Raw genomic sequence first — 62,540 nt, 5'->3', positions numbered from 1 at the left:
GGATAAGGGCAGACTAGATGGAGCATGAGGTCTTTTTCTGCCGTCAGTCTTCTATGTTTCTAATTCAGAAGTGTGATTCACCATCCTATTGGGTCCGAACAAAAAAGCAATTACCAATACATATAAACTACGGTTAGAACATAAAAACCTAGAAGAAATTGTCAAAGATAGGTTGGACTAAGAATATTGGACACCCCACCCACTTGGACCAATGGGAAAACATGTGGCATACAAATTATAAAATGACTAGGTCCACTTCATATGAAGAAAATTTAATAAAAATGCTCTACAGGTGGCATATGCCTCCAGCCAGGCTAGCCAAGATGTACACCAGCCTCAAGCCAAATTGTTGGAAATGTGTGGGGGGGGAACGGCTCGTACTTCCATATGTGGTGGACGTGCCCACTAGTTAAGAACATTTGGTACAAGTTACAGAAATGGATAAAAGAAATAATATCAAATTGGAAATGAAACCTGAAATATTTTTACTTGGTCTCATTGATAAAAGCATGAAAAAAGAACAATATTATTTGATTCAACATTTAATAACTGCAATGAGAATATCTATAGCACAGTTTTGGAAAGATAAAGCACAGCCTAATGATAGAAATTTGATTTAAAAAATGCTAGAATGTGCAAATTGACGCTGGAGCTGAAAGATCAGGAAAATACAAAATACTACCAGGTGTGGGAAGATTTTTATATATGGTTGAACCAAAGAGTAAATTCAAAGAGTGCATAAATTAAGGTTAAATTTTTATTTAAGCTGAAGAATAATTGCCTAATTGTAAACTTTACTGCTATTTGACTAATTTCTACAATTATAGGTCAAGAGTTAGTAATTATCAAAATTTACTATACTGTATTAATATACCACAGGTAACACTACCGTGCAAGAGTACCAAAAGAGGCTGCCGTTGAGACAGCCGAGGGGGGGGGAGGGGATGTGCAAAGTTTTGTTTGTGTCTTGTTGTGTATATGTTATTTATATGTAAATTAAAATTATTTTAATTTTTTTTTTCAAAAAAATCATTTTGTTAGTCCATCCCTCCGTGGAAACAAAAAATTAAAAATATAGAGTTGTTAAACAGGATACCTCCTTCCCATCTTAAATATTTCTATTTAATATTATAAAAATAAAATAGAATGAAATAAAAATAAAATTAGAATAAAATGAAATACAATAGAATAAAATTTAAAAATAAAGTAGAATTAAATTACATAAAATAAACTAGTTTGCGGAGAGGGGCGGCATATAAATCCAACAAATCTAATAAAATAAACTATAATATAAATTGGAATAAAAAAATTAGAATAAAATAAATAGAATAAAATAAAATGATGAACAGAATAAAAAATAAAATAGTAGTATAAAATATAATAAAATAAAATACCAAAATACTGCAGTACTATAAAATAAAAAGAACAGAATAGTTTAAAGTTAAATTATAACAAAGTAAAATATAAATCTCCCTATATAAAAGCCAAATAACACTCACTTGTCACAAAATCTCCAGAATCATCAGATCATTAGTATTTCTTTTGCAGTATTATATTAAAATGCTCTAATGCTAAAGAGTTAGATGTGTTACTCCCCCCTCCCCTCTTGAAAAGAACTCTGTTCCAACTGCCAGTTGCCTTCTATTAACACGCTCTGACGTTAAGGACTGACACATTTTACATAAATTTTCAAGCTTTAAATGTCAATTTATCAAGCCCGAGCGAAGCACAAAAATCCAGCTACTAGTAATAAGATAAACTAAAATACTGGGTGCAAACACTGACACAACACACACACATGCACACACCGATACACACACATTGCAGAATCCCAGCGTTTTGTTGGAAGGCGATTCTAAAACAGGAAGCCTCCGCGCTGACTTGCCAAACCTGCTCTGCAATTCCAGCCGGGATGCTTGGAGGAGGGCCGGAGCCCGAAGGCGCCAGACGAGTCTCCTTTCCTGCTTCCCTCTGAGCTATGCCAAGAATTATTATTGCCAGGACTTTGCCCAAGCAACTGGCGAGCCGCCCATGCGCCTCCCCTGGACGTTCTCCTGTCCCTTCCATCGCTGAAACAAACCTCTCACTCTTATAGTAATTTCATTCCATTGTGGGGGGGTTGGATTGGATGACCTCCAATTTTAGTTTCCAGCTTACCCGTGACCTCAGAAATCCCTTCCTATTCTGTTATCTTGTCATTCCTTAAGAGTCTCCTGCTTGAGCAGTGGGTTGGACTAGATGATCTCTGAGATCTGTTATAAAATTGAACGGGTCCAAAGACGGGCTACAAGAATGGTGGAAGGTCTTAAGCATAAAACTTATCAGGAAAGACTTAATGAACTCAATCTGTCTAGTCTGGAGGACAGAAGGAAAAGGGGGGACATGATCGAAACATTTAAATATGTTAAAGGGTTAAATAAGGTTCAGGAGGGAAGTGTTTTTAATAGGAAAGTGAACACAAGAACAAGGGGACACAATCTGAAGGTAGTTTATTTATTATTTATTTATTTATTACTTGGATTTGTATGCCGCCCCTCTCCGAAGACTCGGGGCGGCTCACAACATGTAAAAAACAAATCATAAGTAATCAACAATTTTAAATTTTAAAGATTTTAAAACCCCACAAACTAACAGACACACACACAAGCATACCATATATAAATTAAACGTGCCCAGGGGGGGGATGTTTCAATTCCCCCATGTCTGACGGCAAAGTTGGGTTTTAAGAAGTTTACGGAAGGCAGGAAGAGTAGGGGCAGTTGGAGGAAAGATCAAAAGCAACATGAGAAAATATTATTTTACTGAAAGAGTAGTAGATCCTTGGAACAAACTTCCAGCAGACATGGTTGGTAAATCCACCGTCACTGAATGTAAACATGCCTGGGATAAACATATATCCATCCTAAGATAAAATACAGGAAATAGTATAAGGGCAGACTAGATGGACCAGGAGGTCTTTTTTTGCCGTCGATCTTCTATGTTTCTATTCTGATTCCATAAGGGTCTCCTGCTTGACCATTGGGTTGGGCTTGATGACCTCCAAGATCCCTTCCAATTCTGTTTTTCCATGATTGTCTCTTCAATGCCTGAGGTTGGGCTTGATGACCTCCAAGGTCCCATCCGGCTCTATTTCCAATTTATGGATTAATATGCAGTGTGCCGAGCCTGCTGCCCCTTTTATGTTGCGCTCATTATCTCAGTAGACATATTTGGAATTTTTCTACCGTGAACCGTTCTCCTTTTGGTTTCCCTTCTTGGCACGCGATCCGTGGGCGTGTGGCCTTTCCAGAAGGCCAGGAAAGCAGAGGGGAGGAGGGAGATAATTAAGCTACTTATAAAAATACATTTAGCAGGCCTGTCATTAATTAATAGCTTCTGAATGGAGTTGAAAATGTAAAAAATATGGATTCCTGATGGGAAGAACAAAATCTTTTATCTAAAATCTTCCCTTTTCTCTTGTAATTATCCAAAGCTGGAATTATTTTTTTAAAAAGGGAATTATTGTGCAATTTTTTTTCCTCTAGAAAAATGGTCCCAGGGATTGCTAGAAGAAAAACCCTTAAAGATTAATATTGGTTTTTTTCAAAGTACAAGGAATCCTCGGTTTACGTCAGTCCATTTAGTAATCGTTCCAAGTTACAAGGGAATTGGAAACTGGGTTTTGTAAGTGTCTATTGAGTTCTGTAGGTAGGTAGGTAAGTAAGTAAGTAAGTAAGTAAGTAAGTAAGTAAGTAAGTAAGTAAGTTAAGGAAGGAAGGAAGGAAGGAAGGAACAAACGAAGGAACAAAAGAAAGAAAGAAAGAAAGAAAGAAAGAGACTTTCAACCGTTTTTCACATTTAACAACCGCTGCAGTATCTCAATGATCATGGGATCAAAATTCAGGCGCTTGGCCACTGATTCACACTTATGGTGGTGGCAGTGTCTCCTGTGACCTGTCATTCCTGAAAAAAAGAGACGTTTTTCACGCTTAACGACGGCTGCCGCATTTCTTCGGAGTCTTCGGAGAGGGGCGGCATACAAATCCAAATAATAAGTAAATAAATAAATTTCTATGGTCATGTGACCTAAAATCAGACGCTCGGCAACTGGATCATGTTTTATGAGGGTGACATCATCCTGGGGGTCACCCCATCCCCTCCAGGGGGTAGCCCAATTAACTCAACAATAACATGACCAATAACATGGTGATTCATTTAATGACTGCAGCAATAAATGGGACAAAACTCATTTAACGGAACAGGAATTTGGAGCTCAATTTCAGACCAATTGTTGTCCAATCCCTTCTTCAATTCCTGCAATGCTCAACAGGGGGCAGCAACTACCCCTGCCTTGTGGCTTCAAAAACACCCCAAGCTTAAAGAGGATTGAATGGGGTTAATAAATGGATGGGAGACCACCAGGAAATCTAAATCTGTAACTCTTAAGAAACAATTGGTTGGGGGAAATCACAGGGAGCAATGCCCGGAGTACCAAACCCCCCACATATATTCTCTCTTTATGTACTCTGCATTTTCACCTCGGTGTAGCTAGGGCATGGAACAGCAATGAGCAAAATAGAAAATAAATTACAACAGAATAGAGAATAGAATAGAAAACGGGTCAAAATAGAAAAAAACTGCATAAAATAGAAAAACACATTGGGAATAGAACAGAACATAAAAGGGAACAGAATAAATATGATAATAGAACAGAATGCAACAGAAACAGCTGGAGGGCACCTCAGGGGTCATCCAATCCAACCAGCTGTTCATATTACCAACCACCATTTTTCTAATCTGCTGGATTTAGGACCAACCTAAGAAGATGCTGGGATCCCTCTAACCTTAGAATAAATTTCTAGCTGATATCCTGAGAAAGTTGCCAGGACTTTCAGTATCCCCAAGGAATCTCAGCAAACCAGGTTTCCAAAATTGTGAAGACAATTGCTCTTAGTTCACAATTGTTGTGGCATACTAAGATGGTTTCATTCTAACTCCTGGAGATCTTTTAAGCCCTTCTTAGCCTTTTACAAGGGTCAGCAGGTTACTAGATAATGGCAGCAAAAATAGCAAAGGGCTTTGCAGAACTTTGAAACGGAGGCTATGGGAGGAAATTTAACTGATCCCATGTGCTTCCCAGGTTGTCCTAAGTTTAAAATTTTCTAGACCAGAATATATCCAACCTGGTAAAATTGAGAGAGGCGGACTTCAATGCCCATAATCCGCCAGCCGGCATGCTTAAGAGGGGAGGACTCCCATTCCCATAATCCCCCAGCCGGAATGCTTTAAGAGAGGAGGACTCGCACTCCCATATTCCCCAGCCAAGATGCTTTAAGGGGGGAGGACTCCCACTTCCATAATCCCCCAGCCGGCATGCTTTAAGAGGGGAGGACTCCCACTCCCATAATCCCCCAGCCGGAATGCTGTAAGAGGGGAGGATCTCCACTCCCATAATCCCCAGCCAGGATGCTTTAAGGGGGGAGGACTTCCACTCCCATATTCCGCAGCCAGGATGTTTTAACGGGGGAGGACTCCCACTCCCATAATCCCCCAGCTGGCATGCTTTAAGAGGGGAGAACTTCCACTCCCATATTCCCCAGCCGGAATGCTTTAAGAGGGGAGGACTCCCACTCCCATAATCCCCCAGCCAGGATGCTTTAAGAGGGGGAGGACTCCCATTCCCATAATCCCCCAGCCAGGATGCTTTAAGAGGGGAGGACTCCCACTCCCAGAATCCCCCAGCCAGGATGTTTTAACGGGGGAGGACTCCCACTCCCATAATCCCCCAGCTGGCATGCTTTAAGAGGGGAGAACTTCCACTCCCATATTCCCCAGCCAGGATGCTTTAAGAGGGGAGGACTCCCACTCCCATAATCCCCCAGCCAGGATGCTTTAAGAGGGGGAGGACTCCCATTCCCATAATCCCCCAGCCAGGATGCTTTAAGAGGGGAGGACTCCCAGTCCCATAATCTCCAGCCAGGATTCTTGAAGAGGAGGACTCCCACTCCCAGAATCCCCCAGCCAGGATGCTTTAAGAGGGTAGGACTCTAGTTCCCATTATCCCCCACTCAGCATGCTTTAACAAGGGAGGACTCCCACTCCCAGAATCCCCCAGCCAGTGTCCTTTAAGGGGGTAGAAGAGATGGGCAGCAGGAGCCTTTTCCTCCCCGGAGTCCAGCAGCGTCTTGTCTCCTGCCAGAACCTGGCTCCCTTCAGCAGCTGTCGCTTCCCGAACTCGATACGGTGACTCAGCGCTGCACGGCTTCCGAGCGGCCGAGGGCCCAGCCAAGATCCCGTGGCAGACCTGACCCGACCCCCTCCTCTCCCGTTTGCGCCACCGGCCCAAGGCAGGGGGCGAATCCAGTCTAAGGATCTGCATGGTTGGCAAAGAGGAGAAACCCCCCCGGAGTAAACCTGCAGTCCTTCTAAGGCATCTGGGGGGGGGAGGTTTGGGGTAAAGCAGGAGGAGGAATTGAGAGTGTGGTGGTGGTTCATTTCTTCTGAACCCAGGTTTCCATTTGAATGAAGCGAAGCGAAAGGAGATATAAAAGGGCTAGAAAAACAGGTTACAGTCCATGCCCACTCCCACGCAGCAGAACGTTAATGCGAAACAAGTGGAGGAGGAAATGTCATCGCTTAAGAAAGTTGGCAACTTACCCAGCCAGCAAGAAGCCTTCCCTTCTCAAAGCATCCTGGCTGGGGGATTCTGGGAGTGGGAGTCCTCCCCCCTTAAAGCATCCTGGCTGAGGGATTCTGGGAGTGGGAGTCCTCCCCCCTTAAAGCATCCTGGCTGGGGGATTCTGGGAGTGGGAGTCCTCCCCCCTTAAAGCATCCTGGCTGGGGGATTCTGGGAGTGGGAGTCCTCCCCCCCCTAAAGCATCCTGGCTGGGGGATTCTGGGAGTGGGAGTCCTCCCCCCTTAAAGCATCCTGGCTGGGGGATTCTGGGAGTGGGAGTCCTCCCCCCTTAAAGCATCCTGGCTGGGGGATTCTGGGAGTGGGAGTCCTCCCCCCTTAAAGCATCCTGGCTGGGGGATTCAGGGAGTGGGAGTCCTCCCCCCTTAAAGCATCCTGGCTGGGGGATTCTGGGAGTGGGAGTCCTCCCCCCTTAAAGCATCCTGGCTGGGGGATTCTGGGAGTGGGAGTCCTCCCCCCTTAAAGCATCCTGGCTGGGGGATTCTGGGAGTGGGAGTCCTCCCCCCTTAAAGCATCCTGGCTGAGGGATTCTGGGAGTGGGAGTCCTCCCCCCTTAAAGCATCCTGGCTGGGGGATTCTGGGAGTGGGAGTCCTCCCCCCTTAAAGCATCCTGGCTGGGGGATTCTGGGAGTGGGAGTCCTCCCCCCTTAAAGCATCCTGGCTGAGGGATTCTGGGAGTGGGAGTCCTCCCCCCTTAAAGCATCCTGGCTGGGGGATTCTGGGAGTGGGAGTCCTCCCCCCTTAAAGCATCCTGGCTGGGGGATTCTGGGAGTGGGAGTCCTCCCCCCTTAAAGCATCCTGGCTGGGGGATTCTGGGAGTGGGAGTCCTCCCCCCTTAAAGCATCCTGGCTGGGGGATTCTGGGAGTGGGAGTCCTCCCCCGTTAAAGCATCCTGGCTGGGGGATTCTGGGAGTGGGAGTCCTCCCCCCTTAAAGCATCCTGGCTGAGGGATTCTGGGAGTGGGAGTCCTCCCCCCTTAAAGCATCCTGGCTGGGGGATTCTGGGAGTGGGAGTCCTCCCCCCTTAAAGCATCCTGGCTGGGGGATTCTGGGAGTGGGAGTCCTCCCCCCTTAAAGCATCCTGGCTGGGGGATTCTGGGAGTGGGAGTCCTCCCCCCTTAAAGCATCCTGGCTGGGGGATTCTGGGAGTGGGAGTCCTCCCCCCTTAAAGCATCCTGGCTGAGGGATTCTGGGAGTGGGAGTCCTCCCCCCTTAAAGCATCCTGGCTGGGGGATTCTGGGAGTGGGAGTCCTCCCCCCTTAAAGCATCCTGGCTGGGGGATTCTGGGAGTGGGAGTCCTCCCCCCTTAAAGCATCCTGGCTGGGGGATTCTGGGAGTGGGAGTCCTCCCCCCTTAAAGCATCCTGGCTGGGGGATTCTGGGAGTGGGAGTCCTCCCCCCTTAAAGCATCCTGGCTGGGGGATTCTGGGAGTGGGAGTCCTCCCCCCTTAAAGCATCCTGGCTGGGGGATTCTGGGAGTGGGAGTCCTCCCCCCTTAAAGCATCCTGGCTGGGGGATTCTGGGAGTGGGAGTCCTCCCCCCTTAAAGCATCCTGGCTGGGGGATTATGGGAGTGGGAGTCCTCCCCCCTTAAAGCATCCTGGCTGGGGGATTATGGGAGTGGGAGTCCTCCCCGCTTAAAGCATCCTGGCTGGGGGATTCTGGGAGTGGGAGTCCTCCCCCCTTAAAGCATCCTGGCTGGGGGATTATGGGAGTGGGAGTCCTCCCCCCTTAAAGCATCCTGGCTGGGGGATTCTGGGAGTGGGAGTCCTCCCCCCTTAAAGCATCCTGGCTGGGGGATTATGGGAGTGGGAGTCCTCCCCCCTTAAAGCATCCTGGCTGGGGGATTATGGGAGTGGGAGTCCTCCCCCCTTAAAGCATCCTGGCTGGGGGATTCTGGGAGTGGGAGTCCTCCCCCCTTAAAGCATCCTGGCTGGGGGATTATGGGCATTTAAATCCACCTGCCTTGAAGTTGCTGAGGTTGTAATGCAAACACACCTGAAAACCATTGTGGTTTTTGGATGCAACCTGGGAACATACGGATACATTTCTGTTACTTTTACTCCAGGCGGAACTGCATGAAAGGAAGAATAAATCCTTATAATCCCCAGGGAGAAGCTTTGCCAGGGTCCCACCCATTTGCCCGTGGCGGCCCCGGTTTTTCTTTATTAATGAACAAAAGGCCCAAGGCCGACACACTCCAGCTGGGTGACTCTGGGTGGCACAGACACAGCATGGAGCACAGACAAGGAGTTGCGCCACGGCACAAACGCCCTGCAACATGAAACACAACAACACAGAGCCACGGAAGGAGGAGAGTTGGAAGGGACCTTGGGGGTCATCTAGTCCAACCCCCCTCAAACAAGTGTCCTTTTCAGAGTTAATTTAATTTATTCGACTTCTATGCCGCCCAGTCCCGTAGGTCTCAGGGCAGCCTACAAATGACAGTTGGAACGGACCTCGGGGGTCATCTAGTCCAACCCTCGACTCAAGCAGGACATTTATTTTATTTTATTTTATTTTATTATTTATTTATTTATTTGATTGATTTGTATATCTTACAGAATCAGAAAAAAACCCCATATTTGGAAGGTAGCTGGACACAACAACAGTTTTCCCCCGAATGCCATCACTCTGCTAAACAAATAGTTCCCTCAACACTGTCAAACATTTACTAAGTCTGCCTTTCTATTACTACAGTACTAGTTTTTTCTCATCATTCCTATCACCTAGCTCCTCCCGCTTAGGACTGTATGATTTTAAGGTGCTGCTTGTGTCCTTAAGGTTTTTATTAATATTGATTTTTTTTTCTCATTGCTTATTTGACCCCTGTGACAATCATTAAGTGTTTTTTTACCTTGTGACTCTTGACAAATGTCTCTTTTTCACCGAGAGCATCTGCACCAAAGACAAATTCCTTGTGTGTCTAATCAGAATTCTACTCCTATTCCATTCCATTCCATTCCAACATTCTATTTATTTTATTTATTTATTGTATTGGATTTGTACGCCGGCCCTCTCCGAGGACTCGGGGCGGCTCACAGCATATATAAAAACAGAGCAACAATGTAAATCCAATTAATACTACAATTTAAAAACAGTTAAAATAAAAACTTATCGACCCAACATTCAGCAGTCATACTTAAGGCATTCAGTGGTCAGGGGGAAGACCTAAAAGTCCCAGGCCTGGCGGCAAAAATTAGTTTTTAAACTATTTCGGAAGGTGAGGAGGGTGGAGGCAGTGCGAATCTCTGGGGGGAGTTGATTCCAGAGGGTCGGGGCTCCCACAGAGAAGGCTCTTCCCCTAGATCCTGCCAGCCGACATTGTTTGGTCAACGGGACCCTAAGGAGGCCAATTCTGTGGGACCTCACCGGCGGTCTCGGAGATAATCTGGTCCGGTGCCATGTAGGGCTTTTTTCTATTCTATTCCATTTTTTCTATTCTATTCTATTCTATCTTGGAGGTCATCTAGTCCAACCCTCTGGTCAACCAGGAGTCCCTGTTACAGAATTGGAAGGGGCCTTGAAGGTAATCTAGTCCAACCCCCTTGCTCATGGGTTGTCTCAAAATAATCGGACTGTGCACCACCCAGTGTTGTCTTGAGGCTCCCTGCACACAAACCTTAAGGATCAGAATTGAGCCCAACATTCATCTTGCTAAATGGGACGGTTGTTAAATGAGAGAAGAGAAAGGAAAACAGAAAGAAGGAAGGAAAGAAATAAAAAAGACAGAGAAAGAAATAGAAAAGAGAAAAAGAGAGATAGAAAAGTAAAGGAGGAAAGAAATAAGGGTGGAAAGAGAAACAGAGAAAGAATGAGAAAGCGAAAGAGAAATAGAACGACAGAAAAAAGAAAGAGAAAAAGAGAAAGATAGAAACAAAAAAGAGAGACAGACAGAAGGAAAAAGAAAGAAAAGGAAAGAAAAAGAAAAAATGAAATAGAGAGAAAGAGGAAGAGAAGGACAGAAAGAAAAAAAGAAAGAGAAAAAGAGAAAGATGCAGAGAAATAGAAAAAAAGAAATAGAGAGGTAAAGAGGACAGAAAGAGAAAGAAAGAAAGAAAGAGAAGTGCAGAAACAGAAAAAAGAAATACAGAGAAAGGGAAAGAGGAGGAAAGAAAGGAAAAATAAAGAGAAAAAGAGAAATAGAAAAACAAAAAACAGAGACAGAAAGAAAAAGAGAAAGAAAGATACAGAAACAGAAAAAAGAGAAAGGGAATGATAAGGAAGGAAAAAAAGAGAAAGAGAAAAAAAAGAAAGAAAAAAGAGAGAGAAGGGGCGTGCCATCTCAGAGCCTAAGCTCCGCCTCCTCCATGTCCCGTGCCCTCTAGCCCCGCCCCCTCTCCCTCCCTCCCTCCCCCGCCCTCCCCGCGCGCGAGAGTTCCCCGGGACCCGCCCGCTGCCCAATTTGGCGCCGCGCGCCCTACCTCCCGCCCCGCGCTCCGCCATTGGCCCGCGAGGCTCACCCTTGGCTCGCCATTGGCCAGCGGGGGAGGCTGCGCAGGCCACCATGTTGGTCTGTGCCTTGGAGAGCCTTTAAGCAGGCTGTGGCCCCTCCCCGACGGGCGTGCCTCCGGCCTCGGAGTAGCGAGCGAGGGCGCAGCTGGGGCTCCTCGCCCGCTTTTAGACCGCCGCCTCTCTGTCAGCTTGGGTAAGCCGGGCCCTGGACCCCCGAAGGGCCCCCCCCGCCTCTCAGCGGCGCCCCCTCCCTCCTCCCCCCTCCCTTGGGGGCCCGCGGGCGCCGCCTTGCCGCTCTGGAGGCGCCCCTGCACGACTGCGGCGGGAAAGCGCCAGTTAAGCGGCTGGGCGTTGTCCGGGGGGGATTTCCAAACGGGGGTGGCGGTAAATAACCTTTCCAGAAGCCTCTATGCAATGCAATTGGGGAGGGGTCATACCTCCTCCCTCTCCTTCTTGGGCTGAGCCACTCCCCTCTGTCCCCCCTCCCCCTTTGCCATTTGCAAAAAAAGAAAGAAAGCAAAGTCGTTGCAAAAAACATGTATGTGTACATATATATATACACACACACATATATGTATACGTATATATATATATATATATATAATATATATATATTGCAATGTTAAAATGGCTTTTTTTCCTTGTCTATGTGACATTTTTTGGAGTTGGTTACAAACTTTTTTCCAGCCTCGAAGTGGTTTTTTTTTATTTTTTTGCACAAAAAAGGGGGGACCGGGTGGTAGGGTTTAGCCAAGAGGAAATGTTGGGGCGGTGAGGAGGTGGGGGCGTTTGTTCTGGATGCTTGGACGAGCCTTTTTTTTTTTTGCAAGCAAGCAAGCAAGGGTTTGATGCCAGGCGGCCGGGGGGGGGGGGCGGCGGAGGAGAGAGCGTGGAGGATGGTGACAGTATAGGAGGAGTAGGAAAGTTGCAACATCATCGGGGTGGGCGGGGAACACCCATCATCCTGAGCCTCCGGGTTGATGGGCTTTGGCATCAGGAGGAGAGGAGGTAGGAGCAGCACATGGATGCAATACATTGAATAAATATATTATTTGTGTGTGTGAGTGTACAGATATATGTATGTATATACATGTAGAATGTAACAGAAATAAGAATAAATTGGAATGGGAACTTTGTCACTTTGAAGGTACAAGAATCATCAAAGATTAAAATGAAATTGTGTAGCATACAGTTTTCAAAGTGTGTGTCAGTGTGTATACATATATGTATGTATATGTATATTGAAAATGTATGCATTTAGGATTTTATTTTAATGGTGGGAGCCGCCCAAGAGTCATTCTGTAAGGCAGATGGGCGGTGCAGACATTGAATAAATGAATAAATTGAATATATTATTTCTATCTATCTATTTTTATGTATAGCTATCAATATAAACTGAATAAATGCAGTATTGATAGCTATATACTGTATTTTAATGGTGCAAGCCGACCAGTGTATGTGGTAAGGGAGATGAGCAGGGTGGATATTTAGCAAATGAATAAATATAGTATTAATAGCTAATATATATTTAAAAATACGTATGCTTAGGTGAAACCCACCCAGAGTCATCTTGTTAGGGTGACAACGTTGAACAAGTGAATAGTTTGAATAAATACATTATTTCTGTCCGTATATTGAAAAATGTTCATATTATGTAGTGTCTCACTTTAATAGTGGAAGCCACCTGAGTCATGTTTAAGGGAGATGGGCGGTGTAGACGTTTTAATATATGAATACATTGAATAAAGATACTGTATTTGTATTTACAGTACACACAACCACACAAACATACTTTTAATGGTGGAAGCTATGCAGAGCCACATTATTGGACTGATGGGAGGGTAGATGTTTAATCAGTCAAACAATTGAATAATTATGTATGTGTGGATAGAGAGAGATGGATGAATAGGTAGGTAGGGGTGTGTGTGTGTATATATATATACAGTGTGTATATATATATATATATATATATATATATATATATATATATATTTATATACTGCTCAAAAAAAATAAAGGGAATACTCAAAGAACACGTCCTAGATCTGAATGAATGAAATATTGTCATTGAATATTTCATTTGCACAACTATTCCATTTGCACAACAGCATGTGAAATTGGCTGTCAATCAGTGTTGCTTCCTAAGTGGACAGTTTGATTTCACAGAAGTTTGATTGACTTGGAGTTATATTGTGTTGTTTAAGTCAGTGTTTCCCAACCTTGGCAACTGGAAGATATTTGGACTTCAACTCCCAGAATTCCCCAGCCAGCATTCGCTGGCTGGGGAATTCTGGGAGTTGAAGTCCAGATATCTTCCAGTTGCCAAGGTTGGGAAACACTGGTTTAAGTGATCCCTTAATTTTTTTCAGCAGTATATATACACACACACACACACACACACACAGATAGATGGATAGATAGGAATGATTGAGGGAGATGATAAAGAGATGATGGATGGCTAGATAGATAGAAATGATAAATTGAGAGATAGAGAGGAGTGGATGGATGGATGAATAGATGGAAAAATAGGGAGGGAGGGAGGGAGAGAGAGGGGGATAGATGCATATGTAGATGAAGGGATAGATAGATGATAGAGATAGTTTAAAAATAGGTAGAAATAGGGTGGGAGGGATGGATAGAAAGATAGTGTCTATCTATCCATATCTCCATCCATCTTTCTCTTCCCATTCACCCTATTTCTCCATCCCTCTTTATTATTATTATTATTATTATTATTATTATTATTATTTATTTATTTATTAGATTTGTATGCCGCCCCTCTCTGTAGACTTATAGCTTATTGTCTATAAGTTAGATAAAGAAGGCTGGATGGATGGAGAGAGAAAGATGGATGGAGATATGGATAGATAGTTATATAGATATAGATAGTTATATAGATATTTATTTATTAATTAAATTTGTATGCCGCCCCTCTCCATAGACTCGGGGCGGCTTAACAACAGTAACAAAACAATATAAACAAATCTAATATTTAAGTTAATTGAAAAAGAAACCCCAATTTAAGAAACCAATCATATATAGATATGAATAGAGCCATAGAGATGGATAGGTGATAGATAGATTCAGTTTACGTACTCAGGGTTTAATTTTAACGGCGTCAGCTGCCCCGAGTCGTCTTGTGGCCGGATGGACCCACAGGAAATTTAATAACTTTTTTTTTCAAAAAAATGAATACAAACATCTGCCTGGCGCAGCTGTGCACCCTCCCCAAGGACCCCCATTGCCCATCCTCGCTTACCCCCCTACCCAAAAGACTTCCTTTCCTCATCCGAAGCAATGCTCTTTTTTTCTGCACAACTTGTGATTCTCACACAAACCCCGGGTGAGGATATCTGGCTTCGATTTGGGGTGGGGGCTTGATTTGGAACCCACCTTCCTCTGTCCCCCCTCCTCTCCTCTCCCTTCCTTCCTTCCTGGTGACGTGGTGAATTTAAATCACTGACTATTTATATCCTGGGGACAGATCCGGATTTAGCAACACCAGTTGTCATGGCCGAAGAATTAAAACGGGGCAGGGGGTGGTGTGCCCGGAGGGGTAGATTTGAACCCCAGAGCTGAGGAAGGGGCTCCTAGTCCACTCAGCCACTCAGATGTTTTTTTAAAAAATTGTCTTGATTTTTACTTCCCTGGGGAAAAAAAAATTGGATTTCCTGAAAAGTTAGATTGGAAAACTTTAACGTGAGTTATGTGAGAACGGCAACTGGTCCTTGGCTTAACAACAACAGCAGGGCCTGTTGTTAAACAAGACATTTCTTCAGTGGGTTTTCCCCATTGACCACTGTTGTTAAGTGAATCGTGGCCGTTCTTAAGTTAGAAATCTGGTTTGTGAAGTGAATGCAGGCATTCCTCTTCTTTAATGACCACAAGCGAGGTCCATATTTTATTTATTTATTTATTTATTTATTTATTTATTTGATTTGATTTGATTTGATTTGATTTGATTTGATTTGATTTGATTTGATTTGTATGCCGCCCCTCTCCATAGACTCAGGGCAGCTCACAGCAATAATAAAAACAATGTACAATAGCAAATCTAATATTTAAAAATATCTAAAAACCCCTTATTTAAAAACAAGACCAGCATACCATGCATAAACAATATAGGCCTGGGGAAGATATCTCAGTTCCCCCATGCCTGACAGCAGAGGTGGGTTTTAAGGAGTTTGCGAAAGGCAAGGAGGGTGGGGGCAATCCTAATCTCCGGGGGAGCTGGTTCCAGAGGGTCGGGGCCACCACAGAGAAGGCTCTTTCCTTGGGTCCCGCCAGACGACATTCTTTCATCGACGGGACCCGGAGAAGGCCCACTCTGTGGGACCTAACTGGTCGCTGGGATTCGTGCGGCAGAAGGCGGTCCCGGAGATATTCTGGTCCGGTGCCATGAAGGGCTTTAAAGGTCATAACCAACACTTTGAATTGTGACCGGAAACTGATCGGCAATGTTGGTAAGCAAGACATTGGTTCAGTGAGTTTTGTTCTGGCCACCATTTTGGCCCTCGGCATTCAGTGAATCCCTGTGGTTGTTAAGGGAGTTTTTCGGTCATTAAACGAATCTGGCTTCCTGCTTTTGTCAGAAAGTGGCCCAAGGGAATCACAAGACCTCAGGCCCATACGAAGCAATTGCGAAGCCTCTGAATTTGGATCATTGGCTAATGGGGTTGCGACAAAGGTTGTTAAGTGTGAAAAAACCATCATGCGTCACATTTTCCCCCCCACGGCTGTTGCAACTTGGAATGGTCACTAAGTGAAATGGTCACTAAACAGGTCAAGGACTATTACCTCCTCCCCATGACAACTTTAAACATTTGTGGACTTCAACTCCCAGAATTCTCCACCCTGCCATGGCAACTGTTAAGGTTTGTGGACTCTTCAACTCCCAGAATTCCTCAGCTAGCCATGTTTAGCAGAGGAATTCTGGGAATTGAAGTCCACAAGCCTTAAAAGTTGATGGGGTTGGGGACCCAAAGACTTAAAACACTCTTTGATGTAAAGTCTTCAATAATCACTTCAGAGTACTAATAAAGTTTGGGTAAACCAGGAATGTTGGTTTAAAATTGTGTTGTCATTTATACTTGGCAGTGAAACTAACTCATCACGTGACAATAGTTTCTGAGTACTTAATTGTTCATTGATACTTTGCATATGCCTAGAGGCACCCTTTCGACTGCTTGTTATCCAGCGTTTTGACCAGCCATGATCCAAAAGGAACCCAGCTAGTCCTCAACTTACAACCTCAAATTCCTGTCGCTAAGCAAGACATTTGATTTAGTGAGTTTAGCACCATTTGACACCCTCGTTAAATAATTCTCTGCAGTTCGGTTAGTAACATGATTGGGACATTAATACAGGCAGTTCCTCGATTTATGACTGCAATTGAGTCCAACATTTATGTTGTTAAGCAAGACATTGAATTGCTAAGTGAATTGCTGCATTTGTTAAGTTAGTCACCTGGTTGTTAAGTGAATTTAGCTCTCCCCGTTGACTTTGCTTGTTGGGAGGTCGCAAAAGCAGATCACATGACGCTGGAACCGTCGCAAATACGAGTCACTTGCCAAACGTCTGAATTTTCATCCTGCGACTTGTCAGTATGAAAGAATCCAAAGTTCCTTTTTTGTTCAGTGATGTCATAACTACATGAACCGTTGTAAGTTAAGGACTAACGATGTATTGTCAACACAATTTTTAAAGTCCTGAATTTCAACAAAAAATATTTTAAATAATTTAAAATTTCCCCTGATTTTTTATTCTTTAGTTTGTTTAATTGACTACAACCAGTCCTAGACTTCTGAGAATTTATTTAGCGACCATTCGAAGTTAGAATGACGCTGGAAAAAAGGGATTTGAAACGCTTTTTCCCACTTAACGACCGTCACAGTGTTCCTTGTGGTCACATGATCAAAATTCAGACACCTTGGCAACATATGACGGTTGGAATGTCAGGTGACCATCCCCTTTTGCGGCCTTCCAATGGACGCTTCACTTAATGACCGGGTGACTAACTTAACTGCCATAATTCACTTCATCATGGTGGCAAGAAAAGTCGTAAAATGGGGCAGATCTCCAGAATTGTTTCACTTAACAACCGAAATGTGGGGTCGTAAGTTGAGGACTTCGTATATTTCAGATTTCCATATTAGCATGTACGTCACTAAAGCTTTCCGAGCTAGAAACTTTCATGGAGCCTAAAATTTTTGTCACTAAGCCGGACAGTTGCTAAGTGAATCCTGTCCCATTTTACAACCTTCCCACCATCATTTAGTGAATCTCACCAGTTAGCAACGCGGTTGTTAAATGAATTCTCCTCACTTTGACTTTGCAGGTGCTGCAACGGTCATAAATACGAATCCTTTGCCCAAGATCTGAATTTTGATCCCTTTGGGGAATACTACTATGGTTGTAAGTGTCAATCAATTTTCCCCGGGTGTTCTAATTTCAAACGACTACTCTAAGTCGAGGACTACCTGGAACATGGTCGTTGAGTGAATCTCTGCCCCTCACGCTTCCTGGCTTGTCGGAATGTCGCAGAAATGGCATCCAGGGATACTTTGATGGTCAGTAAATCTGAGTCCCTTGCCCACCGTCTGAATTTTGATCTCTGGACCGTAAGGATGCTAATGACAGTTAGTCGTAAGTGTGAAGAACCGCCCTTAAGTGCTTTATTCGTTGCCATTGTATCTTAGAATGGTTCGCTTAAATGAATTGTTGTAAATTGAGGACTCCATGGATTACTGGATTTTTAAACATTCTTCTTCCTTTCTCATACCTCTTTTCCCTTGTCAATCTTTGGAGTTTACCAAATGTCTAAAGTCATTCCCTCCCTTTCTCTCTCTCTCTTTCTTTCTTTCTTCCCTCTTTCCTTTCTTTCCTGCTTTTTTCTTTCTTTCTCTCCTTCCTTCCTTCTTCTTTTCTTTCCTCTCTCTTTCTTTCTTTCTTTTCCCTCCCTTTCCTGTCTCTCTTTCCTTCCTTCCTTTCTTTTTTCCTTCCTTCCTTCTTTCTTTTTCCTTTATTTCTTTCTTTCTTCTTCCCTCCTTTCTTCCCTCCTTCGCTCCCTCCTTTCTTTCCTCCCTTTTTTCTTTCCTTCTTTCTTTCTTCATTTATTTATTTCCTTTTTCCTCCTTTCTTTCTTTCTTTCCCCTCCCTCCCTTTCTTTTTTTCTTTCTTTCCTAATCCCTTTCTACCAAAACCTGGAAGGTTGTGTATCGAGGATTAACCTGTATCCCTTCCCCGGGATCTCAGGTCCCTTGCGATTCCCCAGAGAGGCCCTTTCATTGGCCCCTGGCCACATCTGGAGCTCTCCCTCTCGGCCCCCCTGACAATGAATTGGGAGGCGTTGATATTTTCGCTCTGGATAAAACTTTAAGTCTTTTGTCTTCTCCCTGCTAAGCAACGGTTGCCAAATTCGGAGTCCAAGAATTTCGTAATGAGTGTGTAATGACCGTATTGCCTAAATGGCCCATTTATTCCTTTTCTTTTTTAACAAAAATATATTTTATTGTTTATTTTTTTGCTCCTATTTTTGCACGTTTAACCCTTTTGCATCGTCTCCTTATTTTTAATGGGCCAATATCGGTTGAGCTCCCTGAGTCTGCAAGATTCAAATCTGATTTAATTGCGGTTCACTGGTTTCCTGAACAATAATTTCATTGTTTCCAGCCCAGAATTAATGTGCAATTACTACTTTTCCTACCTAACGCCTTAAGAATTACAATGACCTGCCCAAATTTAGATGAATTACATCAATAATATGAACAGGGGAAGCAAGGGGATTGTCCTACATTTAGAGGAGATAACCCTTCACGTTTAGTGACATTTTGAATTTAACACAGGGTGGAAAAAAAGTGACTGTTTTTCACACTTACGACTGTTCATAATGGTCACATGGAGTGGGGGGGCCAGAATCCCCCAACCAGCCATGCTTTAAGAGGGAAGGACTTCCACTCCCAGAATCCCCAGTCAGTGTGCTTTAAGGTTGGACTTCAAATCCTAGAATCCCCAGCCAGCGTGCTTTAAGAAGGTTGGACATCAAATCTTCATGGCATCAGACCAGAATATCTCCGAGACCGCCTTCTGCTGCACGAATCCCAGCGACCGATTAGCTCCCTCAGAGTGGGCCTTCTCCGGGTCCCGTCAACTAAACAATGTCGGTTGGCGGGCCCCAGGGGAAGAGCCTTCTCTGTGGCAGCCCCGACTCTCTGGAACCAGCTCCCCTAGAGATTAGAACTGCCCCTACCCTCCTTGCCTTTCATAAACTCCTCAAAACCCACCTTTGTCATCAGGCATGGGGGAACTGAGATATCTCCCCCGGGCCTATACAATTTATGTATGGTATGTTTGTAGGTATGTCTGCTTAAAAATGGGGTTTTCTTAACTACTTTAAATTTTAAATTGTAAATTATTAGATTTGTTATGAATTGTTTTATTATGTTGTGAGCCGCCCCGAGTCTACGGAAAGGGTCGGCATACAAATCTAATTAATAAACAAACAAATAAATAAATAAATAAAAGGTTGGACTTCAAATCCTAGAATCCCCAGCCAACACAACATGAATTCTTGGAGTCGAAGTCCACACATCTGAAAATCTGCTTTGATGGAGCAACCTGTGCCTCAGCAGTTGTGGATAATTTTATTAAGGGAAGGTGGCCAACCAGCATCAAATGACTTTTCCTACAGCTTGCAAGCGGGTTGAGCTAGATGACCTTGGAGGTTCCTTCCAGTCTGCGATTCAAGTCCATGTTTCCAGGAAGGAGAAGAAAGTACAGCAGGCCTTCAGAGAATGTGAGAGTTGAAGTGGCATTTTGTAGGCTTGATCCGTCCGATTTTCTTTTTTCTTCAATTTTTTTTTGTTCGGGGTAGAGAATGTGGTTGTAGGCAGAAAAGAAGGTAAATTATTATCAATGGAAATGTTGAATGTATGAGGGGCATTCATTCCTGCAGATCCTATTTTGGAAGGGGAAAAAAGAATCTTTTTTTAAAAAAATTGAAATTTTCTCCCGTTTTCTGAAAGTTTAGGGTCTCGTTAGTAGATAATGGACCGTGTTGGGTTACGGGCAGGGGTGTCTGCGAAGGATCTTACATAGAAACATAGAAGATTGACGGCAGAAAAAGACCTCCTGGTCCATCTAGTCTGCCCATGTACCATTTCCTGTATTTTATCTTAGGATGGATCTCTGTTTATCCCAGGCAGGTTTAAATTCAGTTCCTGTGCATTTACCAACCACGTCTGCTGGAAGTTTGTTCCAAGCATCTACTACTCTTTCAGTCAAATCATATTTTCTCACTTTGCTTCTGATCTTTCCCCCCAACTAACCTCAGATTGTGCCCCCATGTTCTCGTGTTCACTTTCCTATTAAAAACACTTCCCTCCTTGGGAGTTTTGATTGCATTTAAGCTTAGAAGAGTTTTGAGAATGGATAATATTGGGGAAAGGGGTCAACCCCCCCCCCCCCAAAAAAAGCACGAGAAATTATGTTTGAAATAGAGACAGAATTTTTATATCGTGCCCCCCCCCAATTGAAGAGAATTAAATTGTAGCTCGGGGTCGAACTGTGGTCCTTGGGTGGTTTTGTTGCAGACGACTCAGGACCAAGCTAGGAAACGTCAATCACAGTGCTATAAGGCAGGAGAGGAGGTTGTGGAGAGGAAGAAGAAGAAGAGGAGGGACTGGGTGGTCTTTGAACTGGGTGGTTTTCTTGCAGACCTCTCATGACCCGACTAGGTTACATCATCAGGGATAGAAGGGAATGGAGTTGAGGAGGAGGAGGAGGACTTTATACCATATTTTTCAGAATATAAGACGCAACTTAGTTTTTGGGCAGGAAAATAGGGGGGGGAAATCTTCTTACTGGATATTCATCTGTTTAGCGTCCTTACTCTGGTCAGTCTCAGCACATTATTTTATCCCCTGGTTAGGGCTTTAAAAAACCCCTTATTTGGAGAGAGTAACAATGAAAGAGCTTGCAAGCCAGTAAGAACATTGTCAGAACCTGGTTAGAGCTGGAAAGAAAAATTCTGAGCAAGTAGAGCAATGAGAAAAACCCTGCAAAGACTTAGGGTTTGGAAAACATTATTCACAGAGAGTAACAGTGAAAGAGCTTGCAAGTGGGTAAGAGCTGGGAACACTGTTAGCACCTGGTTAGGGCTGGAAAGAAACATTCGGAGCAAGTAGAGCAATGAGAAAAACGCTGCAGAGACTTAGAGTTGGGAAAACATTATTTGCAGAGAGTAACAATGAAAGAACCTGCAAGGTGAGAGCTGGGAAGATCGTCAGCGCCTAGTTATGGCTGGGGAGAAAAACTTTGGGCGGGGAAAGCTGCATTTATGTATGGTGTGTTTGTATGTATGCTTTTTATATAATGGGTTGTTAGGTTTTTTTAATGTAAAATTGTTATTTTAGACTTTGATGTTAGATTTGTCATTGTATATTGTTTTTATCACTGTTGTGAGCCGCCCCGAGTCTGCGGAGAGGGGCGGCATACAAATCTGAATAAATAATAATAATAATAATAATAAATAATAATAATTTAGAGTATCAGCCACTTTTAGGAAAGAAAAGGGTGCCTCTTATACTCCGAAAACTACAGTAGTACTTGGTGCTCTCAATGTTTGGTAATCTTGCAGATGTTTCATCAGTGGTAGCCATCCTCCTCCTCCTCCTTGCAAACTCCTCACCCCCTTTAGCACTGATGCTGTTTCCTAGTTGGGTCATGAGACGTCTTGCAAGAAATCCCCCCAGCTCAGAGATCAGTTCAACCCTGCGTTCAAGGATTCCCTTCTGTTCAAAAAGCTCAGATTGTTTCCCAACAAAGTAGGAGCTCTAAGTGATTTGTTTAATTGTGGCTTAGCTCCGAACCCAGTCATTGTGGTTACATCAGTCACTGTGGGGAAGCTAACCATAGTTTGGTTTGATGTGTCAGTCCCTCTTGGCTGTCTTGTGGCATCAATTTTTTTTTAAAGAAAAGATTTCTTCAAAATTCTTAGGGACTAGCATCATTTTTGTTTTTTACTTCTGATCCCCTGGGAGGCGTTTGATATCGCTGGTCTTGTGATATAGGCAGCCCTCGATGTACAACCATTCAATTTATTGATCATTCGAAGTTACAATGGCACAGAAAAAAAGAGACTTTGGCCCCTGTTTCAGACTTACGACCGTTGCTGTGGTCACGTGATCAAAATTGGGACGTATGGCAACTGACTCATGTTTAGGATGGTTGCCATGTCCCAAGAGTCACATGATCCCCTTTTGCGACTTCCGCCGAACAAAGTCAACCGGTTGCGGCCAGATTCAGCGATTCACTTTATGACAGTGGGTGGAAAGTTGGGGAACAGGGCCAAACGCACTGGACAACCAGCAAACATCAAAAGTGCAGGGATTCACTTAATGACAAGGTTGTACAATGGGGCCAGACTCGTTTAACAACCAATCACCTCTCCAGTGTCAGAAATTCACTTAATGGTCATAAAGGTAGTAAAATGGAGCAAAACTCACTTAGCAACCAGCAATCTTTAAAAAAATTGCAATGATTCACTTAGGAACGGACCAGACAGGTTGTACAATGGGGCCCAATTCGCTTAACAACCAACAGCTTTCATAGTGCCAATGATTCACTTAACAACGGGAGTTAGCAGGATCATACAGTGAGACCAAGCTCACCCAGCAACCTACAAACTTCACAACTCCTGCGATTCACTTAACAACGGAATCCAGAAAGGTCATAAAACGGGCCACAGCACTGTTAAGAGTGGAAACTTTGGGGCCCATTATAGTTGTAAGTAGAGGACTACCCAAACTCATGCCTTCTTATCCAAAACTGATTGTGTCAGTTGTGAAACCAACCAGGATTCCCAGTTGATTGGAAAATTAGTGACAGGCCAGGATTGATGGCTTAAAAAGGAAACCCTGATTTGTTGGATGGTGCTCTGTTCTCCCTCTCCTTCACATCTTTCACCCCGGGTTCAGCTCAAATCTGACAGTGAGATGCCTTTCGAACTCGAGGCCTGCCTCTGGAAAGAATGTGTGGGCTTGGGCGGGCTGTGGAATGCGGTTGGTTAACCTTTTTCCAAGCCTGACAATGATGGTTTGTTTCCGCTGGCCCAATGCCTAGGTTCCCCGAAGGCAAAAGCGGGGTGGGGTGGGGTGGGGTAGGGTGGGTGGGGAGGGAGCCACCCAGATTAGCCTGGATTAAGTCGGGATGACGGTCGTAAGTGTGAAACAGGATCCTAAAGATACCTCTTTGGGGAGATAACTTCAGCTAGTCTTTGAGTTACGACCTACGAATTTAAGTCGCTAAATGGGGTTTCTGAGCAGAACATTTATTTCGTTTATGTACGACCACAATTGAGCCAAGATCTCTGTCACTAAGCAAGGCGCTTGTCCAGTGAGAGTGACTCCAAATGCCGCCATCGCTAAGAGAATCTCTGCTGGTGTTCACTAAGTGACACGGTTGTTAAGTGAAACCTAACTTCCTGTTTGTCGGAAGGGTGCCAAAAAGTGCATGACCTCAAGACACAGCGACTGACATAATTGAACTTTGATCCTGTGACGGTGGGGATGGTGCGATGGTCGTAAGTGTGAAACAGGGCCCTATGCCCTGTTGTGAGTTAGAATGGTTGCTAAATGAACAACTACTAGTACTACTTCTTCTTCTTCTTCTTCTTCTTCTTCTTCTTCTTCTTCTTCTTCTTCTTCTTCTTCTATTATTATTATTATTATTATTAATATTATTATTATTAATATTTAGATTTGCATGCCGTCGTTCTTCGAAGATTGCTGTAGAGGGCTGAGGGTTCACTTAGTGACCGTTCAAAGGGACAGCAAAAAAGTGAACTCACTTAATGACCGTCATATCATCCCCCTGGTCATGTGACCACAATTCAGATATTTTGGCGACTAACTTGTATTTACGATAGTTGCAGTGTCCTCGGCTCATGCGATCCCCTTCCGAGTCAACAGGGAATCCGGACTCGCTTAATGGCCCCACTCTGCACTGATTCGCTTAACAACGGTGGTAAGAAAGCTTGTCAGAGGAGGCAGAACTCCTCTTAAACAACGTCTCGCTTAGCAATGGGCTCAATTGCGGTTGTAACTCAAGGACTATAAAGAAATATAATTTCTGTCCAGAAATTATTGTTACTGTTTTCCAATTTGATGATATCCTGGAATTATGACCATCACAGACAGCCTCTACTGATGTTGTATGTCAGGCGGTAGGGAAAGCGAGTGGAAGGCTTGGCTGCATAGCTAGAAGTATCACAAGCAGGAAGAGGCAGATTGTGATCCCGCTATATAGAGTGCTGGTGAGACCCCATTTGGAATAATGTGTTCAGTTCTGGAGACCTCACCTACAAAACGTGATGGATCAAATTGAACGGGTCCAAAGACGAGCTACAAGAACGGTGGAAGGTCTTAAGCATAAAACGTATCAAGAAAGACTTCATGGACTCAATCTGTATAGTCTGGAGGACAGAAGGAAAAGGGGGACATGATCGAAACATTTAAATAGGTTAAAGGGTTAAATAAGGTCCAGGAGGGAAGTGTTTTTAATAGGAAAGTGAACACAAGAACAAGGGGACACAATCTGAGGTTAGTTGGGGGAAAGATCAGAAGCAACGGGAGGAAATATTATTTTACTGAAAGAGTAGTAGATGCTTGGAACAAACTTCCAGCAGACGTGGTTGGTAAATCCACAGGAACTGAATTTACACATGCCTGGGATAAACATAGATCCATCCTAAGATAAAATGCAGGAATATTGTAAAATTAAAAATTATAAAAATTATAAAATACAGGAAAATATAAGGCCAGACTAGATGGACCATGAGGTCTTTTTCTCCTGTCAATCTTCTGTGTTTCTATGTACCAAAGATTGCGCTGTACGCAAAGTCATATGTCCTTCACACAACCTTTCTATGATGGTCACGTAGTAAGACGGTTGTCAAAGGAGACTATTGTATGACCATTGTTGCGGCAGTCACTAAGTGAATCCCACCGTGGTTAAACTAACATCATAGTTCAGTGAAACCCATTGTTTGCTATGGCCCCAGCAGCTGGAATGTCAGAACTGGGAGATAAGTTTGTTCTTTTTTCTTTCCATGTTAGTTTTAACTGTTTGAAATGGTCGCTATGCAAGTTGTCATAGAGTGAGGACTTCAGGTGACAAGAGTTATATGAAGTGGTTTGGTTCCAGCACATCTGGAATCAGTTTGCAGCAGGGTGGATAGGCGACTCTGTCCCGTGGTCTTTGGAGTATCACGAGTTTTATTCGGGCTGCATGTAATCTTGTTCTGATTAGCCAGGTTTAAACCATGAATGTTTGTAGTCAAATCTATATATGAAGGAACCTAGATTTCCCCAAAACAGTTTAGTCCGTGCCTTACAACTATTCATTTAGTGGCCATTCAGAATTAACAAAGGCATAACAAAAAGGGACATGACCGTCTCCCCCCCCCTTAATGACCATTGCAACATCTGTAAGGTCACATCACCCAAATTGGGATGCTTGGCAACTGACTCATAGTAGGTTCAGTAGAGGGTTAGTTGGACTGGAAGACATCCAGGGTCCCGTCCATCCCTGTTACTCTATGATTCTTAAGGGTTTCCTGCTTGTGCAGGGGGTTGGATTAGATGGCCTCCCAAGGTCCATTCTATCCCTGTTACTCTATGATTCTTAAGGGTTTCCTGCTTGAGCATTGAGCAGGGGGTTGGATTAGATGGCCTCCAAGGTCCCTTCTATCCCTGTTACTCTATGATTCTGTAAGCGTCTCCTGCTTGAGCAGGGGGTTGGATTAAATGGCCTCCAAGGTCCATTCTATCCCTGTTACTCTATGACTCTTAAGGGTTTCCTGCTTGAGCATTGAGCAGGGGGTTGGACTGGGTGACCTCCGAGGTCCCTTCCATTCCTGTTACTCTATGATTCTGTAACCCTCCTGCTTGAGCAGGGGATTGGATTAGATGGCCTCCAACGTCCCTTCTATCCATATTACTCTATGATTCTGTAAGGGTCTCCCATTTGATCAAGAGTTGGACTAGATGATCTCCAGGGTACCTTCCAAGTTACAACCCTGTTATTCTGTAATTCTGTAAGGGTCTTCCCGCTTGAACAGGGGGTTGGGCTAGATGACCTCCCAGGTCTTTTCCAACTCTTGTTCCTATAAGGTCCCTGCCTCTCCTCCCCGTTCTTCAAGAAAGCAGGAAGTCTTTGAGAGAGCAGAGTTCTGAAAGGAAAACTTTTATGGGGAAAGAAAGGAAATTGAAAGTCAGGTTCTTAAGTTAGTCTCCCCCCCCCTTAAGATAAAATAGTATATCCTCCCCGTCCCATGTAGAGTGAGTCAATCTACAGGTGTTAAAATCTCCTGGGAAAGAGATAAGGGATAGTTCCCAGGCGCCTCTTTCTAGGGAGGCTACAGAATTAAGACCAAACAGTTAACCCCCCCAACCCCCCCACACACTGCCCCAAAGGTACGTAAATCAAAACACAGGGCATTATATCAAATGCTACTTTTAGCAAACTGTGCTTCCTTACTGGAGTAACGTTGTAAATCACCATTGTGTCATGCATTCATTATTCATTATAAATTTCATTAAAATTCTGTTTGGTACACACACACAATAAATTTCCTAGAATTAACATTTCTGTAACATATCAAACTGCAAAAAAAATCAATCTGTAAATGCAGTATGAATCTGCTGTTGTTCATTTTCTCAATATAGCAGTTTGAATTCTACCAAAACCTTATTTTTCTATATATTGTTTATTATTCATGGATATTAACCTGAGATTGCTTTGATGAAAGCCCTGAATTACGGGGCCTTCCCCCCCCCCATCAATAGGCTTTTAATGTCATAATGCCCTCTCACAATATATAAAGGCACCTTAAAATAAAATAAACACCGTAAGATTTGGAGAAAATTATATTTTGAGTCACCTGAATTATATTAAGTTTATAAAGCAAAAAACCGTGAAAAAATATCCAACGAACTGGTTTACCTAAATTCTACATTCAGAACAACAGAAACACTATTATTTGCACTGTTGAATGACTGAACCCTTGCAAAGTTAATCTTGTAAATCAGTAATTAACAATAAAGAACACAGTGCATCATAAAAAAATAAATTTAAAAAAAATCAAGGCACAGGCCAGATAAGGGGTTAGGGCTGGGGTTATACTACGAAGGGATTACAGCAAATGCAGGAAACAAGGTTAGGGCACTAAGTGAATAAATAATCCGCACAAAAATGGCAGCATCATGATAAGGATGTGACAGTTACTCTATGATTCTGTAAGGGTTTCTCTGTTTGAGCAGGGGGTTGGTCTAGATTTTATCTGAGGTACCTTTCAAACCACTCTATGATTCTTTAAGGGTCTCCCGTTTGAGAGGGGAGTGGATTGGAAGACCTCCAGGGTCCCTTCCATCCCTGTTACTCTATGCTTCTTTAAGGGTCTCCTGCTGGACTAGTTGACCTCCGAGGTCCCTTCCAAACCTGTTACTCTATGATTCTCTAGGGGTCTTCCGTTTGAGCAGAGGACTGGACTGGAAGACCTCTAGGGTCCCTTCCATCCCTGTTTTACTCTGTGATTCTCTTAAAGGTGTCCTACGTGAGTAGGGGTCTCGATTAGAGGATTTCCAATGTCCCCTATAACTCTGGGTTGGACTAAATGGGACCTCCGAGGTCCCTTCCAAATCTGTTACTCTATGATTCTTTAAGGGTCTCCCATTTGAGCGGGGGAGTGGACTGGAAAACCTCCAGGGTCCCTTATGTCCCTGTTACTCTATGATTCTCTTAAAGGTATCCTACGTGAACAGGGGGCTCAGTTAGGGTTAGGGTTAGGGTTCCATATTAGGGTTCCTTATTCCATAAGGGTCTCCTGCTTTTGAGCATTGGATTGGACTAGACGACCTCCGAGGCCCCTTCCAACCCTGCCATTGTAATGATTCCGTAAAGGCCTCCTGCTGCTGGAGAAGGGGGCTGGACTAGATGACCTCCGAGGTCCCTTCCAGCCTGAGATTGCTGTGCCCTTTCAAGGCGTCTTCTGAAAGGTTTCGCAATTTGGGTGAAGAGGTTGTTGTTCAGATCCTGGAAAGTTGTGGGTCTTTGTAAGTGGAGTTGTGGAGGTCGGCTGTCCGGTCTGGTTCTGACTTAAGGTGGGTGGGAGGACCCCAGGGCCCAGAAGGCTGAGCTGACCGAGTGGAAACACCTGCCCCAGAGATGAAATGGCAAAAGGCAGAAGGACGGCTGTCGTGTCGGAAAGGCTGGGTAGTTGGGCTTTGAAGTGGGGCCCTCGAGGGCTGCATTTTCAGTGGCCATCCCAGCCACAACGGAGCTCGGGAGCCTCTTTTCATTAGTAATACTTGGGCCCCCACAAGCCCCCCAACCCACACGAGTGACCTTGAGCTGCTACCCCCATCCCTAAGGTCAAACACAATCCTGATGCAGCCCTCAATCAAAGTGAGTTTGACACCCCTGGATTAGGAAGCCGGCCTTCCATCCATCCACCCATCCACCCATCCATCCATCTATCCAACTATATCTACCTATATCTATCATCTATCTATCATCTACATCCCCCTGCCCATCCGCCCATCTTTCTTTCTTTCTTTCTTTCTTTCTTTCTTTCTTTCTTTCTTTCTTTCTTTCTCTCTTCCTCCTTCCTCCATCCCTCCCTCCTTCCTTCCTCCCTCTCTCTCTCTTTCTCTTGCTCCTTCCTTTCCATTCCTTCCTTCATTAATAATAATAATATTTTTTTAGATTTGTATGCTGCCCCTCTCCGGAGATTTCCTTCCCTCATTCTTCCTTTCTTCCTTGCATCCTTCCTCTATCTGTCTATCTGTCCTGTCTGTCTTTCTATCTTATCTATCATTGTCTGTCTATCATTACTTTTCATTCCCTTCCATCCATCTAAACTTCTTTCTTTCTTTCTTTCTTCTTTCTTTTTTCTTTCTTTCTTTCTTTCTTTGTTTCTTTCTTTCTTTCTGTCTTTCTTTGTTTCTTTCTTTCTCTCTTTCTTTCTTTCTTTCTCTCTTCCTTCCTTCCTTTCCTTCTTTCTTTCTTTGTTTCTTTCTTTCTCTCTCTCTCTCTTTCTCTTTCTTTCCCTCCCTCTCTTCCTTCTCTCCCTCCTCCTAACACTAGGCAACCCGGAGCAAACTTCAAACACACACACACAAAATCCCCCTTTGGATGGAATCTGGCCACGGACAATGATCTCATCCAGCTGACTCAACCAACCCAACATTAAGAAAAAACAACCCCGGCTATTCTCTCCAAACCAAATCCCCCCCCCCCTTGCCGCATGCCTTCGTCTCGGCAGAGGAGGGGCTGGCACGCCTCTCTCGTAGCCAGGAAGGATGTCGCAGCAGGAAATGCAACTGCACAACTTGTGTGCAGCCCTGCGAGGCTGAGATATTGGGAGTGGGTGTGGAAATTAAGCCGCCGGCAATGAGGGGGATTCGAACCCTGGACCTCTGCAGAACCAACTGACAGGGGATAACAAAGAGTCCTCGATGCTATGACTGCCGTTAAGTCCGGAATTCGCTGTTGGTGATACAATTGTTGGGTGCATTTTGCGTCGTTGTATGGTGTTCTTGCCACCGTTGTTAAATGAGGCACTGCCCTTAGCAACATGGTTGTTAAGTGAATCTGGCTGCTGGGCAGAAGGTCTCAAAAGGAGATTGCGTCACTCCCCAGGACGGTTGTAAATACAAACGAGTCGCCTAGCATCCGGATTTTGATCATGCTACGATGGTCTTAAGTGTGAAACGTGGTCAGAAGTTGCTTCCCAGTGTTGAGAAAGGCGGTTCAGTGTCAATGGGGAAGTCAGATTCACTTAGTGTCCACCTTCGTAGCGTAACAATGACAGTCATCCACTTAACAAAATGGAGGGAAACTCACTTAACTTAGCTAGAGAAAAACGTTGGCTTCCATTGAGGTCGTAAGTCAAGGACTACCTGGAATGATTGAAAGCCATTGAGAATTGCTTCAATTGTGGGCCTGTCATTTGTCAAATCTGCCCTCCTTTCAATTGTCATTTTCGATGGCCACTGAGGACGTCCTCGAGTTACGACCGTTCGTATAGTGACCGATCTTAACTGATTTCAATTTACAGTTTAGTCCGAAAAAAACATGTACATTTATTTATTTATTTATTTATTTATTAGATTTGTATGCTGCCCCTCTCCAAAGACTTGGGGCGGCTAACAACAATAAAAAAGACAATGTAAACAAATCTAATATTAAAAATAATCTTAAAAACCCCAATTTAAAAACCCACTCATACATACAAGCATACCATGTATAAATTCTATAAGCCTAGGGGGAAGGGAAAGTCTCAATTCCCCCATGCCTGACGGCAGAGGTGGGTTTTAAGGATCTTGCGAAAGGCAAGGAAGGTGGGGGCAACTCTGATATCTGGGGGGAGTTGGTTCCAGAGAGTCGGGGCCGCCACAGAGAAGGCTCTTCCCCTGGGTCCTGCCAGACGACATTGTTTAGTCGACGGGACCCGGAGAAGACCCACTCTGTGGGACCTAACCAGTCGCTGGGATTCGTCCAGCAGAAGGCGGTCCCGGAGATATTCTGGTCCGATGACATGAAGGAAGATACACCTATATAGGCCCAATTCGCCTTACGGACACTTATGTAATGACTATTCCAAGTTACAGCAGCATTGAAAATTGCAATTTATATAATTGGTCCTCACACTTAGGACCACCAGAGCTTCTTCATGGTCTCCTGATCAAAATTCGGGCACTGGGCATGAATTGACCTCATTGTCTCCTGCCCAGCTGGTCAGTGAAGGAGTCCCAATTCACTTAATTAATGCATTTAATGACCGCACTGGTTCGCTTGACGGCCGTGCCCAAAAGGTCTATTCTGTTCGCTATCCTTCCTCTACCTTTTACTCTCTGCGTTGCCAATTTGAAACTTTTCATTGCTTTCCAACGTCTTCAGAATAATTTTATGAAGTAAACAGCAAATGGAGCAAAGTCCTTTTTTCCTCAATTACTCAGTGACTAAAAATAAGATACATGAGATAAACAGGACATAATCTACTTAATAAATCGGCTTTTTCTTGGCCTGAGAAGTGAAATATTATTCATGGTACTTGGCAATTCATTGTAAAAATATCTGCCATTCTCCATGCTAATGGGGGAGGATTCCAACTCCCATAGCAAAACAATATTGTTTGGCGGGGCCCAGGGGAAGAGCCTACTCTGTGGCGGCCCCAGCCCTCTGGAACCAACTCCCCCCGGAGATTAGAATAGCCCCCACCCTCCTCGCCTTTTGTAAGCTACTTAAAACCCACCTCTGCTGTCAGGCATGGGGGAACTGAGATACTCTTTCCCCCTAGGCCTTTACATTGTATGTATGGTATGTTTGTTTGTATGGATGTTTGGTTTTACAATAAGGGTATTTAGCTGTTTTAGTCTTGGATTTACATGCTGTCTTTTATTACTGTTGTTAGCCGCCCCAAGTCTACAGAGAGGGGCGGCATACAAATCCAGTAAATGAATGAATGAATGAATAAATAATAACTAACTAACACCCCAGCCAAGATGCTTTAAGAGGGGAGGACTCCCACTCCCAGAATCCCCCAGCCAAGATGCTTTAAGAGGGGAGGACTTCAACTCAGTTTGCTAGTTGAGGAATCCTGGGAGTTGAAGTCCGACCACCTCCAAGTTTAAATTGGAGACGATTGGCAACGCTCTATGATTTTCTATTTCTGGTGTGATATTGAGTTACCGAAAATTCTCTGCTCCACGAACCCCGGAGGGTGACTCCTTTGTCCTTGTCTTACAAACAGGAGTAGTTGGGAGTACTGGTAAAGTTTCGAGGCCATGAAAATGTTAAAGAGAAAACCCAACAGGGAGATTCAACCATGTTTCAAAATTATAAATTATTTTGGAACTGATAAATGACTTACTTATTTATTTGTCACATGGGCAGTCCCCTATTTATGACCAGAATTTAGCTCCAAATTTCTGTTGTTAAGCAAGACAGCTAAGTGAATTTTGTCCCATTTTACAGCTGTACCTCACCACCGTTGCTAAGTAAATCACTGCAATTCTTCAGTTATATTTGTATTTGTATTTATCAGATTTGTATGCCGCCCCTCTCCGAAGACTCGGGGCGGCTAACAACAATATAAAAAGACAATGTAAACAAATCTAATATTAAAAACAATCTTAAAAACCCCAATTTAAAGAACCACTCATACATACAAGCATACCATGTATAAATTCTATAAGCCTAGGGGGAAGGGAAATTTCAATTCCCCCATGCATGACGACAGAGGTGGGTTTTAAGGAGCTTGCGAAAGGCAAGGAGGGTGGGGGCAACTCTGATATCTGGGGGGGAGCTGGTTCCAGAGAGTCGGGGCCGCCACAGAGAAGGCTCTTCTCCTGGGTCCCGCCAGATGACATTATTTAGTCGACGGGACCCGGAGAAGGCCAACTCCGTGGGACCTAACCGGTCGCTGGGATTCGTGCGGCAACCCAGTTGTTAATCGCCTTCACCATCGAGTTTGCTTGTCACAAGGTCACAAAAGTGGATCTGGGACATTGCAAACGTCATAAGTATGAGTCAGTTCCAGGCATATGAATTTCGATTATGTGACCACAGAGATACTATAACAGTTGTAAGTATGAAAAGCAGTCATAACCCGCATTTTCTGGAGATTGCTGTAACTTTGAATGGTCACTAAAGAAACCATTATAAGTTGAGGACTTTCTGACTTATCACAAGTAGTATTTGACTTATGGCCACAATTGGGCCAGATTGTCCCATTGCTAAGTAAAGCAGTCGTTAAATGAGACATGATTTTACAATCTTTTTTGCCACAGTTGTTAAGTGAATCACTCTACTTACGTGAATTTACACAGCCATTAAGCGAATCAGGCTTCCTTCCTTGACCATGTTCTGGGTCCTATTCTTTTTAATATGTTTGTGAGTGACATAGGGGAGGGTTTGGTAAGGAAGGTTCACCTATTTGCCGATGACTCTAAAGTGTGCAATAGGGTTGATATTCCTGGAGGGGTCTGTAATATGGTAAATTATTTAGCTTTACTAGATAAATGGTCAAAGCAATGGAAACTGCAGTTTAATGTTTCCAAATGTAAAATAATGCACTTGGGGAAAAGGAATCCTCAATCTGAGTATTGTATTGGCAGTTCTGTGTTGGCAAATACTTCAAAAGAAAAGGATTTAGGGGTAGTGATTTCTGACAGTCTCAAAACGGGTGACCAGTGTGGTTGGGCAGTAGGAAAAGCAAGTAGGATGCTTGGCTGCATAGCTAGAGGTATAACAAGCAGGAAGAGGGAGATTGTGATCCCGCTATATAGAGTGCTGGTGAGACCACATTTGGAATACTGTGTTCAGTTCTGGAGACCTCACCTACAAAAAGATAAGAATCAAATTGAACGGGTCCAAAGACGGGCTACAAGAATGGTGGAAGGTCCTAAGCATAAAACGTATCAGGAAAGACTGAATGGACTCAATCTGTATAGTCTGGAGGACAGAAGGGAAAGGGGGGACATGATCGAAACATTTAAATATGTTAAAGAGTTAAATAAGGTTCAGGAGGGAAGTGTTTTTAATAGGAAAGTGAACACAAGAACAAGGGGACACAATCTGAAGTTAGTTGGGAGAAAGATCAAAAGCAACGTGAGAAAATATTATTTTACTGAAAGGGTAGGAGATGCTTGGAACAAACTTCCAGCAGATGTGGTAGATAAATCCCTAGTAACTGAATTCAAACATACCTGGGATAAACATATATCCATTGTAAGATAAAATACAGGAAATAGTATAAGGGCAGACTAGATGGACCATGAGGTCTTTTTCTGCGTCAATCTTCTATGTTTCTATGGGAATCCATCCGGGAAGATCCCAGAGGGAGATCCTACCAAGGGACCTTTTAACTATTGTAAATATCTTCCACCTGACTGGAAAATGCTGCATTGGTCATAAACGCAAGAACCAGTCATAAGTCCCTTTTTATTAGTGCGGTTGTCACTTCAGATGGTCACTAAATGAATGGATATAAGTCGAGGACTCACTACATTGTCCATCTCACCAGAAAGTACATTATCCTGATTGGTATAAATCCAATTAATTATTGTTGAACAAGACCTATGAATTCAAATTAATCTTATTTATTTAAATAAAACAAGCTTTGAAATATAACCTCATTTTTATGTTTCTAATAGGATAGGTAGTCCTCAACTTATAACAATTCACTTTGTGACTGTTCAAAGTTACAATGGCCTTGAAAAAAATGGACTTATGACTGTTTTTCACACTTAACAACCGTTGCAGCATTTTCACGCGATGAAAATTTGGACACATGGCAACTGATTCGGATGTATGATGGTTGCAGTGTCTCATCCTCTCCTTTTGCAACCTTTTGATGGGCAAAGTCAATATGGAAGCCAAATTCACTTAACGTCTATGTCACTAAGTGAGGAATTGCAATGTTTCACTTATCAACAGTGGCAAGGAAGGTCATAACTGAGGAGGGGGGCAAATGGACTTAACACATGTCTCTCTTAACAACCGAAATTTTGGACTTGCCGTGTGGGCATAATTCATATTTACGACGCTGGCGTTTCCCAGAGCCACACGATCTCATTTTGTGACCGCATTGACAGGTCAAATGAATGAGGAAAATAGATTTGCTTAACGTGTGACTGTACCGCAGTGCTCTGTTTAACAACGGTGGCGAGAGAGGTTGCAAAATGGGACAAAACATTTCCCATCAACAGAAATCCTGGTCTGATCGTCCGTCGTAACTCAAGCACTGTTTGTGTGTGTTCAATAAATGCAGAGGCTGCAGCGGACGTAAGTGTGAGAAACAGCCCCAGGTCTTGTTCTACAGTGCCGTTGTGAGTTCGAATGGCCACTAAACAAGTGGCCGTAGCCTTCCGCTTGAAACCAGTAGTAGAAACATAGAAACATAGAAGACTGACGGCAGAAAAAGTCCTCATGGTCCATCTAGTCTGCCCTTATCCTATTTCCTGTATTTTATCTTAGGATGGATATATGTTTATCCCAGGCATGTTTACATTCAGTTACTGTGGATTGACCAACCATGTCTGCTGGAAGTTTGTTCCAAGGATCTACTACTCTTTCAGTGAAATAATATTTTCTCACGTTGCTTCTGATCTTTCCCCCAACTAACCTCGGATTGTGTCCCCTTGTTCTTGTGTTCACTTTCCTGTTAAAAACACTTCCCTCCTGAACCTTATTGAACCCTTTTAACCTATTTAAATGTTTCGATCGTGTCCCCCCTTTCCCTTCCGTCCTCCAGACTATACAGATTGAGTCCATGAAGTCCTTCCTGATACGTTTTATGCTTAAGACCTTCCACCATTCTTGTAGCCCGTCTTTGGACCCGTTCAATTTTATCCATATCTTTCTGTAGGTGAGGTCTCCAGAACTGAACACAGTATTATCCCAAATGTGGTCTCACCAGCGCTCTGTATAAGGGGATCACAATCTCCCTCTTCCTGCTTGTTATACCTCTAGCTATGCAGCCAAGCATCCTACTTGCCTTTCCTACTGCCTGACCACACTGCTCACCTATTTTGAGACTGTAGTTACTTTAGGAAGGGATACTCACCGCTGAGGCTTGTTATGGCAACACACAGCGTGGTCGGAAAATGTTCTCGCCTTGGATGGCTGGAAAAATCTTTTTTTAATTGCTTGGCTGAAGCGTCGCATATCTGGGACGCAGCCTCTGCATTGAAGGGCTGTGTGTCGTTACATGGGAGTAAATTTTTGGGATCCCAGTGTGCAAAGCTGGATTGCAGCCACTTAAACCAGCATAGTTTAAAAAGGGGGACTCCAACTCCCAGGATCCCCTAGCCAGCATGCCTTGAGAGGGAAGGACTTCAACTCCCAGCATTCCCCCCTTCTCTCCATTATACACTGCTCACAAGGATAAAGGGAACCCTTAAACAACAGAATATAACTCCAAGCAAATCAAACTTCTATGAAATCGAACTGTCCACTTAGGAAGCAACGCTGATTGACAGGTCAATTCCACACGCTGTTGTGCACATTCAACTTTGTACAGAACAAAGTATTCAGTGACAATATTTCATTCATTCAGATCTAGGATGTTATTTGAGTCTTCCCTTTATCTTTTTAAGCAGTATATAACTTTGTGGTGGAAGGTCTTAAGCATGAAACGTATCAGGAAAGACTTAATGAACTCAATCTGCATAGTCTGGAGGACAGAAGGAAAAGGGGGGACATGATCGAAACATTTAAATATGTGAAAGCGTTAAATAAGGTCCAGGAGGGAAGTGTTTTTAATAGGAAAGTGAACACAAGAACAAGGGGACACAATCTGAAGTTAGTTGGGGGAAAGATCAGAAGCAACGTGAGAAAATATTATTTCACTGAAAGAGTAGTAGATCCTTGGAACAAACTTCCAGCAGACGTGGTTGGTAAATCCACAGTAACTGAATTTAAACATGCCTGGGATAAACATAGATCCATCCTAAGATAAAATACAGGAAATAGTATAAGGGCAGACTAGATGGACCATGAGGTCTTTTTCTGCCGTCCGACTTCTATGTTTCTATGTTTGTGGTTGGGGTTTTTTGTGGTTGTGTTGTAGTTTTGTGTGGATTCACAAACCAATCCTCTCACATATTACAGTGAGCTACGTGTTGGTACTCACAGCTGCTCAAGGGTGCCAACACACACATTGTAAACTATATTTCCATCATTTGTGTGTGTGTTGGATTGTGTCATGGGATTGGAAGGGAACTACACAAACAATTCAGAACGGTAAGTTTGGGTCCCGAAAAGTTGTTGTGTCAAATTGTTGTGGCTTTTAAAGTGGGGTTGCAACATTAAATTAAAATACAGATAGTCCTTGATTTAATTTGCTTAGTGACTATTTGCTAAGTTACAATGGCCGTGCAGAAAAGACATGATCATTTTTCACACAACGACCGTTGCAGCATCACAGTCGGGATCACAATTCAGACAATTGGCAACTTGACTCATATTTATGACTGTCTCGGGGTCATGCATTATTACTCTTTTGCGACCTTTAGTCAAACAAATTCAATAGATTCACTTTACAACCGCTCTGCTCACTGCAGGGATTCACTTAACAACTTGCAGCAAGAAAGGTCGTAAAATAGGGCACAACCTTCTTAAGGTCTGCTTCACTTAGCAACAGAAATGTTGGGCTCCATTTGCAGTTGTATGTTGAGGACCCTCTTGTAACAGGGATTGACTTTTACAAATAACTGCAGTGATGCATTTAACAACCACTGAGAGGAAGGTTGTAAAGTGAGGCAAAGCTCACTTAACAACTGTCTGGGCTTAGCAGCTATAATTTTGGGGTCTGTTTTGGTCATAAGTCGAGGACTCCCTGCGTTTTCATGTGGCTTTGTGCCACCATCTAGGCTTATCACAGCTATTAAACCAAGCAAATGGTTTTGCAGGAATCCAAGCTGTCAATTTTGGGGCTCAGCCAGCTTGGAACCTCTGATATGGATGAATCCCACAATTTTGTGTCTTAAAAATTAAAAATAAGAACGAAAGGAGAGAATGAGAGTGTGTGTGTGAGAGAAAAAGAAATAAAGGGAGAGGGGAGAGAAAAAGAGGTGAAAGAAAAAGAGAGAAAAAGAGAGATAAAGGGAAAGAAAGAGAGAGGGAAAGAAGAAAGAAAGAAAAGAAAAAGAAAAAACAATCACGATTGATAGAAAGGAAAAGGGAGGGGTGGAATGAAGGAGAGAAAGAAACCGGGAGAGGGGGAGAGAAAAGGAAGGAAGAAAAAGAAGAGGAGAGGAAAGAGGGAGGGAATGGAGTACTGAGAAAGAAAGGAAAGAAAGAGGGAGGAAGGGAAAGAGGGAGTCAGCAGACAGAAAGAAAAAGGGAAAGGGAAAAAGAAAAAAGAAAGGGTGGGAAGGAAGGAGAGATAAAAGATTGAGAAAGAAAAAGCTGGAGAAAGAAAGAAAAAGGAGGGAGAGAAAAATGATAGAGAATAAAAGAAAGAATAGGCAGGAAAAGAAAGGAAAGAAGGAAAGTGAAAGAAAAAGGAGGAAAGAGGAAGAGAGAGGAAGAAAAAGGAAAAATAGAGAAAAAGAAAGAGAAAAATTGGGAGAGAAAGAAAGGAAAGAAAAAGGGATGGCGGGAGGGCAGAAAATGAGATAGGGAAAGAGAAAGAAAGGGACAGAGAGAAGAAAGAAAGAAAGAAAGAAAATGAGTCATTTTTCAGCCTTCAAGGGTAATCTCAAATAAATCTCTAAAATGATAAAAGTCAACAGCTTAATACTTATTTGTCTATGTATTTTTGATTCGATGGTTGTGGGGGATGAGTGACTCACAGGAATAAATGATGAAAAATACATCAGAAAGGGTTGTTTTTTTTCCACATACAATACGAAAAAACAATTCTCATAAGGTAGTCGTCAATTTATGACCGGTTGTTTCATGACTGTTCAAAGTGACAACAGCACTGAATAATCGTTTGACTCACTTAACAACGGCACTGAAGTCACTTATTAAATGCCTTGTTTAGCAACAGAAATGTTGGGCTTGATTTGTGGTCATAAGTCAAGGACTACTTCTTAAAAAACGAATTTCCTCCTCCTAAGATCGTTTAGCCAGATAAATTTTGATTGCAATTTTCATCATAAATTGAGGACTAGCTATCAAAGCATTAAATTTTCTGCCCCTAAAATCCTTTAAGTGATTTAAATTTTGGCCTCAATTGCAGATGTACAGTAATTCAATGACTACCTAGAAAAGAAATGAATTTTCTCTTTGTAAGGGGCTTAGCCAGATAAATTTTCGGCTCTATTGTTGTAAGTTGAGGATAAGTTATAAAAGAAGTAATTTTTCAACTTGTAAGACCCTTTAGCAAGTTAAATTTTGTGGTCGTAAATTGAGGACTATATAAAATAAATAAATTTTCTCTTTGTAAGACCCCATAGCATGTTTAAATTTAGGGCTTGATTGGTGTTGAAAGTAAAGACTAGTTACAAAACAAAAGAAATTCTGTTCATAAGATCCTTTAGCAAAATTTTGGGCTCAATTTGGTCATAAATTGAGAACTACCTATAAAATAATTAAAATTTCTGCTCATAAGATCACTTAATATGTTAAATTTTGCTCTAGATTTTGGTCGTAAGTTGAAGACTACCCATAAAAGAATTAAATTTTGCACTTGTACGATTGCTTAACATGTTAAATTTTGGCTGTAAATCAAGGACTATCACAAAAGAATTAAAATTTCTGCTTGTAACACTCTTTAGCAAGTGAAATTTTGACCCTGAAGTTGTTGTAAATTGAGGACTATCTATTAAAGAATTAATTTTTCTGTTAGTACGATTGCTTAACAGGTTAAATTTGGGGCTTGGCTTTGGTCGTAAATCGAGGACTAACCATAAAAGAACTACATTTTCCACTTGTAAGACTCCTTAGCAAGTGAAATTTTGGCCTCGATTGTGATAATAAGTCAAGGATTACCCCAAAGTTTGGAAACATGACCTTAAGCCATCCCGGGCAATCCCCCTTTTTTTGTCCTATTCACCTATTCGGCAAATGGAACACTATCAAGAGTTTTAACTTAATTAAAGTTGATCCCGAACAACGTTTTAAGTAGCTTTGTCATTTGGATTATTCCCTTAATAACTCGCTGATCCTCCGAGCACGGGAAAAGCCGAGTGGGACCCCACCCCCAAAAATGAATGCTAACAATAAACGATAAAATCTCGTACGGGTTAACGCGATGAGGCAATATTCAGAAGACAAGAAATTCTGGAAAAACCAATCACCCCCTTTTCAATTTTCCTTTCTTCGTTGTTGTTTTTTTTTGCAGAACACTTGATTTGTGAACTTCGAGACCTCCAGGGAGGTTTCTCGTCTTAAGGTAAGACTTATTAATCGTTGTAGGAACCACGTCGCGTGTTTCGGTATAAGCCTGAACTCAGGGTCAACTTTTGTTTGTCTTCTAGAGAGACACTGCTTCGACCTCTTCCTTTTCTTCCCCTTCCTCCTCCTCCTCTTCTCTTCCTCCTTCCTGTCCTCCTCTTCCTCCTCCCTTTACTCTTCCTCCCTCCTTCTCTCCATCGTATTTTTCCTCCTCCGTTCCTTTCTCTGCTTCCTCCACCTCCTCCTTTTTCCTCTCCTTCCTTCTCTTCTTCCTTCTCCTTGTCATTTTATTTCTCCCTACTCCGCTTCCCGGTCTTCCTGCACCTTCTTCCATTCCTCCTCCTCCTCTTCTTCCTCTCTACATATCCTATTTTTTTCTGGCATTGGTGGCATTCCCTAGTTGAGTCATGAAACGTCCACAAGAAACTGACCCAGCTCAGATAGCACTACCGACCCAGAGTCCATCCTCCCTCCTCCCTCTCCTCTTCCCCCTCCTCCTCTCTGCATACTCTATTTCTTTCTAGCACTGATGACATTCCCTAGTTGGGTCATAAAACGTCTCCAAGAAAACCAGTCAGTCAGGCAGGCCCAAGGACACCACAATTCCATCCCAAACTATTAAAATTCTCCTCTATTAGTCTAGTTTTTAGTTCTTTCAGTTTCCATCTCCAGGAATACAGAAGAAAAGAGTTAAAAAGGGACCTTGGAGGTCTTCTAGTCTAACCCCCTGCTGAAGGAGGAGACCCTTACTAAAATCCAGAGTTGGAAGAGACTTTAGAGGTCTCCTAGTGCAACTCATTCCAAATTTATTCAGCTCTACTTGTGTTAAAACCTCCTTTTTTAATAAAAAGGAAAGTCAAACTTTTTTGAAAGCAAAGAACTTTAACCTGAAATATTCATAAGTGGTGATTGTTAACCCTGGCAGTTTAAGCTAAATCTCTGCTTTCTGCACACAATGGAGGAACAAGTAATCTCAGTTTCATCCTGGCTTAAAGCTTGCACAGAGCAACAGAGGAAGTCCATCTGAAAGTAGAATGTGAATTTATAATTTCTGAATTTCTGGACGTGACTGTATTTGGATTCCCGTCAAGATCGCTTGTAGCTAAATTGTCACTTTGTGGTTATGGTCTTTTTTTCCACCACCCCATCTGATGTGGGAAAAAAGTCCGAGGAAATTTGGGGGAAATTAGCTCATTTTTGGAGGCCAAAGGGAGCTGATACAATTGGGACGTTGCCATATAATATGCAAGAATGTTCCTTTTAAGGAGTGCTGCTTCTCGGCTGGGAGGAAGCGATGGGAAAAAAAAGGGAAATTGCAGAGGGAGAATTGCTGCCTTTATCTTTCTTCTTCAACCAGTTTCCAGATGTGCGTCTCACAAACTCACATATGGGCCGACCAGAAGCTCTGGAGACTGGCCATCTATCGGCCCAGGCAGTTGTTAGGAGTCTGGCGCACCCCTCCGTCTTTTAGTGTGCCTGTTGGGAATTCGGTACAGGGAGTCCTCAACTTAATGGGCGCTATTGAGACACGGATTTCCCTCGCTTAGCACGCAGGTCTCTAGATTTGAGAGCTTAAGGCCTGTGGACTTCAATTCCCAGCATGCCTCAGTCGGTGAAAATGGCTGTGGGATTTTGGGAGTTGAAGCCCACAAGTCTTCCAATTTGTGGACTTCAACTCCCAGAATGCCACAGCCAGTCAAGATGACTGTTGAATTCTGGGAGTCGAAGTCTGCAAATTGAAGGCTTTGTGAACATCAACTCCCAGGATTCCTCAGTAGGTGAAGATGGCTGAGGGATTCTGGGAGTTGAACTCTGCAAATTTATTTATTTATTTATTTATTAGATTGGTCTGCCGCCCCTCTCCGTAGACTCGGGGCGGCTAACAACAGTAAAAAGACAATATGAACAAATCTAACATTAAAAGTAATGTAAAAAACCCCAATTTAAGAAACCAATCCTTCATACAGACATACAGTACTATGCATAAATTTTATAAGCCTAGGGGGAAGGGGATAATTCCCCCATGCCTGACGACAGAGGTGAGTTTTTAGGAGCTTACGAATGGCGAGGAGGGTGGGGGCAGTCCTAATCTCTGGGGGGAGTTGGTTCCAGAGGGTCGGGGCTGTCACAGAGAAGGCTCTTCCCCTGGGTCCTGCCAAACTACATTGTTTAGTTGACGGGACACGGAGAAGGCCCCCTCTGTGGGACCTAACCGGTCGCTGGGATTCGTGCAGCCGAAGGCGGTCCTGGAGATATTGTGGTCCGAATTTAAGCCAAGAAGCCCATAAGTTTTAAAAGTTGTCAAGTACAGCGATCCCTGGCTTAGCAAGATGGTTATTAAGTGAGTCATGTTTTTGCCTTGGTTCCTAAGCGAATCCTTGAAGTCATTAAATGAATCAACATCATGAAGCAAGTCGGGTTTCTCCTGTAATCAAATATCAATTGCATAAATGCAGATTGATTTGCAAGGAACCAAATTTTGATCATGCAACTACGGGGGATGTGCTGTGATGGTCGTAAGTGCGAGCTGATCATTAGAGTGAGACCAGGTATGAGTGCGAGGACTAGTCATAAGTGTGAGGACATGTTACAAACGTGGGTACCTGTCATAAGTGTGAAGACCCATCATAAGTTCAATGACCAGTCATAAGTGCGAGGAAAAGTCATCTGTTTGGACTGAGTGTGAGGATCTATCATAAGTGTGAGGATCTGTCATAAGTGTGGGCATATGTCATAAGTGTGAGGACCAGCCATAAATGTGAGGACCAGAAATGTTAGGACCAGTCATAAATGTGAGGACCTATCATAGGTGTGGGCACCTGTGTGAAGACCAGTGATAATTGCAAGGACCTGACATAAGTGTGAGCACCAGTCATAAGTGTGAGAACCGGCCATAAATTTAGGGACCAGTCATAAATGTGAGGACCTATCATAGGTGTGGGCACCTGTATGAAGAACAGCGATCAGTGCAAGGACCAGTCATAAGTGTGAGGACCGGCTATAAGTGTGAGGACCAGCTGTAAATCATCTCTGCCACTGCTGTTACCTCTTCCAGTGGTCACTGTTGTAAGTCAAGGACTGTTTGTGGTCATTGTGATTTTCCCTCCCTTTGGGTCTTGGGATAGACTTACAAACCTGTTGGACTTCAGCCTGTCAAAATTCTAAGTTTTGGAGTCCACGCCAGAGAGGCTCAAGGGCTTCAAAAGCCGTAATCCTTTCCCTAAACCGCTTTCCGAGGTTGAAATCTTTTTTAAGAGAGACCCCAAATCTTCTTTTCTCTGGATCTAATCCTGGAATTTCTCATTCCTGATCATTGTGACCGTAAACCTACTTCTTTCCCACATTTGGAGTCATCCCTGCGGTGTGCTGACCGCCAACCTAGGATTTAACTCATTGATAATATTTCTGGGTCAATTGCCAGGAGATTGGGAGTTCTAGCTCCAAGTTTAGGAGTGAAAAAGCCTGCTGGGTGATTTTGGGCCAATCACTAGGAGATTGGGAGATCTAGTTCCATCTTACACATGAAAGCTCGCTGAGTGATTTTGGCCAATCAGCAGGAGATGGGAAGTTTGTTCCGCATTTTCCATGGAAACCACCTGGGTGACTGGGGAGTTCTAGTCCTGCCTTACACATGGAAGCTGTGTGGATGAGTTTGGCTCAATCACCAAGAGGTGGTGAGGAATAATCTCACTTTAGGCATGATAGGCATATGGGCAGGTTTTGGCCAATCAGCAGGAGACAGTGAGTTCTAGTCCCGCCTCAGGCACAAAAGCCCTCTGGATGACTTTGGGCCAATCACTAGGAGATTGGGAGTTCTAGTCCCACCTTACGCATAAAAACTGGCTGATGACTTTGGCCAATCAGCAGGAGATGGGGAGTTTGTCCCGCCTTATCCGCGAAAACCATCTGGGTGACTGGGTCAATCATCAAGAGATTGGGAGTTCTAGTCCCGGTTTAGGCACAAAAGACCACTTGATGATTTTTGGGCCATTAAATGCTCAGCAACATAAATTTTGAGTTCCATTGTTATCATAAGTCAAGGACGCTCCTTACACAACAATTCCATATCTGGTGTACAGAGAGTCCTTGACTTACAACAGTTCATTTAGCGACCGAAGTTGCAACAGGAATGAAAAAATTGACTCACAACCGTTATTGATCCTTGCAACCAACACAGCATGTTGATGTTGCCCGATCCAAATTCACATGCTCGGCTGGCGACTCATGTTTATGACGGTTGCAACCGCCAGTATTCCCACGTTCCCCTTTTGTGACGTCCATGGGAAAGTCAGATTCGTTTAACGACCATGTGAGAGTATTCACTTAACAACCGGGGCCAAGAAAGTTTGTAAAATGGACCCAAACTCCTTTAAAAGTCTTGGGTAGTGATAGAAATTTGTAAAAAAAAATTCCACATTTGGTGTAGTTTTTATTCACCAACTTGCCTCTGTTTCCCGACTTCATTTGGAAGGAGCTTAAATTTAAAACCCCAAATTTAAATTCATTCCGCGGCTGTTGTGTGTTTATTCAAGCAGAAACTAGAATTAAAAACTCATTTTTTCCTCTGGCTGGGTAATTTGATATTATCATTATTTATTTTTTAATAATAGCCTGTCATCCAGCTTATAAAGTCACGGCATTTTTAATTGCTAGGAGGATATTCAGAATTATTCCTGTTAGCTGTAGGGAACCATTTCTTGCAACATGATCACAATTAACGGTTTTGCTCCTCGGCTCAAATAACAGAGGCCGTCCTCGACTTACAACGCGAATGTAGTCCAAAATGTATGTTGCTAAGTGAGACTTTTCAGGGAGTTCGGTCTCATTTTATGAATTTGTTGTCTCCTGTTGTTCACACATAATGGTTGTTGCCGCCTCCTCGTGCCTGCGGGATCAAAATTCGGGCGTTATTATTATTATTATTATTATTATTATTATTATTATTATTATTATTATTATATTTGTATGCCACCCCTCTCCGCAGACTCGGGGCGGCTCACAGCAGTAATAAAACAATATACAGAAACAAATCTAATATTAAAAATCTAAAATAACAAATCTAATATTAAAAGTCTAAAAACCCATTATTTAAAAAGCATACACACAAACATACCATGCATAAAACTACATAGGCAAGGGGAGATATCTCAGTTCCGTCATGCCTGACGGCAGAGGTGGGTTGTAAAGAGTTTGCAAAAGGCAAGGAGGTTGGGGGCAATCCTAATCTCCGGGGGGAGCTGGTTCCAGAGGGCCGGGGCCGCCACAGAGAAGGCTCTTCCCCTGGGTCCCGCCAGCCGACATTGTTTAGTTGACGGGACCCGGAGAAGGCCAACTCTGTGGGACCTAACCGGTCGCTGGGATTCGTGCGGCAGAAGGCGGTCCCGGAGATATTCTGGTCCAATGCCATGAAGGGCTTTATAGGTCATAACCAACACTTTGAATTGTGACCGGAAAATGATCAGCAGCCAATGCAGACTGCGGAGTGTTGGTGAAACATGGGCATATTTGGGAAAGCCCATGACTGCTCTCGCAGCTGCATTCTGCACGATCTGAAGTTTCCGAACACTCTTCAAAGGTGGCCCCATGTAGAGAGCGTTACAGTAGTCGAACCTGGAGGTGATGAGGGCATGAGTGACTGTGAGCAATGAGTCCCGGTCCAAATAGGGCCGCAACTGGCGCACCAGGCGAACCTGGGCAAACGCCCTCCCCCGCTTTTCCACTCAACTTGTATTTATGACGGTCGTGATGTCTCCTTTTGCGACCTCCTTTTGAGCAAAGTCAGTGTGGAAGCCAGAGGAATTCACTTAATAGCTGTGGCGAAAGAGGTGGTTTGTAAAGGGTAGAACTCGAAAAGTGTCTCGCTTAGCGACGGAAACGGTCTTTAAGTTTAGGGCAGTGATGGCGAACCTATAATTGTTTTTAATATTAGATTTGTGCTTTGTATTTATTTTATTTATTGGATTTGTATGCCGCCCCTCTCCGTGGACTTGGGGCGGCTAACAACAGTGATAAAAACAGCATGTAACAATCCAATACTAAAACAACTAAAAAACCCTTATTTATAAAACCAAACATACACACAAACATACCATGCATGAATTGTAAAGGCCTAGGGGGAAGGAATATCTCAGTTCTACCATGCCTGGCGGCAGAGGTGGGTTTTGAGGAGATTACGAAAGGCAAGGATGGTGGGGGCTATTCTGATCTCTGGGGGGAGTTGGTTCCAGAGGGTCGGGGCCGCCACAGAGAAGGCTCTTCCCCTGGGCCCCGCCAACCGACATTGTTTAGTCAACGGGACCCGGAGAAGGCCAACTCTGTGGGACCTAACCGGTCGCTGGGATTCGTGTGGCAGAAGGCGGTCCTGGAGGTATTCTGGTCTGGTGCCATGAAGGGTTTTGTTGTGAGCCGCTCCGAGTCTTTGGAGAGGGGCGGCATACAAGTCTAATATATTATTATTATTATTATTATTATTATTATTATTATTATTATTATTATTATTATTACTACTACTATGCCACGGGTGCCACAGGTGGCACGCGGAGCCATATCTGCTGGCACGCGAGCCGTTGCCCTAGCTCAGCTCCAAGGTGCGTGTGTGTGCTGGCCAGCTGATTTTTGGCTTGCACAGAGGCTCTGGGGGGCGTTTGTGGCTTCCAGAGAGCATCCAGGGGGACGGGGGGGGCGCGTTTTTACCCTCCCCCGGCTCCAGGGAAGAGTTTGGTGCCCTGGGAGGGCGAAACACGAGCCTACTGGGCCCACCAGAAGTTGGGAAACAAGGTGTTTCCAGCCTCCAGGAGGTGGGAGAAGCTGTTTTCATCCACCCCAGGCATTGAATTATGGGTGGCGGGCACTTCCACAGGCACGGTAGCAGGCACAAATGCTCTTTTGGCACCTGAGCAAAAAAAAAGTTTCGTCATCACTGGTCTAGGACTACCTGTACTGCAAGATATCAGCAGTGACCTTGAAAACGAGGCCTGAATTAACACACTAGTTTGGTCTTGCTATAGAAAGTCATTTGTCTGGAATGGTATAGCGTCCTTTCGTTGATCCAAGGGTTGGACTGGATGACCTCCAAGATCTCTTCCAACTTTATCATTCTATGGTTTTGGTAAGGGTTTTGGTGCTTGAGAAGGGGGTTGGACTAGATGACCACAAAGGTCCCTTCCAACTCTCTTATTCTATAGCTCCGCAAGGGTCTTCTGATGGAGCAGATTGGCTGGTCTAGATCAGTGTTTCCCAACCTTGGCAACATGAAGATATCTGGACTTCAACTCCCAGAATTCCCCAGCCAGCAAATGCTGGCTGGGGAATTCTGGGAGTTGAAGTCCAGATATCTTCAAGTTGCCAAGGTTGGGAAACACTGGTCTAGATGACCTCCAAAGTCCCATCCAACGCTGTCATTCTATGATTCTGTCAGGGTCTCTTACTCGATTGGAGGGTTAGACTGGATGACCTCAAAATGTCCCATCTAAGTCAGTTATTCTGTGAAGATCTCCTGTTTGAGCAGGGGGTTGGACTAGATGACCTCCAAGGTCCCTTCCCACCATTTCATCCACTGCTGTGGAAGAGAACCCTGCTTATAAAACTTTGGCTAATTGAAATTGAAATTCACAAATTATTTCCATGTTGTTTTCTTAAAATTCCTCCAGACCCAACATTAACCAGAATACCTCTGCGATCGCCTTCTGCCGCACAAATTTATTTATTTATTTATTTGATTTGTATGCCGCCCCTCTCCGTAGAATCCCAGCGACCGATTAGGTCCCACAGAGTTGGCCTTCTCTGGGTCCCGTTGATGAAACAATGTCGTCTGGCTGGACCCAGGGGAAGAGTCTTTTCTGTGGTGGCCCTGACCCCCTGGAATCAACTCCCCATGGGGATCAGGACTGCCCCCACGCTCCTTGCCTTTCGCAAACTCCTTGAAACCCACCTTTGCCGTCAGGCATGGGGAAATTGATTCCGTTTTATGTATGGTTTGTCTGAGATGTATGAATGGGTTTTTTTATATTAAGGGTTTTAACTGTTTTTTAATCATTGCATTTACTGTGTTTTGCTGTTGTGAGCTGCTCCGAGTCTCCGGAGAAGGACGGCATACAAATCTAATCTCATCTAATCTAATCTAATTTCTGGGGTGTGTGTGTGTGTGTGTGTGTGGGGGGGTGTTGGAATATAGGTACTCCTTGATTTACGACAGCCTTTGAGCCCAACCTGTCGGTCATTAAGCGAAACAGTTGGCATGTGACAGTTGTGCCCCCTTTTACGACATTTTTTTTTGCTCACGTCATTAAGTGGATAACAGGTTGTTAAGTGAATCAGGTTGACTTTGCTGGTCAGAGGGTCGCGAAAAGCAATCGGGGCATGGGGGCCGTCGTAACTATGGCAACCCTCCCCAATTTAATCGCGTGACCAAGAGGATGCTGGCGCCAGTTGTTAACGGAGAAAAAGCCGCGATCGCTTCAAATGGTCACTGAACCATTGTAAGTTGAGGACTATATGTATCTCATGCCAAGCCGACAACGGAGACCTCGGCTTGTTTCCAGCAACGATTCGGCCCATTTAGGCACAGGGGAAAGGAGATTATTTTGGGATCCATTAATAAAAACTCAAAAGAGAAGCGGAAACACATCAGGAAAGGAAATAAGTCTGATTCCAACACCCCCCCCCCCCGAAATCCCCCCCCCCCGGAAGAAACAATGAAGCATGCAGGGCCGACACATGGTGGTTTAAACGCAGCTCCCAACAGGCTGAATGACAGCTGTTGAAAAGGGAGAAAAACAGATTTTTTTTTAAAAAAAAAACAATAATCACCAGCTTTTGGCCGATGGTACGCCCCCCCTGGGATCCCCCCCCCCCTTTGTGTTTTGCAGGGCAAAGATTTGCACATTTTTTCTTCCTTCCTCTGCCCCCCCCCGAAGTTATTCCTCCTTTGAATTGCTTAAAAAGTGGAATCTATTATCTAACTATCTCTACCCCCCCCCTCTGTCTCTCTTCCTCCATTCCTCTCCCCCTCCCTCCCTCCCTCTCTATCTCTCCTTCCCTCTCCCTCCCTCCCTCTCTCTCTCCTTCTCTCTCTCTCCTTCCCTCTTTCTCTCTCCCTCCCTCCCCTTCTTCCTCCATTCCTCTCCCCCTCCCTGCCTCTCTCTCTCTCTCTCCTTCCCTCTCTCTCCTTCCCTCTTTCTCTGTCCCTCCCTCCCCTCCTTCCTCCATTCCTCTCCCCCTCCCTCCCTCCCTCTCTCTATCCTTCCTTCTCTCCCTCCCTCTTTCTCTGTCCCTCCCTCCCCTTCTTCCTCCATTCCTCTCCCCCCTCTCTCTATCTCTCCTTCCCTCTCCCTCCCTCCCTCTTTCTCTGTCCCTCCCTCCCCTCCTTCCTCCATTCCTCTCCCCCTCCCTCTCTGTCCATCCATCTATCCATGTTGTCTGCCCGTCTGTCTATCCATCCACCCACCTACTCACCCATCAACCTGTCCATCCATCCATCTACGGTTTATTTCTTCTGTCTTCTCTGCACTCTTTAGTATTTGTCTGTATCAATCATTTTATCTATTCAATCATCCATGCATCATTCTCTCTTCCCCTTCCCTCCTAGTCTACTCTTCATTCAAGTATCTATTTCTATTTATTTTGTATTATTCCTATTTTTATTATTTCTATTTCTGTTCTATTTTATCTCATTCCATTCCTTTTTATTTTCTGGTCTTGCCTTTGGCCCGTGGATTTCCTGGTGGTGTTCCATCCAAGAATCTATCCGTGTTGATCTTACTTAGGCTTCCAGGCTTAACTAGGTCCACGTCTTGTCATCTCCTAATATGTCTGACTTTTTGGTGGACCTTGGTGCTCTGAGCTTGCTTCCTTGTAGACGTTTCATGACCCAGCGAGGGAACATCATCAATGCTAGGAGGTGTTCTGTCCTGGCTATGAGCCACCCAAGAAATAGGTCCACACACACGGATTTGACAAGATGTAAGCCTGTAATTTCTAATAGTTTAGTAGCAAGGAGGGTTAAAAGACATCAGCAAAACCAAAACTAAGTCCGTTCATCACAGCTGGCTCATTAGAGTCTCAAGCAGTACTGGAAACTCCCAAATAATCTCTCTTTGATCTCAGATCCCTAATTAACATGACTCACACTGAGTTGGCAGGAAGCCTGGAGATACAGATTTCAGCTTCTTAATTTGTAATTCACCTAAATAATCCAAGAGCCAAATCCAAAAGGTCATCGCTCACATTAGAAAGTTGACACCTGCACTTGCTCATCATATGACTAACTCTTAAATATCCAAAAGGCGTGACCAAGTGTTCTATAGATCTATTCATGCAGAGACCTCCTCCTGCTCAGCCACTCCTGCCTTCTGGCAACTCTGCGCACTCTGGCCTCAATAAGAGGTTCCTCCTCTTCTGAGTCACTCATGTGCATCTCTGGAGGTGCAACAGGCCCTGATTGGCTTTCAGCCTCTGATTCTCCACCTCTCTGACCTTCTCGCTATCAGACCTGGGTGCCAAGTACGCCGGCCTAGGATACCAAGCCACACCCGTCCCTCCATCCTCAGAATCCGCGATTAGCTGTGCGGGATGCAGATGGGCCCCAACAGGAGGGAGGGAGATTTGCTCTCAATTTACATTCATTAAATTGTGAGCGTATCATCCAACTCGCCTATTGGGTTGAGTTACAGGTTTAGAAAACGGATGGAATAATTCATTAAAACACATTAAAATAAGAACGTGATGCAGATTAAAATAATAATAATTAATTTTAATTGAATAATAATTTATTAGATTTGTATGCCGCCCCTCTCCGCAGATTCGGGGCAGCTCACAACAATAATAAAACAGTGTACAACGAACAAATCTAATATTTAAAAGAAAATATCTAAACCCCCATTATTTTAAAAACATACAACACAAGCATACCATACATAAAACTATATAAGCCTGGGGGAGGTGTCTCAGTCCCCCCATGCCTGGCGATGTAGGTGGGTCTTAAGCAATTTACGAAAGACAAGAAGGGTGGGGGCAGTTCTGATCTCTGGGGGGAGTTGATTCCAGAGGGCTGGGGCCGCCACAGAGAAGGCTCTTCCCCTGGGCCCTGCCAGACGACATTGTTTAGTCGACGGGACCCGGAGAAGGCCAACTCTGTAGGACCTAACCGGTCACTGGGATTCGTGCGGCAGAAGACGGTCTCGGAGGTATTCTGGACCGATGCCATGTAGGGCTTTATAGGTCATTACCAACACTTTGAATTGTGACCGGAAACTGATCGGCAGCCAATGCAGACCACAGAGTGTTGGAGAGACATGGGCGAACCTAGGTAACCCCACAATAGCTCTCACGGCCGCATTCTGCACGATCTGAAGTTTCCGAACACTTTTCAAAGGTAGCCCCATGTAGAAAGCGTTGCAGTAGTCGAACCTTGAGGTGATTGAGGGCATGAGTGACTGTGAGCAGTGACTCCCTGTGTAAATAGGGCCGCAATTGGTGCACCAGGCGAACCTGTGCGAATGCCCCCTCACCACAGCCAAAAGATGATGTTCCAATGTTAGCTGTGGATCGAGGAGGACGCCCAAGTTGCGGACCCTCTCCAAGGGGGGCAATGGACGGACAGATGGAATTGTCCTTGGGAGGCAAAACCCACAGCCACTCCGGCTTGTCGGGGTTGAGCTTGAGCTTGTTGACACCCATCCAGACCCCAACAGCCTCCAGGCACCGGCACATCACTTCCTTCATTGCATTAACAACGTACCAAAATTTTACAGTGATACACAAGTTTTTAGAAGTAGGCCAAAACTTGGAAAAACAGGCGTTTGTGATCTCGATCCTATCGAAGCCTCCTGCAAGTGTGTGGATATTTTGAGACGAGGCACACAACCAAAGTAGACAGGACTTTTGACACTCCGCCCACCACCTCTGATGCTTGTAATAGGAGAACTTTGCTTTCTCTTCTGTGAGAATCTCAGGAGTAGAGGTTGCGCTACTTTTCCAAGCTGCATCGGCCGTTGGTACATTATTTGCGTCTCCCTCCGGGAGTTCAGAAAGGCCTTTAGGGCTTCGTTTCCTTGGTTCTCACTCTTCCGCGCTGGTTGTTTGTGTCCGCTTCTTGCCTTCGACGGCGTCTTCTTCTGTGTGCTTCTTCAAGAACGTACATCTCGAGGTCTTTCCTCTGATAGCGTATTTGCGGCTCGGGGTTGAACTGTGTGTCGGGGTACTTGGTGCTGTCGGAGATGGGTGGATTTCTTGCAAGACGTTTCATGACCGAACTAGGGAACGTGATCATTTGAAGAGGAGGAGGAGGAGGGAGGAGGAGGATCATTGCTAGAAAGGAAGGGGGGTTTGTGGAATTGAGAAGAGAAAGAGGAAGGCGACTTGTGGGTTCCTTGGTGCTCTCTGAGCTTGGTGGATTTTTTGTGGACCTTTCATGACCCAACGGGGCAACATCATCAGCGCAGGGAGGAAGAGGATTATGGGATCCGTAGTGCTCTCTGAACGTGGTTGTGCTGTTGCAGATGTGTCATGACCCAGCTAGGCGACATCATCCCTGCTAGAAGGAAGTGGAGAAGGAGGAGGAGGTGGAAGAGAAGGAAGATAGTGGGGGTCGTTGGTGTCCTCTGAGCGGGGTGGTCTTCTTACAGACATTTCACGACCCAGTTAGGGAACATCATCAGTGCTACAAGAACGTGGGTGTGGAGAGGAGGAGGACTGTGAGGACCTGGTACTTTGAGCTTGGTGGTTTTTCTTGCAGACTTTTCACGACCTGGATTTGTTAGGAGAGATGGAAGTCATTGTTTTTCCAGTGCCTCTGTAACTTTGGTGGCCCAACAAATGGTTGTAAGTCAAGGATAGTTTTATTAATCTGGAGATTCCCTGTAGGGAAAGGAATGACAGAACCCCGTGGTCAGAGTTAAAACAGGCAGTAACCTAGAATCCTTATATACTGTACTCACAAGTGAACTAAGTCCAACTCTCCTTGGGATAAGACTCCCAATTGGTACTCACTGTTGCTTGAAAGATTCCTGTTCATAGACTTTCAGCAATAAATCAGTTTAATTGGAAGATTCCTGTACGTAGGGTTTCTGCAATAAATATTCCTGTGTGTAGGATTTCAGCAATAAATCGGTTTAGTTGAAAGATTCTTCTTGGTAGGCTTTGGCAGTACATTGGTTTAATTGAAAGATTCCTGTGCATAGGCTTTCAGCAATAATTTGGTTTTGTTTAAAGAGTCCTAGAAGTTTTTTAGATTGCCATAGAATTAAATCTTTGGGATAAATTATGGGAAAAGAATTATAAGATAACAAAATTGATAGCATACAAAGAGAATCTGTACAAAATGTTTTACTACGGGCATCTTCCACCAGTGAGATTGGCCCTAATGTAACCAAATTATTTAGCACAGTGTTGGAGATGTGGGTATAAGCAGAGTACCTATTATCACAAGTGGTGGAGCTGTCCAAAATCAAAGAAATATTGGTGCAAAATAAAGAACAAAAATTACAATTTAAAGCAGAATTATTCCTTTGCATCTAAAGGCAAAATTGGAATGGTAGGATGATATTGAAATTGGTAGGGTGATATTGAAATTCAATATATAATAATGTACATACTGACAGCCACAAGAATTATTTTAGTACAACATTGGAAAAAGGCCAACTGCCCATCAGATGTAAAGGTTATTGGTAAAATAAGAAATGGACAAGTCGACAGTGGAGCTATGCAAAAGAAATGAATCAGAATATTACAAACTTGAGTAGATGGTATATCTGGTTAGAAAATAGAAATAAAAATTAGATAATAACATATGAATATCTATGCATATGTATGTAAAAATATAAAAAAGGGATATGTGTATAAATAGTAATAATGTAAATTATAACAATATAGAATATATTAAAAATTAGAATTTATATATGACAGAAAATAAGGCTGAAATAGATCTATCCTAGTCTCCCTTAATTTTCAAATTCAGCAAAAAAACATGTGACATATATATATATATATATATATATATATATATATATATCAAGAATAGTCCTAAAAATGCGAGTTCCAGGTATATGCGTGAGTAATGAGGCAGCAGCCATCTCGATCACCGGAACATAGAAACTTTAATAAAATCACTTAGCTTTCGTTAGCATGCTGCTAACTTTGTCAGAGTGTTAAAATGCCGTGGGAGACAAATCCATTTATAAACCCCGGCAGCCAGCAGGATTAAGCCCACAATCAGAGTTACCGCAAGGGGGAGGGAAGGGTGTGGCCCTGTGACGCGGGCAATGAGCAGACTGAGCAATGCTTTATAAATGGATTTGTCTCCCACGGCATTTTAACACTCTGACGAAGTTAGCAGCATGCTAACGAAAGCTAAGTGATTTTATTAAAGTTTCTATGTTCCGGTGATCGAGATGGCTGCTGCCTCATTACTCACATATATATATATATATATATATATATATATATATATATATATATATATATATATATATATATATATATATATATTTGGTGTTATTTTTAATTTTGAAAAAGTTTAATAAAAATTATTTAAGAAAAAAAGAGAGATTCCTATGCATAGGCTTTCAGCAATCAATCGTTTTAGTTGAAAGATTCCCGCTCATAGAATTTTAGCAATAAATTTTGCAATAAATTTTAGCAACAAGTTTAGTTGAACTATTCCTGTGTGCAAGACTTTCAGTAATAAATCAGTTTAATTGAAAATTCACGTGGGCCTGATTCCCCTGCTCCTTCTCTCTCTGCCTGGAGTTTGCATCTCTGATTCTTAATCGTTTGTAAATTTAAACACCAATTGGAGATATTGATCAGATTGTTGATCATCTTCTTGTCCTTCCTCTTCCTCCTCTTTTTCAGTTTTATAGGAAAGAGCATGGCAGACATGGAGCAGAATCTCAGCCTGGCCGACGCACTGACCGAGCCCACTCCTCAAATCGAGGAAGAGGTGAAGCGAGATTTTATGGCTACCCTGGAAGCCGAGAAGTTTGACGATGTGATCGGGGAAAAAGTGGGAAAGACCGATTACGTTCCTCTCCTTGATGACGACGACGTGAAGGATGGGAACAAGGATACGAAAGCTAAACCACGCGTTGAGAACGTTCCCCGGGAGCGTGAGTGTCTGGTTGCGGGTGGGCGGAAACGGGATCAACGGAACGTGAAGTTGGATTACATCCTAGGGCTACAATTTGAGCGCCAAAGTTTCTGTGGCTAAGCAAGGCAGCCGTTCCGGGAGTGCCTCATTTTATGTCAGCATTGTTAAGCGAATCATTGTGGTTGTTAAACGAATCTGGTTTCCCACCGACTTTGCTTGTCGGAAGGTTGCGAAAGGGGATAGCGTGAGCCATTGTCATCAATACATACTAACTGCTTCAGATTTTGATCACGTGACCACAGAGGTACGGCAACGGTCATAAATCCGAGAACTGGTTGCAAGCTACTTTTTCCCCCCAGCAGTGATACAAATACAGGCAGTCGGTAAAGAAATGGTTGTAAGTGGGAATGATTCTAGAAAAGTCAGGAATGGAGTTGGGTAGGATGATTATACAGTGGTCCCTCGATTTTCGCAGGTTCGAACTTCGCGAAACGGCTATACCACGGTTTTTCAAAAATATTAATTAAAAAATACTTTGCTGTTTCCCCCCCTATACCACGGTTTTTCCCGCCCAATGACGTCATATGTCATCGCCAAACTTTTGTCCGTCTTTAATAAATATTTTTTTAAATAAACTTTAATAAATAAACATGGTGAGTAATAATCTGAATGGTTGCTAAGGGAATGAGAAATTGCAGTTTAGGGGTTTAAAGTGTTAAGGGAAGGCTTGTGATACTGTTCATAGCCAAAAATAGTGTATTTACTTCCGCATCTCTACTTCGTGGAAATTCGACTTTCGCGGGCGGTCTTGGAACGCATCCCCCGCGAAAATCGAAGGAACACTGTACTGGGTTTATAAAGGATACAAAAAAAACCCACCTCCTTTTCTTCTTTTATTTTATTATTAATTAGATTAATTGAGATTTGAATATTATATTGTAGTTAGTACTGTATGAGATAAATTATTTGGTTTTTTGCCCTTGAACTGATATAGTTTTACTATTGTGATGTTTACTTTTGATATGAATGGGAATAATTGAGGATATGTAATTTGTTTGCTAGACATTTCATGGCCCAACTAGGAAATGTCATCATTACAAGAAAGGTGGGTTTGTTCTCTCTTTTACATACAGACCCTTCTAGCACTGATAATGTTACCTAGCTGGGTCGTAAAACATCTGCAAAAAACCCACCCAGCTCAAAGACTATCACGGAATAATTTCTTGGGCCCTAATCTGTTTTATCTCCAGAAAATCCTGCCCTGACTTTTGCTTTGAATTTTTGAACAAGAGGAACTGTAAATTTGACCCTGCGGTGTTGGTCGATTGGTTTTAAAAATAATCATTTCTCTCCCCCCCCCCCCCCCCCCCCAAGCTTTTGATTTTTGGCTTCCTCTGAATCGTTCTCCTTTGCAGTGTATCTGACTTGCTGCTCCCTTTGCACGGAGATATCCCGCCATTGCCAAATTGCCGGCTTCGGCGATCTCATTGCTTTGAAATCTTTTTTAAATCCTAGAATTTTTCCTGTTCATTTTATGCATCCCTTCCTCCTCCTCCTTCTCCTGCAGGCTTTCTCCAATCAAGAGAAAAATAAATAAAGTTATTTGCACGGGTGCCATTATCCGTCTGGCTCCAGTTCCTCCAGGCTTTGTCTTTTTTTTAATAAGCTCTAATCGCACCGTAGTTTAACCGAGTAACGGTTGAGCGGATATGCTTAGTGCTGCTTGGTAAACTCCGATGCTATAGGAATATTAAGAGGGGATAATTTTTTGGGCCATTTTTTGGGCACGTTTTTCCCCAGGGAATTTGATGATACAGATTGTCCTCAAATTACAAACACAATGGAACTTAAAATTTTTGTGGCTAAGCGAGACAGTCATTAAGTGAGTTGGGGGATCTCATATGATCTTTCTTGCCTGCCGTTGCTAAGTGAATTGCTGCAGTGGCTCAGTTAAGAGCAGAGTTGTTAAGTAAATGTGGCTTCCTGCGTGGCGTGTGCAAAAAGTTGCATATTGCCGGTTTGGACTGGTTCTGGCGAACTGGTAGTGGAAATTTGGAATAGTTTGGAGAATTGGCAAATGCTGCCTCTTCGTGGTCCCATCCCTGCCCACTCCTTCCCTCCTAGGAGTCCCCACTTGCTCCGTTTTGGCTCCCAGGCAAGTTTCGAGAGACGCACTAGGCCCAAAATGATGTCCTCCCCTTCTGCGGCCTGTTTTTGCTCTCAGGAGGCTGCAAGGGCCCACTAGGCCCAAAATGGAGCATGCAGGAGGGTGTGGTGTCTTCCCCTCCCATGGCCTGTTGTGCTCCCAGGCAGCTGCAGAGAGGCCCACTAGGCCCAAAACGGGGCACAGCGGGGGGTGCGGGGTCCTCCCCTCCCATGGCCTGTTGTGCTCCCAGGAGGCTGCAGGGAGACCCACTAGGCCCAAAACGGGGCACAGCGGGGTGTGTGGGGTCCTCCCTTTCCGCAGTCTGTTTTGCAGCTGCAGGGAGGCCTACTAGGCCCAAAATGGGCCGTGTGGAAAATGGTGCGGTGTCCTCCCCTTCTGCGTTTTTGCTCCCAGGAGGCTGAAGGGGGCCCCACTAGGCCCAAAACAGAGCACGCAGGAGGTGTCCTCCCCTCCCGCAGCCAGTTTTTGCTCCCAAGAGGCTGCAGAGAGGCCCACTAGGCCCAAAAGGGGGCATGCGGGAGAGAGTGGTGTCCTCCCCCCCAAGGCTCGTTTTTGCTCCCAGGAGGCTTGAGGGAGGCCTAGCCTGTAAGGTTGGGACACTCAATCAATCTATTTGCTGCTTCCCTGCTGATCACTGTGTTCCGTCTATTTCTACCTCTTAGATGATCGGCTGGGTTTTCTTTTGTTGCCGTGCACAGGAGAACGGAGCTAGAAAACATGTTACTGGTGTGGTGGGGAAATTGGGAATTTTCAATATTATTCCCCTGCCACGCCCATAGAAACTGGTAGTAAAAAGTTTTTTGAATCCCACCTCTGATGGATGACCTCATGTCACTGTGACCGTTATACCAAGGAGCACCACAGCCGTCCTCCTTCTCTAATCCACAAACCCCACTGACGTGACCTAGCTGGGTGCTGAAACGTCGGCAAGAAACCACCAAGTTTCGAGTCCATTAAGCACCCCACAGTTTGTTTTTATCCATTTGTTGGTGTTCGGGCTTTGTCCCGCCATGGGAAGCTACCCAAAAAAGCCCATCTCTTACACATGTGCCGCTGCGTTACCTTTGTTATTATTATTATTATTATTATTATTATTATTATTATTATTATTATTATTATTTTATGTCAATACAACACAGCAAACGAGATCACTATGCTGGATTTCGTATTTCATCCCCAGTCGGGCGCTTCCCAAGTACCTAGGACTGCGTGATGTAGCGGCGAATTATGTTTGCCGATCCCAGTAAAGCGGCCTTTTGCAATTGACAGATGGAGATTTTGTCAATTCTGGTGGTTTTCAAATGTCCGCTGAGATCCTTTGGCCCTGCGCCAGCGTGCCAAGTACCACTGGGACCACTTTCACGGGCTTATGCCAGAGTTGTTGCAGCTCAAATTTTAGATCTTCGTATTTCACTAATTTCTCTAGCTGCTTCTCAATTCTGCTGTTCCCTGGGATTGCGATGGTTTTGTTTTTGTTTTAATAATAATAATAATAATAATAATAATAATAATTATTATTATTATTATTATTATTATGTCCGCTGAGATCCTTTGGCACTGCGCCCAGCGTGCCAAGGACCACTGGGACCACTTTCACGGGCTTATGCCAGAGTCGTTGCAGCTCGATTTTTAGATCTTCATATTTCACTAATTTCTCTAGCTGCTTCTCAATTCTGCTGTTCCCTGGGATTGCGATGGTTTTGTTTTTGTTTTAATAATAATAATAATAATAATAATAATAATTATTATTATTATTATGTCCGCTGAGATCCTTTGGCACTGCGCCCAGCGTGCCAAGTACCACTGGGACCACTTTCACTGGCTTATGCCAGAGTCGTTGCAGCTCGATTTTTAGATCTTCGTATTATTATTATCATTATTATTATTAATTAGATTTGTATGCCGCCCCTCTCCAAAGACTCGGGGCGGCTCACAACAATAATAGAAACAATATAACAGTGAAACAAATCTAATATTAAAAAATAAAACATGTATAAATATTTTTTCCAACAAAGCAAGGCAAAAACATCGCCTTTTGTGTGGATCTCCTTTGCAAAAATTCTGGTGGTGTTTGAGAGCCTCTGCTGAGATTGACAGACATTTCCTACATGCCCCTCAAATGTTGGATTTTTATTCTCTCTCTTTCTCTCTCTCTCACACGCACACAAACACACACCACACACACACGCAAAGAGGATTGAACCAAGTTTGACCAGCTGCCTTCGTGACGGGACTCGCGACATCTCGGTTTGATAGGTTTGTCTTAATCCTCTTAGTTTCTCCGTTACATAATCCAGAGGGATTTGTGGGGGGGTTGTGTAGGCTGAACTTTGTGTGGCCGCCTTCCCATCGCTCGGGCTGCGTCGGAGATTAGAAGCCTGGCATCTGTCAGGAGATGCAGATGACATAAATCGTGGTGTTGGAACGGTTACGTGGTGGTGTTTCGCTTATGGAAAAGGAAGGAATGTAATTGGAACTGGTTTCTGACAAATTGGTTTCAAGAGGTAGCACTGATGCTGTTCGCTATTTGGGTCACAAAACGTCTGTAAGAAAAGCACCCAGATCAGAGAGCACCAAGGAGTCCACAGTCTTCCTCATTGCCCTCCCCCTCTTCCTCCCTCTCCACCCCTCCCCTCCTCCTCCTCTTTCTCCCCCTCCCTCCCTCCCTTCTCTTTCTCTATCTCCTCCTCCCTTCCTCTTTTCTTCCTTCCCTCCTTCTGCCATCCCGCCTTCCCTCTCCTCCTCATCTCCTTCCTCCTTCTGACACTGATGATGTTCCCTAGTTGGACCATGAAATGTCTGCAAGGGAACCACCAAGCTCGGAGGCCACCGAGGACCCTACAATCATAATTATTTATACCTATAGAGATAGAAATATACATATACATTTCCCTGCCAACTCCCAGCAGCTCTAGGCAATGCACAAAATGTATAATCTCTCTTTTTTTGCGGGGGATGCGTTCCAAGACCACCCGTGAAAAACGAATTTCCATGAAGTAGAGGAAATATATTTTTTAATGTATTTAATGAGTATTTGGACTTTTAAAACCCACCTTTTGCATTAAACAGTCATTCTATAATGTTTCTCAACTGGAACTACACGTGATATCCTACCAGTTTCTTTAATAGGGCACAGTTGGACTGTAGAAGAATTTTATGAATTTTTAATGGTTTTAAAATTTTCAATGGATTTAAGCCCCCTTTGAAAACCCGTGAAGTAGTGAAACCGTGAAAGATGAACCGCGAAGTAGCGAGGGATTACTGTACTAAAGAAAAGTTTAAAACAAAAAACAACATTAAACCAAGATAGCAAAGAGAATTAACCCAGATGAGCAACGAAGAAGAAAAACCAGATGCTTTAAGCACTTAACTTCTAGGGTCTTGAAAGCCATCTTCCTGCTGCTACAGATCTTTCTCTGAAATTGACTTATGGGGAAGTATTGCCATCAACGTAACCAGTAACAATTCATTTAGCGACCGTTTGCATTTTGCAACTGATGTCCCTTTGTTCACACGATCGTAGCAAGTGTCCTGGGGTCAAAAGTCGGACTCGTATTTATGGTGGTGGCAACGTCCGTGGAGTGTGTGTCACGGGATCTTTTTTTTACAACTTCCTGACACAGCCGGGTCGACAGGGAACCCTGGTTCACGTAACAATCGTGGTGTTAACTTGACACCGCCTTGATTCGCTTAACCACTGTGGAGCTTGTTTAACACCCGTCCTGGTTAGCAGCGGCAAATTACAACAGTCGCCCAGAAAGTAATGCACCACATTTTTTTTCTCAGCGTAAAGTAATGGCACGAATGCAAAACTTTAGATATACATTATTTGAATTGTCAGGAGTGCGTGGATAAATTTTGCATAGCGTAGCTGAAGCAGTGTTTCGAAATGGCATCTGTAAGTAATGTACATTACCAGCAGCATGTCCTCATTGAGTTTCTCACTGCGGAGAAAGAAACTGTTGGGAACATTCACAAACGTTTGTGTATACAGTGTGTGGAGAATCTGCAGTCGACAGAAGTACGGTTAGTCACTGGGCACAGAAGGTGAGGCCACTAGAGGTGATTCACACAGTGCAGAAATGGCTTCGTGTCCAGAACAAGGAGTGGTACTGACAGGGCATCCACGCCCTTGTGTCTCGCTGGAGGAAGGTCATAGAACGGGACAGAGATTACGTGCAAAAATAGGGAGTGTAGAAGAAACATCTTTCTTTCTTGGGTGTAAGTTTCATTGTGTTCAATAAATGTTGAAGAAAAAAAATGTGCATTATTTTCTGGGCGGCCCTCGTAGAGCTCCCATTATGAGGCCTAGATGTAAAGATGGATCCTAAATCTCCATCGGAAGCAGATTTATAAAGATTTGGAGATGTAGATTTAGGCAGATGGTTGGGTGGCAACCTTTGGAGGAGAAACATGGCCGCTGAGCAGATCTTCAGCTGGTCAAAGAAGGTCTTTGGGGCAGAAAATTGCCCCTCCCCCAAGTTCTAAGCAACCCCCCCCCCAAAACTCTCAACTGATGTAACATCTCTCTTCTAGGTCCTACCGCAACTGGACCAGCCGCGGTGATTGAGAACGGAGATCATGGACAAGGTAAGACGTTGGGTTTGATGTTCTCCATATGCTCCAGAGCTGCTTCCTCATTTGCATGTCGCTGCTGAATCATGTGTGACGTGTTGTATGTGTGAAGGTGAAGCGAGAGGTTTCTATCTTTCCTTCAGTCCCTTATCCCCCCCCCTCCGTCCCCCAGCCTCCATTATTTAGATACTTTGATGGAGCTTTGGTGGGAACTCATGGGTGACGTCCTTCCAAGAAACATAGAAACATAGAAGTCTGACGGCAGAAAAGACCTCATGGTCCATCTAGTCTGCCCTTATACTATTTCCTGTATTTTATCTTACAATGGATATATGTTTATCCCAGGCATGTTTAAATTCAGTTCCTGTGGATTTACCAACCACGTCTGCTGGAAGTTTGTTCCAAGCATCTACTACTCTTTCAGTGAAATAATATTTTCTCATGTTGCTTTTGATCTTTCCCCCAAACAACTTCAGATTGTGCCCCCTTGTTCTTGTGTTCACTTTCCTATTAAAAACACTTCCCTCCTGGACCTTATTTAACCCTTTAACATATTTAAATGTTTCGATCATGTCCCCCAAGATTGGCGGCTCTTTGTGTGTGCGTGGGGTGGGTGGGTTCAACATTGTCAAGTTTGGATGTTGTGTGACGATGTTTTGAGACAATGGTTGTGAGGTTTT

General features: G+C 43.7%; 1 protein-coding gene across 1 annotated transcript; it reads left to right on the top strand.

The window, feature by feature from the left end:
- Nucleotides 1-11,202: 11,202 nt before the first annotated feature.
- On the top strand, nt 11,203-61,875 carry LOC139155814 (microtubule-associated protein 4-like; the record flags this gene model as incomplete). Its single annotated transcript, XM_070731102.1, has 4 exons — nt 11,203-11,318; nt 39,981-40,031; nt 54,884-55,137; nt 61,822-61,875. Coding segments are annotated over exons 3-4 (292 nt in total), but the record flags the coding sequence as incomplete, so codon positions are not given.
- Between the last annotated feature and the right edge of the window lie 665 nt (nt 61,876-62,540).

This window comes from Erythrolamprus reginae, unplaced genomic scaffold (assembly GCF_031021105.1).
Source record: "Erythrolamprus reginae isolate rEryReg1 unplaced genomic scaffold, rEryReg1.hap1 H_66, whole genome shotgun sequence".
In the NCBI taxonomy this organism is placed as follows: Eukaryota; Metazoa; Chordata; class Lepidosauria; order Squamata; family Dipsadidae; genus Erythrolamprus; species Erythrolamprus reginae.
The sequence above is the reverse complement of the archived record's forward strand: the minus strand, read 5'-3'. Positions and strand labels throughout refer to the sequence as shown.